Source organism: Aegilops tauschii, chromosome 3, assembly GCF_002575655.3.
Source record: "Aegilops tauschii subsp. strangulata cultivar AL8/78 chromosome 3, Aet v6.0, whole genome shotgun sequence".
NCBI classification, from domain to species: domain Eukaryota; kingdom Viridiplantae; phylum Streptophyta; class Magnoliopsida; order Poales; family Poaceae; genus Aegilops; species Aegilops tauschii.
Genome location: NC_053037.3, coordinates 349263318 through 349335406, shown reverse-complemented (window position 1 = coordinate 349335406; position 72089 = coordinate 349263318). Strand labels below are relative to the sequence as shown.

At 45.0% G+C, this 72089-nt stretch overlaps 3 protein-coding genes across 3 annotated transcripts; 2 read left to right on the top strand and 1 right to left on the bottom strand.

The window, feature by feature from the left end:
* Positions 1 to 23366: 23366 nt before the first annotated feature.
* LOC109778914 (persulfide dioxygenase ETHE1 homolog, mitochondrial) lies at positions 23367 to 27459 on the top strand. Its single transcript, XM_020337500.4, has 9 exons — positions 23367 to 24027; positions 24455 to 24583; positions 24688 to 24795; positions 25944 to 26078; positions 26400 to 26441; positions 26613 to 26672; positions 26744 to 26797; positions 26893 to 26917; positions 27073 to 27459. The coding sequence occupies exons 1-9, from the start codon at positions 23770 to 23772 to the stop codon at positions 27159 to 27161; spliced, it is 900 nt and encodes a 299-aa protein (XP_020193089.1). The 5' UTR covers positions 23367 to 23769; the 3' UTR covers positions 27162 to 27459.
* Positions 27460 to 28300: 841 nt separating this feature from the next.
* On the top strand, positions 28301 to 30978 carry LOC109778915 (large ribosomal subunit protein eL20z). Its single transcript, XM_020337501.4, has 4 exons — positions 28301 to 28701; positions 29975 to 30053; positions 30145 to 30262; positions 30840 to 30978. The coding sequence occupies exons 1-4, from the start codon at positions 28395 to 28397 to the stop codon at positions 30897 to 30899; spliced, it is 564 nt and encodes a 187-aa protein (XP_020193090.1). The 5' UTR covers positions 28301 to 28394; the 3' UTR covers positions 30900 to 30978.
* Positions 30979 to 48402: 17424 nt separating this feature from the next.
* Positions 48403 to 49203, bottom strand: LOC141042944 (uncharacterized). Its single transcript, XM_073511853.1, has 2 exons — positions 48766 to 49203; positions 48403 to 48723 (listed from the first exon to the last, which is right to left on the bottom strand). The coding sequence occupies exons 1-2, from the start codon at positions 49201 to 49203 to the stop codon at positions 48403 to 48405; spliced, it is 759 nt and encodes a 252-aa protein (XP_073367954.1).
* Positions 49204 to 72089: the final 22886 nt, after the last annotated feature.

Below are 72089 nucleotides of genomic sequence, written 5' to 3'. Positions count from 1 at the left end.
GAACACCAAAAGTATGAAACAATTGCTTGGCTTGTCATCGGGGTTGTGCATGATTAAATACTTTATGTGATGAAGATAGAGCATAGCCAGACTATATGATTTTGTAGGGATAACTTTCTTTGGCCATGTTATTTTGAGAATACATAATTGCTTAGTTAGTATGCTTGAAGTATTATTATTTTTATGTCAATATTAAACTTTTGTCTTGAATATTTCGGATCTGAACATTCATACCACAATTAAGAGAATTACATTGAAAATTATGCCAAATAGCATTCCACATCAAAAATTCTGTTTTTATCATTTACCTACTCGAGGACGAGCAGGAATTAAGCTTGGGGATGCTTGATACGTCTGCAACGTATCTATAATTTTTGATTGTTCCATGCTATATTATATTCTGTTTTGGATGTTTAATGGGCTTTACTATACACTTTTATATTATTTTTTGGGACTAACCTATTAACCGGAGGCCCAGCCCAAATTGCTGTTTTTTGCCCATTTCAGTTTTTCGCAGAAAAAGAATATCAAACGGAGTCCAAACGGAATGAAACCTTCGGGAACGTGATTTTTGGAACAAACGTGATCCAGAGGACTTGGAGTCTACGTAAAGCAGTCAACGAGGAGAGCACGAGGCAGGGGGCGCGCCTACCCCCACCCCTCCCCAGGCGTGCCCTCCACCCTCGTGGGGCCCATGTTGCTCCACCGACGTACTTCTTCCTCCTATATATATACCTACGTACCCCCAAACCATCAGAGGCATCCACGAAAACCTAATTCCACCACCGCAACCTTCTGTACCCGTGAGATCCCATCTTGGGGCCTTTTCCGGTGCTCCGCCGGAGGGGGCATTGATCACGGAGGGCTTCTACATCAACACCATAGCCTCTCCGATGATGTGTGAGTAGTTTACCTCAGACCTTCGGGTCCATAGTTATTAGCTAGATGGCTTCTTCTCTCTCTTTGGATCTCAATACAAAGTTCTCCTGGATTCTCTTGGAGATCTGTTCGATGTAATCTTATTTTGCGGTGTGTTTGTCGAGACCGATGAATTGTGGGTTTATGATCAAGTTATCTATGAACAATATTTGAATCTTCTCTGAATTCTTTTATGTATGATTGGTTATCTTTGCAAGTCTCTTCGAATTATCAGTTTGGTTTGGCCTACTAGATTGATCTTTCTTGCAATGGGAGAGTGCTTAGCTTTGGGTTCAATCTTGCGGTGTCCTTTCCCAGTGACAGCAGGGGCAGCAAGGCACGTATTGTATTGTTGCCATCGAGGATAACAAGATGGGGTTTATATCATATTGCATGAGTTTATCCCTCTACATCATGTCATCTTACTTGAAGCATTACTCTATTCTTATGAACTTAATACTGTAGATGCATGCTAGATAACGGTCGATGTGTGGAGTAATAGTAGTAGATGCAGGCAGGAGTCGGTCTACTTGTCACGGACGTGATGCCTATATACATGATCATACCTAGATATTCTCATAACTATGCTTTTGAGAGAAGCCACTAGTGAAACCTATGGCCCCCGGGTCTATTCTCTATCATATTAATTTTCCAACACTTAGCTATTTCCATTGCCTTTTATTTTACTTTGCATCTTTATCATAAAAATACCAAAAATATTATCTTATCATATCTATCAGATCTCACTCTCGTAAGTGACCTTGAAGGGATTTACAACCCCTTTATCGCGTTGGTTGCGAGGTTCTTATTTGTTTGTGTAGGTGCATGGGACTTGAGCGTGGTCTCCTACTGGATTGATACCTTGGTTCTCAAAAACTGAGGGAAATACTTACACTACTTTACTGCATCACCCTTTTCTCTTCAAAGGAAAACCAACGCAATGCTCAAGAGGTAGCATGAAGGAACCAGAGGAAAGGATACTACAGTCTTAGCAGTGGTGTTGATACGTAAGTGCTCCACCTATTCTAACATTTTGTATATTTTCACAAATAAGTATCAAACTTGTGTACCATCATGCCTCTGAATCTGTCTTCTCTGTTTGCACTAGCTAGAAGAGAAAATGAGGAAGATACTAAAAGGCACATAAATGAGTAACGGAGATGAAAAATGCTTGTGTATATCATGTCTTGGATAAGAAAATGTATGGAAACTTCAATGAAAAATAGTTAGTCAATCTCAAACAGCTGCAACTATCCTAATTCGATGATGGTTGCGCTAATTCAATTGTAGTAGCAGAGTATGGATCTCATACTCATCTGTATATATCTTTTTAAATCTAATAAGTGAATGGATGATCATGAACTGATGTTTAACATGAAGATGTGAATTCATTTCTTGGTCTACTGAAGTGATCTTCCGACAGGTGATAGTGTGGAGAACGTGAAGGAAAAAGATAAACCAAGAAGCTTGGGCCATCATCTCTTAGCGACAAGCTGGTATAGATGACCTCCCTATAGAAATTATGAGATGGCTGAATATTATGTTGTATTGATCTGACCCGTGTATGTGGTATATATAGAGGTACAATGGAGGAAGAGAGACTTGGAGCGGAGGACAAGTTAAACCTATCCTCTCTATCTCTTATCTCTATCCTAAACGTAAATATACTTCTAACATTCCCCCTCAGTCGTAGCGGGAGTGAAGCGGACGATTACGACTGAATTTGAAGTCTTGCTCTTTTGTCGTCTTCTCCGCTGCGCCATCATCAACTGCGTCTCTGATGGGTCGGCAGTTAGGGCGGTGACTTCCGTCCCCTTCTGGTGCCTTCCTGCCTTCTCCTCTATTCCCTCCCGCAGTCACAGCGGGAGTGTCGTGGACACAAGTGACGAGGCGGACTCTGTTGACTGGAGTTGTTGCTGATGAGTTGCTGTAGACGTAGCCGATCATGGTGATGTAGCTGTGGTCGAGGTAGTCGTGGTCGTCGTGGATGATGAAGCCGCACAAAGCCGGAGGCGCAAAAAATGCGCTATGACGGAGCTGCAGACATGGACGATGCACCTTGCAGATGTCAGAGGGTGCCGTCAGCGATGAATCCACCGATTTTGCCAAGACCGGAAGAAGCCCATCGAGCACACATCGGTTTTGCCAGAACTGTGTGGCCGTGTAGGGTCGTCACTGTAGTGACGCCGTGTCGATGCAGTCGTGCCGTCTTGGATGACGCGGTCGATGCCGTCGTCGTGACGCGGTCATTGTCGTCGTCAAAGTCGCATCTTGCAGAAAAGTCTGTCAGAGGACGCTAGGTGTTCATCTTGTGGACGAGGCGGCAGCGGCGGTGTGTTGATGAAGATGTTGGTGAAGACCACGTTGATGAAGACCTTGGCGATGAAGTGTCTGTGATAGCGTTGTAGCGGCGTCTCGACGACGATGAGTCGCTTGAAGGCGTCCCTCACGGCGATGAAGTGTCGATGCCGTGTCTTGCCGGAGAAGTCGATGAAGATTGCATCTCATTCCACACCGGCCTGGTGTGCGGTCGGTGCATGTTGAGATTAGGCGTGCTTACAAAGCATGTTGGCTCGTAGCCTGGCTAGTCGTACATGTCGATGAAGTGGCACTGGGTCGATGCAGAGGTGTCGATCGGTACGGAAGATGTCGGCGTGGGTGCACATCAGCTCGGTGTTTCTGCAGAAATCAGACTTGCTATAGTAGATCGCTCGGTGCAGGCGCCGTCGGCGGCTGGTGCGTCGGTCAGGTGCGCGGTCCTCCCGGGGTCGATGCCCGCGTATGCGTGAATGGAGGTTTAGCTGGCGGTTGGCGATGGCTTGTGTGGGACTGCGGGCCCGTCGGGCCGTGGATGCCACTCCCTTCTCGCCGGTCGAAGTAGATGTGGCATACGCGGCAGGAGGAGGCACGTGTCGGAGTCCAGGTTTTGCTGCATGCGTCTCCTCATACGAGATTGGTTTGCATGGCCATGCGCATGATTCATGGATGGATATATGTGCATGCAAGCTTGCTTTGCATGGGCATACCTACGCATGGTTGGACGAACCTTTGGTGAAGCTTGATGTCGAGGGGCAAGGTGATGTGGCGTTGATGGAGATCGGATCACATGTCTGTTGGAGGAGTCGGCGTCCGCTGTTCTGGATCGTGCTCGCACAATGGCGTCCACGCCTGTGCGCGTGGCCCAATTGAGGAAGGCACCGTGCCGCTCGTAAGAGATCGATCCGTGGCGTTGTTGATGTCGTAGCCCAGGGATCGATTCGCTGCTCATCGGCGGGTGTGCGCTACCTCCGGCACATGGCTCGGAGCAGCTGCACGTGGTACCCCGCGTCCATGGTTGCCGGCTTGAAGTTGCGTGGGAGGTCGTTGGCACCGGGCCGCCGAAGCACCGATTTCTACTGAAGATTTTCACCAGATAATGGGGTAGATCAATAGGTTTATTTGGAGGCTATGGAAAACTAATCTAATAGGATTTCGAAAACTAAAATTGATCTATGGAATTGATCTAATGACAGGAACTCAAAAATTGGATCTAAACTACAAGATTAATCTAATTTTTGATTGATCGGGTGCCGCGCCCCCGGGGAGAGGAAATTAATCTCCCCGGGGGCGGCGCGCTGCGGAAGTGGTGGAAGATTCTAGGATCGGCGTCGTGAGACTAACCGCTTTAATACCATATAGAAAATTATGAGATGGCTGAATATTATGTTGTATTGATCTGACCTGTGTATGGGGTATATATAGAGGTACAATGGAGGGAGAGAGACTTGGAGTAGAGGACAAGTTAAACCTATCATATCTCTATCTCTTATCTCTATCTTAAACGTAAATATACTTCTAACACTCCCTATTGTTAAGTTTCCAACTCTCATTTGCAGGTCTACACTTGTACTTCCTTTAAGAAACAAGAGAGCATTTAAATTTGACACCTACAGATTTGTGGCTTGCTGCATAGGGGATTGCCATATCTATATTATGATATTCTCCATTTTTTTATGAACGTTCATATCAAATCTTTGTGGCACATAAGGGCTCAGTAGGTGACAAAACTGAATCTCTTTTACCAGCTATGACTACATGGTCAATACATACATGTGCAACATCCAAGAAGAGATATGTCATCAAACTTCTCATTAGCTTTTTCCAATTATACTCTCTCCTTTATTGTTGAGAGCATATGGAGTGCTATCAATCAATATTAACAACTCATTGTCGCGTCTCTTCTGCTGGATTGCTTTGTTTTTTGACCCCCAAAATCGCAGAACAATTGTTCTACGGTAATTTTCATTAATAATATATATTGCAAGAACTATCCAACACCAGTTTTCTCTAACACGGGGATTACATTAACTAAATAGAATTAAGACAGAGAGGAGTTAACCCATTGCTCAAGACATGAAATGGTCTTCCTTTTGGTTTGATGTTTGACAAGCATTAGATCATGCTTTAAACCCTGCTTCCAAGAATCATGGCTTGGAGTTACATTGTGGAAGATCTTTCCATTCCCCTGCATCCATATATTCTAGCATCCTATTATAACAACATCCATGGCAATCTGACTGGGTAATGCTTGCATAAGGAAGCTAATTTCATCAAAAAACAGAAATTCCCCTATGCGTATTTGGGGCAATGAAATCCCAGCATGCATGTGCAAACTGGCAGTCCCAAAGAAGATGGAGGGTTGTTTGTTCAACATCATCATGGCAGAGAACACATTCATATGTCTGAAGTAAGAATATTTTCCTTTTGAGCAGGCTTCTAGTGCTAATTCTATCATAGAGCACAAGTCAAAAGAATATTTTATGCCTGATTCTGCTTGCTACTTTCCATAGTGATCTGAACAAATGGTTTGCCTATGATTGTCCCATCATTTGTTTGTACGTTATTAACATAAAATTGATCAGTATTCAACACATAGGTCCATTCATCAGTAGCATTTCCAAGTTGTTGCACTGCAGGGATAAGTTCCCTCGGTTGCTAGAAGACAATTGCAGAGAGAGGGGTGTGGAACTATCCCATTAGATCAATAAATTGTTTCATACTGGCCACAAAGCATTGGTCATTAATTGTAAAAGAATGCATCTCGGGGTATTGTTCAAGCAGGGTTCTTTCTTGTCATTTATCTGTCCAAAATAGAGTAGAATCTCCAGTGCCAACTTTGCAACTTGCAGAACCCTTGAATAGACGTATCAACTTCAGATGAGCTTTCACCAAAATTATCCCTCCATTCTATCCTTGGGTGGAGCATTAGTGTAATAGGTCTCCCAAATCAATTTGACCCAAGGCAAATCATGCTTGCTGAAGAACTTATGCAAGTATTTTTACTAACAGAGATTTGTTCTACATTTGGATATCTATCACTCCCAGACCTCCATGGGATTTTGGTTTGCAGACAGCCTCCCAAGATATCATGGCTTTACCAGCCTCTTCAGATCCATATTTCCTCCAAAAGTAGTGTCTAAGATGACTCCAATTGGGAGATCAAGGCAACTCATGAAGAAAGTTGGCAGTGAGGAGAAAACTAATTTAATGAGCTGCAATCTTCCATCATATGAAATCAAAGTGGAGTAACCATCTATTCTTCTATCTATCCTATGCATCATAGGGCTGAAATCCTCAATCTTGAGCTTGTTAATACTGAGAGGAAGCCGTAAGTAAGTACTGCCTCCGTCCGAAAATACTTGTCATCAAAATGGATGAAAAGGGATGTATCTAGAACTAAAATACATCTAGATACATCTCCTTTTATCCATTTTGATGACAAGTATTTCCGGGGAGTAAATGGGAAGGATCCTTCCTGACACTGAAAAATATTTATGATTGAGGCCATTTTCTGGGGTGCCACATTGATGGGAATTGCAATTGACTTGTTATAATGAACTTTGAGACCAGTTTGAGTAGCAAAATGTGATACCAAGTTCTTAACTTGCATTAGTTGCATTCCCTCAGCAAGAAGAATTAAAATGGTATCATCTGCATATTGGATTACTAGGAAATCAAGGCAGCTGTTGACATTTAAAGGTGGAGAGATAATCCTGTTCCTCATAGGTGGAGAGATAATCCTGTTCCTCATAATTAGACTTTCAAAATTATAATTTCTTCCTTGGATTGATGAAATTGATAGAGATATTCAAAAGCCCAGGCCAAGCAATCCTGTAGGGTTCTAGATTTTAAAAAAGCCATACTGGTTCATGTGAACTAACTGAAGGATGATAGCCTGCAGTCTATTTGCCAGGAGTTTTGTGATGATCCTGATAGGCAGTTCAAAAGGGATATTGGCCTGAATTCACTTGGCAGCATGGGGTTATCTTTTTGGGGGATAAGAGTTATTATGAGGAGTTGATGCTTTGAAGATGAACATTCCCATTGTAGAAATCATGAATATGAACATAGAAATCTGCAGCTATTACATCCCAACAAGATTTTATGAAACCACCATTGAAACCATCCGGTCCAAGAGCTTTGTCAAGAGGTAATTGTGCCACCACAACATCTATTTCTTCCTTGGTGAAATGCTTTTCTAACTCTGCCAGACTATCATGTCTTGGAAGCAAATCATTCAGAGGAAAATGATTCAAAAGTTGGAATTGAAGTGCTTAATCTTTGTTTGAAAGCTCTCCACAGCACAACAACTTTAACTTGATGATCAGAAACTTCTTGACCCGCCTCATATTTTAGGAAGTTAATATGATTCTTCCTATACTTAATTGTGGCTTTTGTTTGGAAGAATTTAGTGTTCTCGTCCCCTAGCTTTACCCATCTTATGGTTGCTCTCCGTTTCCAGCGAGTTCTTTGAAAAGATAGCAGTTTTAGATAATGTTCACTTACTATGCATCTGCCATTCCATTCCTCATTGCTTAAAGGCCTAAATTCCTCCGACAGATCAAACAGTAATATAAATTCATTACATGCTCTGATAGTGGCAGCCAGGTTGCATAAATTTTTGGACCATATCTTTAGCCCTTTCCATAATCTCTTGAATTTTGATGTTATTCTTTTGGCACTGTCATGCTCTTGCACATCTTGGGGCCAAATACTCTTAACCACCTCCTTGACATCACTGTGCTCTAGCCAGAAATTTGCAAACCTAAATAGTTTGTATTTGGGTATGCTTGTTCCAATTTTAACCACACATGGGGTGTGGTCAGAGATGGGTTTTGATAGAGCAGTTGCTTGAGTATTTGGGTAAGAGATTGTCCAAGCCCTGAAAAAATGATCCAATCTAGCTTCTCAAGAAGTGGAGCAACTTGCATATTACTCCAGGTATAATTCATGTCCCTAAGAGGTATTTACTAGCCCAAGATTCCTGATTGTTTCATTGAACTATACCATTTCTTGGAAATTCGCTCCATCCTTGTTTCTGTTCTCAGGGTACCTCACATAATTAAAATCTACTAACATTAACCAATTAACATCATCTGGAGTTTGAATGTTGTTGAGCCAGTTCAGAAATTCCAATTTCTCCTCTGCTAAGCATGGTCCATATATATTGGTCAGGAACCAAGTTTCTTCAGTGTACACTGATGTGAATTGTATGGATAAAGAGAACTTATTTTCAAAGACCTTTTGACCTTGGAAGTAACTATCATTCCAAGCAATGAGAAGTCCACCAGAAGCTCCCACAGAAGGGGTGAATTCAAACTTATTAATCCTCTTTGGACAAAAATTCCTGATATAAGATGCATCAAAACTTTCTCTCTTTGTTTCTTGCAGACATAATATTGAACATCCAGATTCCTCAATTTTATTAGAGACAATGTCCATTTATCCTTTGAGTTAAGCCCTCTAATATTTGAGTTTAAAATATTCCAATTTGTGTTCGTTTTCAAAAAGGAGCAGAGCTTCATAGCCCCGGATCTTAAGGACCAGAGACATCAGGCATAAAGACATACATATCTTCACACACATCCACCGCAACATTCCATTCAAAAGCAGCAACTTATAAAGTTTCCAAGCAAACATCATTAAGTGCCAACATAGACCATAGATCTGGAGATATTCATAGCAGTACATCACAGACTTGGACCAAAAGCAGACAGACATGTTCCAAATTATTCCATGCATTCTAAACATCATGATTCCTTAGACATCAACTTTAGACTAAGTCTTCTCAAGGCTTGAAGATAGCCCTGGTCTTTTGGGTCTCCTTATGGACGTCCTTGCTGGCATCCACCTTGGTCCCTCTATTCTTCTTCTTCTACTTATTCAGGATTTTTTGTGACCTCCTTAGCATCCACCTTGCACAAGGAGGTAGATAAGTTCTGGATTGCTTTGTTTCTAAAAATATTTGGTAACTCGGTATCTTTCTGTTAATTGATGAGCTTATATAGTGCTAAGACTTTACTGGTTTCATCTTGCATGTCTGTGGCACCATGATTTTATTATTTCTGCAGGAAATAACTAATATGATTTCAGATCCAGCTAAAACACATCTAATTTAGAAACTTAGTAAAATCTGGAGATGAAGAAGGTGTCACTTACCTATCATTCACCAAGTGGTGCTCAGATGGTAACTTGGTAAGTTATACTGAACATCAGTGGAATCACATTTCTGTACTTTCCTTCCTCCAATATGGAGGTACGAACAAGGTTGTGAATATTAATAGCACATCTTCTCACATAAGTAACCAAAGTCATGTCCTTCTATTTTTACCTTTCTCATGCTCATAGAGCTCTACCATGGTTTTGTTTCGGAGACAAATTTACCATGGGAACTAGGCGCAGCAATGTTACACAAATTAGAAAAACATGCCTCCTTCTATGAACTAGTATATAATAATTCCGAGAGCCTGTATATATGCATATCAGTTTTGAGAGTCTATTTTTTGCTAATGTGGATACTACCAGTTCCAATTGAAAACAATTTATGTTATATTTTTAGGATGCAAATTCGGAACATGTTATTTGCATTCCTAATATTTTTAATTGGTATTTTTTGTGATGAACACTTAAGGGTGTTAGTGTTGATATGTGCCATAAAACCCACATGGTTCTTGTAGGCTCTTTCATTAATGATGTTTGCTCATCTTTTGTACTTCCGATTATTATGGCAGGAAGCCTCACTATTGCATAACTCAAGTCTCTGCCAAATATTATAATCATTTGTATTTTTAAAGTTGTAGCATACACATCGTGGCAAGATGACACTGACAAGCAGAAATTGGACGCCTCAAGTTTCTGAAGTTCATTTCAAAAAATAAAACTTACTAGACTTAATGAGTGCAGACAATGGAATTCTCAATTTTATGTGTGCCATTCAAAAGATGTGTGGCTTTAGGACATATTTGTATGCCTTGGAGCTTGTACATTGGTATGAAACCTCATAAGTTACAGGGGAATCAGTGACACCACATCCAAAAGTAGAGTTATTTTTTTAGGGAATGATTAGAGAGTTAGTGCTTTGTTAGAGTTGTTCAGGATGACGGGGGTTGTGGTTTTGGGCCTCCCATTTCTTCTCTGCTAGGCAAAGCCTAGCTATATGGATTTGGTTGTGTCAAACAAGGCGTATACGTACATCACTCAAGTATTTCGTGGAGACCAACATAGATACGTAGAGAGGTTGTTAGGCCGGCTTGTTATCTCTTTTCTGTTGTAACTAGCTTAGCCTTACCTCTCCTATTCTTCTTCTCCAAGTTGTACTCCCGATTCTCTCTCAACCGTATGTATGCGCTATCGGGGATCCTGCGCCCTTGCCTATAACATGCAACACGTCCCCTCACATCGAGGTAAGACGTTTTACACAGGTCGCACATGGTATACAGAGCCTCCTCTTCCAATCTCATCTAGCCTAGCTCATCTCCATTAGTGCCCTAGCCATGTCTTCCTCCGATTCCTCCCACCCAAACCTCAACCAGCAGGTCACGGAGAAGCTTACCCGCATGAACTATGTTCTGTGGCGCCCAGATCGTGCCGCAGCTGTGGGGCGCCGGTGTCTTCGGCTATGCCGACGGCACCACACCGGAGCCAGCCCGACTCCTCGTCAGCAAGGACAAAGACGGGAAGGAGTCATTGGAGCCCAACCCTCTCCACCCAATCTGGGTACGGGAGGACCTGCAGGTTCTTGGTTACCTGCTCAACAACCTGTCCAAGGAGGTCCTCGTGCAGGTGACCGCGATCACCACGTCGCCCGCGCTCTGGGCTGCTCTGGTGGGCATGTTCTCGTCTCAGTCCCTCAGCCGGGTGAACAACATCCGCACGGCCCTCATCAACGCGCAGAAGGGAAACCAATCCGTCGCCACCTACTTCGCCCACATGCGCGGCCTCGCGGACGAACTCGCCGCGGCCGGCAAGCCTCTGCAAGATGACGAGCTTGTCTCCTATATCCTCCATGGGCTGGACATGGACTACCAGCCCCTGGTGTCTGCCCTCGACGCCCGCATCACGCCGGTCTCCATCGACGAGATCTTCTCCATGATGAGCAACTTTGATCAGCGCGTGGCGCTCTTCCAGTCCTCGGGCGGCTTCAAGTCGTCTGCCAACGCTGCCTACCGTGGCCGTGGCGGCGGCTCCTCTCATTAGCGTGGACCACCTCGCAACAGGGGCAAGGCCTCTGGCGGGGGACACGGCAACAGCAACTCTCACGGCGGCAGCAGACGGTCCTCTTCTGGCAACAACAGGGCCGCCGCGGCGGTTCCACCAGATCATGCCCGGATGTACCTCGCTGCCAAATCTGTGGTAAGCCAGGGTATACGGCCAAAGACTGCTGGTACCGCTACGACGACGGCGGCGACTCCTCCCAAGATGAGGACAAAGTTGCTGCTGCTGCGGATGGCTCCTATGGGATCGACACCAACTGGTACATCGACAGTGGCACCACCAACCACATCACCAATGAACTTGCAAAGGTGACTGTTCGCACACGAACACGTCACGGTGTACTCTCGACGCCGGGGGTGATGCACCGCAGCTCACGTCGAAGGAGACCCGGCCAGAAGCACGGTACGCAGCCAATCCGGCGTGTGCTTTTGAGAACCCGAAACCCCACACGACCGGGAGGGACCCCGTCAGGGCGCGCGGCGGCTATGGACTGCCCTAGATTGACCTGATCGCCCCTAGGGCCTCGAGGTTCGCTGCCCTGCAACAAGAAGAACAGACGAAGAACGAGGAAGAAGAAGAACTAGGGTTAAGGAGAAAAGATAAAAGATAAAAGTGGATAGATTGATTTGATCGATTGTGTGTTGTTCAATCGGCCGTCTCCCCTTAGGTATATAAGAGGCGGCTGGACTTCCCGTGCAAGGAAAAGGCTTGGATTCACGTCCAAAACCCTAGTCAAATTCGGATTGGTTTTATCCGAACTTTCCAAAACTGTTCGGTTTAAACTGACCGCACCTTGCGGGTCATTCTTATGGTAGTAAACAATCTCTGATGAAAATGCACCCAAAAGAAAATTTAATCGCTTCGGCGAGACGAACAACTTTCATGTTGAACGTTTTTTAATCAGAGATCATCTTCAGGGTCAAATCGGTCGCGCAAAACAGGCTATTCCCCCGCGCTACGCATCAGACATGTGTTTGGTGGGGCGCGCCACATCTCGCCTCGTGACAGGGCTGCACTCCGATTGCTCTAACTTTCACATATGAACTTGGATTTGGATGATTTTTATACCAAAATCGATCATTTCGACGAGACGAAGACAACCCGTGTAGATCATTTTTCCATTTGAGGTCGTCTTGGAGGCTTAATCGGCCAAACTGTACTCTGAATATAAGATCTTAGTACTTTGAGCATAGTTTCGGCCTTCGAGATGAAATCGGACGGCGATAACCCAAACTTCAAAGATGTTCATATCAACAATACGGAACTCTTTCATGTAGATCACTTATCCAGTTGAGGCCATCTTAAATAAGTTCTTGACCGTGCCAAAATCTGGTGTCAACACATGCCCCCCTGTTTTTCGGCAAAGCTTGTGTGCCGAAAAATAACTTGCACATAGCTTGCTCTAAGGACGATGTCAACACTCCATCGGCCATTTTGCATATGCTTAGGACGATAAGTTTATATCGGCCATTGCTTGTGTGAATATTTTGATGCAAGCTTGGGTGACTTTCCCAACTTCATTAATCCGACTATAAAGTTCCATAGGTATGCGTGTCAAGACCATCCATCAACCATATTGTCCACCCTTCTGCTAGGATCTTGCAGATAATCAACAATGAACTTTCTCGAATCCTTACTTTGTCTGCATAAAAGTTTGATTAGTGGGCGAGGTGGTGAGCTCCAATTCGGCCTTACCTATGTTGGCAAGAATAAGCATCGGCTATTGATAGATGTGCAATACACCATGACCGACGTGGTAGCCGGATGCTTACTAAGCCAACTATCTCCAATTATCATGTCTAGATATATAAGCAATGCTAAAATAAACCAAAGTAGAAATTATATCTAGACATTTATCAAGATAAACATGAAGTGATTCGTCAAAACATTGAAAAACTTTGGATATTAGTTGCACTACTAATAACGAATCACCAAAAGCCTCAGTATGTGTATCACCTATGGCAAACAACATTTCTAAACCGAATAACAATGCTTCATATTTGGCCTGATTATTGTGCAAAAATACTCTAAACGGCACGAGGCTTTCAAAAAACAGCACCATGAGGAGATATATAAACAACACCAACACTTTGGCCATTGCTATGAATTATACCATCAAAACATAATGTCCATAGTACTAGAGAGACAAGGCTAATATCAATATTATGCATGACATTAATCCGATGTTCAGTAATAAAATCAGCTATGATTTGGCCTTTTATAGATCTAAAAGATGCATAAGCCAAATCATATCCAAACAAAGTATAAGCCCACTAACCAATTCTGCAGCTATGAATTGGTCTATGCAGCATATATTCAATGACATCGGTCATGATGTCTCAACTCCATTCAATCATAATATAGGCATACATATAAATTTCCATGAGCACATACCTTGTCTCGCTCTGCAATCGAACTAAGAACGATGTTAGAATACTACACCGGCCATGCATTGACATACTCTTAGGACGATAGATAAATATCGGCCATTACCATGTAAACTTCATTCAAAGCACATATAGCCGAAATAAACAAATTAAATGAAAAATCAAGTATTTCGGCCCTTTGGATCAGCAACAAACTTGTAGCTAATCAAATGTATAGTGACTTGGTAATACCCTTTCATGATGTAAGAAATTATATTGCATCCATGGATTAAAATAAGCCCATTGAGGGTTACCAATCATACTTGATGACGAATTCCATGGCATAGGCGTTAATGGCATAGCTGAAGAATATGGATAATGTGTAGACCAAAGATGTTGAAACCTTCGGCTTGGTCCTTCATAGTTTTCACTCTTTTCCTTCTTCACCTTTGCCGCACTTCTTGTAATGGAAGCTTGCACATAATTCTTATTTTGAGCACCTCCTTTGGGAACCCATGCCATGTTCCTTTCTTCAAGTTCTTGTGCAATAAGTTTTTGTAATTTCTTCTTTTGCCAATACAAAAAGCCGAGCAGGCATCTCGGCTGTGATTCTATTTTGACCAATGGCAATTCCTTTTTGGCCTTGTGCACTCTCAACTTCTTTTCTTCAGATTTGGCACTTCGACTCTCAATAATTGGTTGCTTTGTCTCATTGTCTTTAGTAGCCAACGTCAACACATTAATTGGCTCTTTTTCATTTGAGATCAAATCTGAAGTTGCACTCTTACGACCATCTCTTTTAACACGGTAAACTTGCTTGACCACCTCTTTCTTCTTCCTTGAGCTCTGGGTCGATTCCTTATGATTGAAACGGTCTTTAACATGTGATTGTTCAAATGTTGATCTTCTCGGAGCTGCATAATATTGGTGAGATGGTCTAAAATAAGATGGAGAATGTGCCCTTGTATCATACCTGTCCCATGATGGATATGGATCTATATGAGCGTAGGGAGGCATCCACGGCATTGGCAGCCCAAAATAAGGATATGAATATGTTGCATTAAAATTCTCACTTTGCCAATACCAATCCTCATATTTGCGCCTTGGGGGTGATCTTGGTTTCTTTGCATGATTTGGCTGGTTAGTATTCTTCTCTTCACTCTTCTTTTGATATTTTTCCAATAGTTCAACGAAGGTGATTTTTGATCTCTTACACTTGCGCTTTCGGCCTTTGTTTTCTTTTGGTTTGCTTTCATCGATCATTGGATTTGCTTGCTGGCCCCCAGTCCTTGGCGTCTCCATTGTAGCTTCGATGGAATTCTTGCCCTCAAGATTATGTTTATTATGCTCTTCAACAACTTCTTTACTTGAAAGCTTGATCCCATCACCTGCAGTTTTTACCTTCTCTTTAAATGGATCGGCTTGAAGCAGCCGATGCAAAAACTTTTTGCCATCGGGACCAATCGGAATAGACTGGTCATCTCTTGGTGTTTCAAAAAACTTCAATCGTCCTTTTTCAATGGCTGATTTAACTATTTGACGAAACATGTTGCAATCCTCAAAATTATGCTTGGACGAATCATGCAACTTACAATACATTCGTCCTTGGATTGATGGCTTAACATGTGATCAAGAATTGTAATGTAATTATTTTTCAGCAACAAATCAAATATTTGATCACACATGCTTGAATTGAAGGTATACTTCTTGTTTTCTTGCTGATCTTGTTGTGTGAACGGCTTTGGAGATAAGCAAACGAATGGTTCAGATTTGGAATCCCCCCATTCGGCTATGCATTGTGTTTTCCACTCTATCTCCGATGTCTTTGGATAAGATATTATATTACCATCGGTTTTCTCAATAGAATTTAACCTTGGCTTTAAATTTCTGAAATGAAGATATTTAGAACATACATGTCTCAGTTGAGACCAAGTGCAAGCCAAGTATGAAACAAGCAAAGCTACCCAATTAGATATGAAATTTTGATAAAGCAATGGGGAAAACTTTGGCTGCAATAATAGGTCACTATCAGTCTTTATAAATGGCACAATAGGTTGACCGATATGCTCTATAAGAGTTTTATTGCTAACAAGTAAATTTCCCTTCTTCATTGGTCTTCCAAAATTACATATGAGAATTTTTCTTATAGAAGCATCAACAATAAAGTTGCGACCAAATCGGAAGATAGGTAAATCACTTGCTAGACATACCTTTTCAAACACGTTGGGAGAGCATGATGGTTGTGTTACTTGAATGATATGTTGTTCCTCTTTCGAATAGCTCTCCAACACCTTGTCGTCCTGTTTTTCTAGAACAGATTCGGCATACATAATATTTGATTCGGTCTTTTCAATAGCCGAATTAACTTTGTTATACGAATCACCACCTTTTTTGACAATTCTATCCAGACCCAATGTTTTCTCTTTTTGGCATAATCTAGCTTGGATTGCAGTAGAATTAATAGGCTTTCCATCTTTTATTAATTCATGTAGAACAACATTGCATTCGTCCCAAAAAGACGTAAGATTTTTCTTAATGACCCAATCTGGATAGAATTGCCCCCCGACACTTTTAGACTCTTTTGGTAACGACATATCACCGAAATTCTGTAATTGTGTTGGGGGGACATGATATGCCACAGTAGTAGGTGAAGGCATTTGTGCTGCTGTAGAAGTTTCACTTATTCGGCCATGACCATGAAGGTGCGGAGCCGAATTATGGACATCAACAGTTGCGCATGGTGCCAGAAAATAAGTAGCATGAGGTGTAGCATATGATGTTTGAGGGTAATTGGCCGAATAACTAGTAGTAGCATGGCCAATTCCCCTATCCACGGGCACGTTTGGATTAACATACTGCAAGTTATTTGCCGATGAATAAAAATTTGAAACACTTTGTTGCATACTATTGGAAGTTCCTACATGGGTGTCTCAACATGATTAACCGAACTCATCATGTCGTTCATCGGCATATAGATTTGTGGGGTTGCCGATGCATGGGAGTTGGGATACATATGTTGCATGTTGCTAAAATTATATGAAGTTGAAGCATGAAGATTATTCTGAATCGGCTGTTGCACATAATTAGATGCATGATTGATAAAACTAGGGCTAGCCGGTACAATATGCTCATTGGACGATCTAGCAACAACATATGCATTATTTGCATCTACATAAGTGAATTGGGTATTCATGTTACCTTCGTAGATTGCAAATCCTAGATGACGATCTCTTCGTAGCAAGAACGGGCTGGAGACCGTTCGAAGCTTCGTCCCCAGCAGAGTCGCCAAAAAGTGTGTTCGCACACGAACACATCACCGTGTACCCTCGACGCTGGGGGTGATGCACCGCAGCTCACGTCGAAGGAGACCCGGACGGAAGCGCGGTACGCAGGCAATCCGGTGGGTGCTTTTGAGAACCCGAAACCCCACACGCCCGAGAGGGACCCCGTCAGGGCGCGCGGCGGCTATGGGCTGCCCTAAGGTCGACCTGATCGCCCCTAGGGCCTCGAGGTTCGCTGCCCTACAACAACAAGAACAGACGAAGAACGAGGAAGAAGAAGAACTAGGGTTAAGGAGAAAAGATAAAAGATAAAAGTGGATAGATTGATTTGATCGATTGTGTGTTGTTCAATCGGCCGTCACCCCTTAGATATATAAGAGGCGGCTGGACTTCCCGTGCAAGGAAAAGGCTTGGATTCACGTCCAAAACCCTAGTCAAATTCGGATTGGTTTTATCCAAACTTTCCAAAACTGTTCAGTTTAAACTGGCTGCACCTTGCGGGTCTTTTTTTGGTAGTAAACGACCTCGGATGAAAGTGCGCCCAAACGAAAATTTAATCGTTTCGACGAGGCGAACAACTTTCATGTTGAACGTTTTTTAATCAGAGGTCATCTTCAGGGTCAAATCGGTCACGCAAAACAGGCTATTCCCTCGCGCTACCCATGAGACATGTGTGTGGTGGGGCGCGCCACATCTCGCCTCGTGACAGGGCTGCACTTCGATTGCTCTAACTTTTGCATACGAATTCGGATTTAGACAATTTTTATATCAAAATCAATCGTTTCGACGAGACGAAGGCAACCTGTGTAGATCATTTTTCCATTTGAGGTCGTTTTGGAGGCTTCATCGGCCAAACTGTACCCTGAATATAAGATCTTAGTACTTTGAGCATAGTTTCGGCCTTCGAGATGAAATCGGACGGTGATGACCCAAACTTCAAAGATGTTCATATCAACAATACGGAACTCTTTCATGTAGATCACTTCTCCATTTAAGGCCATCTTAAATAAGTTCTTGACCGTGCAAAAATCTGGTGTCAATAGTGACCATGAAGGAGAAATACCGCGGCAAGGACCAAATCCACACAGCTAGTGGTGAAGGTATGAGGATAAACCACATTGGTCACTCAATTTTTAATACCCCTCATAGAAAAATTCATCTTAAGAAAATCTTGCATGTTCCTAGTGCCAATAAAAGTCTCCTTTCTGTTCATAGGATTGCCCTTGATAATCATGTTTTTCTTGAATTTCATCGATGTTTCTTTTTGATCAAGGATCAGGCCACGAGGAGAATTCTCTATCGCGGTAGATGTGTTCGAGGGCTTTACCCGTTGATTCTGGAGCGCACAAGATTCAATAAACAAGCTTTTGGTGTTGTCAAACTCTCGTCAACACGATGGCACGATCGTTTAGGACATGCTTCTTTTGCTTTAGTTGAAAAACTTCTTAGGAAAAATAAGCTCCCGTATGTTGGTGAACGCAATGTTGAAACTATTTGTGATTCTTGTCAACGAGCTAAAAGTCATCAATTACCTTATCCAATTTCTACTAGTGTTTCTACTCGACCATTGCAATTAATTTTTCTGATGTGTGGGGTCTGGCCCCTAGCTCTGTTGGTAGACACACATACTACGTAAGCTTTATTGATGACTACAACAAATTTTCTTGGATCTATCTTAAGAAAAGATCCGACGTTTTTCAAGTGTTAAAAAACTTTCAAGCACTTGTTGAGCGTAAGTTTGATTCCAAAATCATTGTTGTCCAATCCGATTGGGGAGGGGAGTACGAGAAGTTGAACTCCTTCTTCCAAACCCTTGGCATCTCACACCATGTGTCGTGCCCTCACCCTCACCAACAAAACGGCTCGGCCGAACGCAAACACCGTCACATTGTTGAGGTTGGCCTTGTGCTTCTAGCTCATGCGTCCATGCCACTAAAGTTTTATGATGAGGCGTTTCTTACCGCTGTCCACATTATCAACATGCTCCCTAGTCGAGTCATAAATAATGAAACTCCATTAGAATGACTTCTTCATGTCAAGCCGGACTATTCCACACTTCGTGTGTTTGGGTGTGCGTGCTGGCCTAACCTACGCCCTTACAACAAACATAAGCTCATGTTTAGATCCATGCAATGTGCTTTTCTTGGGTACAGTGCCCAACACAAGGGTGTAAAATGCCTTGACATCTCCACTGGTCGAGTCTACATCTCATGGGATGTTGTTTTCGATGAGACCAAATTCCCCTTTTCAGATCTTCATCCTAACGCCGGTGCCCTACTCCAAAAAGAAATTCTATTGCTCCCTCCTAGTCTCTCCGGTTATGATCAAGGGGGCGTTAATAATTGTGATGATCATATGTTGGCTAACCCTCTTAACACTGCGTATGAGTCATCTGATGATGTTACAGGAGCACCAAACAGTGGAAACAGAGATGAAAATGGTGAAGAAATCAACACAAACGGTGCAGAAATCAACCCAAACGGGCTACATCGCATGTGTCGTGGCATGGGGAGCATACCCCCCTCGGGATCGGAGCTGCAGACGCCCAGGCAATCGTTTTCGGGATCCGTGCCAGCCGCCAGACGCACGCCCGCGCCAGACGGGCCAGACGCGCCAGGCGCACGGGCGCCAGCGACCCGCTGCATGACGCGCGGCGTTCTTCGACAGGGCGAGACGCGCCTCCCAACCCGCGCCAATCTTCTGCTGCCACACGGCAGTTCGACGGTGGCCCGGACCGCACGCGCTTCGTGGACCAACCGGTCTGCTACAAGCGGCGCGTCTTCACATGTCAGGCGGACGCGGGACCAACCCCTGATTCTGACAGGCCCGCGCCATCACGGGCTCATGATGAGCCGAGCGGCTGCCCCGGATCTTCTGCGGCCCCTTCCTCACCATCGCCTCGAGTCGCCACCACAGAAGACCCCGTTCGCATCGAACCGGCAGTGGCAGGCGGATCCTCCTCGGGCACTGCTGCTGACTTGGCTCCTGCGGGATCCTCTGCGGCTACGGATCCTGCTGCAACACCGCAACGCCGCACAAGGCTACAGCAAGGGGTAATTCAACCGAAAAATTATAAAAGCATAACCAAATATGGCCTAGTTTGTTCTACAGGTGAACCAGGTGAGCCCCACACAATTGAAGAGGCTCTCGGTGATGAAAAGTGGAAAAAGGCAATGTTTGAAGAATATAAGGCTCTTGAGAGAAACAAAACATGGCACTTGGTTCCTCCACAGCAAGGTAAAAACCTCATTGATTGCAAGTGGGTATTCAGAATTAAGAGAAAGTCTGACAGAACCATTGATTGTTATAAGGCTAGACTTGTTGCGAAAGGCTTCAAACAACGGTATGGCATAGACTATGAGGACACCTTTAGTTCAGTTGTAAAAGCTGCTACCATTCGTCTTGTGTTGTCTATTGCTGTTTTCAGGGGATGGAGCCTTCGACAGCTAGATGTACAGGACGCGTTCCTCCATGGTGTTCTGGAATAGGAAGTGTACATGAAACAACCTCTTGGGTTTGAAAACAAACGTACACCTTCTCATGTGTGCAAGTTAGATAAAGCATTAACAAGCTCCAAGGGCATGGTATTCCCGTCTCAGTAAAAAGACGCAGACACTTGGTTTTGTCCCTTCCAAATCTGACACCTCCTTGTTCATTTATAACAAGTTCAACACCTCCATGTTTGTCTTTATATATGTTGATGATATTATTGTCACAAGCTCATCTGATGAGGCAATATCAGGACTCTTGAAGGATTTAGGTGCAGAATTTGCTCTCAAGGATCTAGGAGAATTACATTACTTCCTAGGAATTGAGGTGAAGGAGCACAAGGATGGGTTACATCTCTCTCAGGAAAAATATGCAACAGATTTGGTAAGGAAGGCAGGCTTGCAAGGTTGTAAACCCACACCCACTCCTCTCTCTAGTACAGAAAAATTATCTCTTACAGAGGGAACACTCTTAAGTCCAGAGGACAGTACAAAATACAGAAGTCTTGTAGGTGCACTTCAGTACTTAACATTGACCAGGCCAGACATCTCCTTTGCTGTCAACAAAGTATGCCAGTTCCTACATGCACCCACTACAGTTCACATGATTGCTGCCAAGGTCAGATATGTCAAATATACTCTGAATATTGGTCTAAATTTCAGCAAGTCACCTTCTACTCTTGTCAGTGCTTTTTCTGACTCAGATTGGGCAGGATGTTTGGATGACAGATGCTCAACTGGTGGCTTTGCAGTATTTTCTGGACCCAATCTCATATCATGGTGTGCCACAAAACAAGCTATAGTCTCTAGGTCTAGTACTGAAGCAGAATACAAGGCTTTGGCCAATGCAACGGCAGAAATCATATGGGTACCGTCTATCTTGAAGGAGTTGGGTGTGAAAAGCTCCCAGGCTCCATGCTTATGGTGTGATAACCTTGGCGCCACCTACCTGTCTGCAAATCCAGTGTTTCATGCTAGAACAAAACACATTGAGATAGATTTTCATTTTGTCAGAGAAAGAGTTGCGGATAAACTCTTGGACATTCGTTTCGTCCATTCACGGGATCAAGTGGGAGATGGGTTTACAAAAGCCTTGCCTATAAGGAGTTTCGAAGACTTCAAGCATAATCTCAACTTAATGAAGTTGTGATTAAGGGAGGGTGTCAAACAAGGCGTATATGTACATGACTCAAGTATTTCGTGGAGATCAACATAGATACGTAGAGAGGTTGTTAGGCCGGCTTGTTATCTCTTTTCTGTTGTAACTAGCTTAGCCTTACCTCTCCTATTCTTCTCCTCCAAGTTGTACTCCCGATTCTCTCTCAACCGTATGTATGCGCTATCAGGGATCCTGCGCCCCTGCCTATAACATGCAACACGTCCCCTCACATCGAGGTAAGACGTTTCCGCAAGTCGCAGATGTTGTAATTTGCAAAACTATCTGCTGTTGCTCCTGTCAGGTTTTCAAAAATAATACGCTTGTTTGCGATGTAATATGAGTGTACTTTCTTTTAAGTCGTAATACAAAATACTTGTTTTCGTGATGTAATATGGATATAATTGATTCCATTGTGTGTGCATACTTAAGGATTTCGTGAATGGAATAAGTACTTTTTCTGCCACGAAACGAAACATTGTACTTGTATAATCAATTTGAGTCACATGAATGTAACTTTATCAGATGCTTGGGATGATTATGGCTCATTTGCATTATTAGATTTTCGGATGACAAAGCATTTATTATACGATTAGATGCTTGTCTATGCATTGCAATTCGCAACTAGAGAGGTTCGTAAATCTTACTGGAATATTTTCCGTGTAAATATCCAGTTAAATCTTGCATCTGAAATTTTTATATGATGTTTTTTGTTGGTTCATAAGTCCAGCTAGATGAATGAGCTTTTATTTAATACTATTATTATTGTGCTATCGTGTGCTGCACGAGCTTGCAAGTGCAATATAAAGTTCAGATACACCTTCCGGCGTTGTTGGCATCTCTCCGCAATTTGCAATATAATAATACTACGGAGCTAAATCAGTGAACCAGGTTTGCTACACTAATTGAACCTTTTCACTGCTGGTATGCACCCACGGAAGTGCGTCAGGACGCGCCTAGTTTGCCTCTGACAAGAACGCATGCTATCGTGCGAGTCTACCAAGAGGTTGCTGATAGTGATCTGAATTGCTGATTAATTGGACAGTGTGAACAACTACGTGCGTACCAGAGGCAAACATCAGCAATGCTACATCTACGTAATCAGTCTTACGTAATTAACGTAATAGGCCAGGTGGCATCTTTTGGTTGGGCGAAATTAGAGAAGGGAGGCCCACCCAGTTGAAATCGGGGGTGGAGAGATTAGTTAGGAAGTTCATGTAAGGTGAGAACGTAAGTGTACGTAGGTGTAGCATTTTTGGGCAAACATGCACGTGAGTACTTCATCGATAGTAGTACCATTTTGCACAAGCACTATGCGTAATAAATGAGGTCATACATCACAAACTCTTCTTAATACTTCTTCCGGAATCTAATATAAGAATGTTTAAATTATTAAAGTAGTGATCTAAACGCTTTTATATTAGTATACAGAGGGAGTACTTGTCAGAAGTCACAAGCTTCGGAGTAGTGTTTGTGATTTGTCAGATGCTCCCTGGTGCGAAACAAAGTTGCAGACAAACGAAAGCTAGTAGTACCGCACTAGGAGTACCTCTTTATTTATAATTTATAATATATACAAAATTGCTGCATACTCAGCATCAATCGAGTCCAAGTTCTAAATTTTAAAGACTGGTATTACTACTTGGTTTGTTTCTGAAAATGTTGCGTGGAAGTTCGATGCCTGAACCAGCAGCGTTGGCATAGCAAAAAAAGTGCCAAAATCATGTACCCGGGATCCGGCATCTCCACCTCGGCAACCCCATCATCATCCGTTCGTCCTCGCATCCCATCCCATCCCTACCGGCCACCGGGCACCTCGTCGCCGATCTCGTCACGCCATCGCGCCCATCGCCTCGCCGCTACTTCTTTATATTATCATCCATAGCAGCCCTCCACGAACCACCGCGAGGTCCACGCCGCGGGCGACGCCGTCCAAATCCACGCGATAAGAACCAAGCCAGCCTTGCTTTGCCGCCGTTTCGCCCTTCCGCTGCCGCACCACCTGCTTATATAATACACCAAAGAGAATGGTGCCGCTCCGCATATACCGCCACCTGATCCCGCAGCTGGCAGCTGCAGCCAGGTCGCCCTCCGCGCCCAAGGTCGCCGCCTCCGCCTCCTGCGCTCCCCGCCCGATCTCCCCGCTGCCGGCCCTCGCAATGGCGGCCTACGGCACCGGCGCTTGCGCCGACAGCAAGCTCCTCTTCAGGCAGCTGTTCGAGAAGGAGAGCTCCACCTACACCTACCTCCTCGCCGACGTCGGCGACCCCGAGAAGCCCGCCGTGGTGAGCGCAACTCCCTGGCCTACTGGGTCATATTATTAGGAGTAATTTTGGTTGGTTGAATGCAGTTGGGTAGATTCTTTTGAGTTGGATGCCACTCAAGTACCAAAATGTCTGTTTAACTGTTGTGGAATGTACGGAGTAGATACCAACTATTTGTGCAATTGTTAATAGGCTCAAGTGAAAGCAAACTTAGAAGCTCTCTTCCCTATACATGTCTTGAATAACACAAGAGAAAAAATTTCATGCTTGTGAAAAAACAGACCATATTAGCAGGATAAGCTCCTGGCTGGATCAGAAGCATTTGTGTCTTTGAAAGATGAACATGACTCAGGAGCAACCGGTGCCTTCATAATTTATGGATTAGATTTTGAGCTATGCTTGTTTGCATCTTTTCAATCTCCTCCCTGACTTTTTATTTTGCTACCAGTTGATTGACCCTGTTGACAGAACAGTTGATAGAGACCTCAATCTTATCAAGGAATTAGGCTTGAAACTCATCTATGCTATGAATACTCATGTGCATGCTGATCACGTCACTGGAACAGGACTAATAAAGGTAAGCACTTCTGGACTTCTCCAGATGTTTCATTCAACTTCTAGGAGTTTCAACATTTTTGTTCTCTTTGGTAAAACATGGTCAGCTGATGGAATGTCTGTCAGACTAAGCTACCAGGAGCCAAGTCTGTTATCTCAAAAGCCAGTGGAGCAAAAGCCGACCATTCTGTTGAGCACGGGGACAAAATATACTTTGGGAAGCTTTTCCTTGAGGTAGAGCACCATTTTAATATGCAATTTTGCTTCATGTTCTTCTTTCATATACTAGTTACTATATACTCCTCCGTTCCTATAAGTCTTTTTAGAGATTCCAATAAGGGACTACATACGGAGCAAAATGGGTGAACCTACACTCTAAAATATGTCTATATACATCCGTCTATAGTTTGTATTGAAATCTCTAAAAAGACTTATATTTAGAAACGGAGGAGTATAAATTGCAGTTTATGTACGCCGCAATATTAGCACCGGTGTCTCCAGTGTAAACAGCTAATCTGAATTACAGAAAACACTGAGTTCTTCTGTCTGACTGTCTTTTAAGAAGTTCCTTGCAAAGGTCGCCATGGTTACAAAAGTCGCATCCTAAATGACCTAAAAAATAGCAAAACTGGCAACAAAACTACCAAAGTAAGAAAACTAAGGAGCCAAACTAAACAAACAAGGTTGAGACCAAGATAGTGCAGCTTGATCTCACAGGGTTTCATCTTGTAGTTTTCATTGTTAACTATGCCGTTTTTCTTATACAAGCAAGACGATTACTGTTGTGCCTGCAGTAAAAGTTAGAAGAGCGTGCAATCTTATAGGTTGAACTTATATAAAAACGAATTACATTTTGTTTGTAGAAAATAAACAATATATATGATATGGATTTTAGCAAGTGTGTTTTTACGTAAGTGCTTTGTCATTATTGATTCATCAATGAAGGAATTGTTCTGTATTACCATTGAAACTTACTTTTAAGAATGTATTGCAATTGTGACATATCCAAAGTTGCTAAAGTATAAACAAAATGTGCAATCAAGTGCTGGGAAGAGCAGCACTCAAATTATTTATGTTGGGGTTTGTCCGTGAGGAGGGCAAATGCTCTCATAAAGCTAGCTGATCAAAGCTACTAGTATTGGTAGATATGAGTATGACAAAATTTACTTTTTAAGAATTTATTGCAATTGTGACATGTCCAAAGCTGTTAAAGAATAAACAAAATATGCAATCAAGTGCTGGGAAGAGCAGCACTCAAATTATTTATGTTGTGGCTTGTCTTTCAGGAGGGCAATGTTCTCATAAGGCTAGCTGGTCAAAGCTACTAGTATTGGTAGATATGACGAAATTTCTGATAGCAGAAACATTGAAATTCTTTCCAGGTGCGAGCTACTCCTGGCCATACTGCTGGCTGCGTGACTTATGTAACAGGTGATAGTCCTGATCAACCCTCACCAAGGATGGCTTTCACTGGGGATGCCTTAATTATACGTGCATGCGGAAGGACAGACTTCCAGGTAATATTGTGACCGCACTCACTTCTTCATGACCTGGAAAACAGGAAAGTCATATCTCATGGAAAAGCCAGAAAAAACAGGAAAACCATATCTGAAGGAAACTCTTCATCAAGAGAAAAGTGTTAATGGTGTCTTGGAGCTAAAGACTAGTTTTTAGGCATTGAAATTCATTGTCTGTTATGCTCCATAGTGGTGGTCTGTGAGTGAGACATAATTTCTGCTTGCATGTGGATGTTTGAACTTTGAATTTTAGAGAAATTCTGATTGGCCACAGGTAATTGCTTTTGTATTGACAGTTCGTTTTATTCCGTGTCATTCCAGGGAGGAAGCTCCGATCAGCTGTACCAATCAGTGCATTCACAGGCAAGTACTACATGAAATCTTGTATTGTATCATACAGACAAAACTGCAACATAATGCATGGATTTATAATTAAATTATGCAAGAAGAATTTTATTGATCTAGCAGCCTCTGCACCAAGTGGATGCACACAGCCCAATGGATGTAACTAACTGAATACTCTATTCCCAACAGATTTTCTCTTTACCGAAGGATACCCTGCTTTATCCTGCCCATGACTACAAAGGTTTCACGGTAAGTGGCTTACACAGCATCTTAAATTTTGGCTACCAAGTTGCAAGTCGCTTGAGTTATACTCTTTGCAGGTAACTACCGTCGAAGAGGAGGTTGCCTATAATGCCCGACTATCAAGAGATAAGGTACCCGCTAATTAGGCTAAAACTCCTTATTTTTTTACTACCCCATAAAAGGTGTCAGTTCGTTCCTAACTATGTCTTGCATGTTCTGTTTGCAGGAAACTTTCAAGACGATCATGGAAAGTAAGTACATGTCTGTCCCCGTCTAATAATACATGAAATACCTGTGTTCGTTTCCGAGAATGTCCACTTTCCAGATTGAGCTGATCTACTCCTGATTTCAATCAGTTCTTAAACGGAAGCTGAATTGATCGTTTACCCTGTCTCTCCTTGGGCAGACCTGAACCTGTCTTACCCAAAGATGATTGATGTCGCTGTACCCGCCAACATGGTTTGCGGCTTCCAGGATCCACCATCGAAGGTCTGAGGTGTTCCAGCTGAAGCAGCTTTGCAAGTGGCGGTGCTCCTGCTCCTGGTTGTTGTGAAGTCAAGATCAGATAGAGAGGGCTTGCGGCTGCGTTGTACATGAAATAATTTGTCTGCGTTGTACATTAAATAATTTGTTGGCTGCAACATTGGCTGATGCGGCCTCTGTCTCCGTTTGACTTCACCGTCTGTTCATCATCTATCAACGAGAAGAAGGCAGTTTGCTTGCCCTTCACCTCACCTCTGCAAATACAATACCGTGCCCCTTCACAGACAATAATTCGACAGCTTGTTTCTCACTATGTATTACCCCCTCCGTTCCTAAATATTTGTTTTTCTAAAGATTTCAATAAGTGACTACATACGGAGCAAAATGAGTGAATCTACGCTTTAAAATATGTCTATATACATCCGTATGTGGTAGTCCATTTGAAATCTTTAAAAGGACAAATATTTAGGAACGGAGAGAGTAGTTGCCGATCGTTCTTGTGTAGTACTAGCGCCAAAAAATGTAAAAAACATTTTACATTATGAGACGGGGAAAGTAGTATTTATTCCCTTTATTTTCAAAGACAAAAGGCTCGTTGTGCTGTAGTATCTCCTCGATGACACCACTGAAGCAGAAAGCGCATGCCCGAAAGCTCAGTGCTGTTTTTATAACCAAGCTGAGCTGCACTGAGCGGAGAAGAACCACGTTGCCAACGACGCGAACACGCCAGTACGGTCTGATTGCTTGGAAGCCAAGACGGGCGACACGTTTTTGTGTGGTTGCAAAATTTAAGATTTCTCTCGAAGCACAAACCTGACACGTCATTTTTTACAGACAGCTACTGCCTGTCGTGAGAAACGATTTCGCGAATGAAAACCGTGCAAGGTTACTAAATTAGCGCGTTGAGTCCTAAATATAAGTCTTTTTATAGATTTTAATATAGACTATATACGAAGCAAAATGGATAAAATTACACTGTAAACTATGTCTATATATATCTGTGTGTATTCATATTATAAAAGCTCTAAAAAAACTTATACTGTATTTAGAAACGGAGGGAATATAAAACAAATTCTGATTTGGTTTGACAACCAGTGGAACCTCACAGGCTGTGCAGACGCCCTCGTTTACAAACACCCGAGCTAAATGTGCCAAGGCAACGACGACTAGTTACTTGTCTCCATCTCTCCCGCGTCTCGATTCCCCAACCCAACACCCGAGCAAACCCTCCCCACCGTCCGCGCCATGGGCGGCGAGATGCCCGGCACCGACGGCGAGGGCCACTCCGCCCCCGCCCCCGCCTCCGCCTCCGGATTCCCGCCGTCGGCGCCGCCGTATTATCAACAGCAGCAGCACCAGTACGGCACCTTCGGAGCCCCGTCCGCGTCTGGCGAGTTCCCGCAGCCGGCGGTCGGGTTCCCCCAGCCTGCTCCGCCGCCTGGGTTCCGGAACTACCCGCCGCCGCCTCCGCCGTCCTACGCGGTCTACCCTCCTCTGCAGGCTTATTCGGCCGCCGCGCCCTACTACGCCCAGGGCTACCAGGCCGTGCAAGGTACGGGAGAAACCCTTGTCGCCCGATCCGGTCATGTGCTTCTCTGCTGATATGTATCATGGGAATAATCCGTCTTACCCGTGCTGCCTTTTATTGTTGCTTGAGAATTCCTCTTGTGTTGTTCATTTAGTGTGCAACTTGAAAGCCCTTGAAAAAAATTAGGAGTAGAACAAGACCTGTTGTGCCTATTACTTATTGTCTAAACCGGAGAGTGGAACTGGAATGAAACCTGAAAAGTGGTATACGAGTTTCATCTCACACAGATCATCCGTTATTAGTTTTTTCTTTGAGCAAACTGGCAGGAGCGCTGTGTTTTCTAGTAGGACTGGAATAAACACATTGGAAGGTTGTTTTCCAAGGGGAACAAAACCTAAATAAACACCAAATTCCACATGCCGACAAGTCGCAGAGCACTCTGCAGTTCGCACTAATCGCCTGCTGGTTAATGTCCCCTAAAGCTAGCTAGGTATGCCGCCTCTCGGTAGTTTAATCTAGAAGTGTTGAAAATAAATCTCCTATTTTGCTTCTTAGTCCTTTCAGACCTAGATCATTCTGTTCACATAGGGTTTTAAATGCCCAATACCACCTAAGATCTGGGGGATGCATTGTAAAACAAATATTGTGTTAGGAGTTTCTTACTCCTCAGATACTTGAATCTAGGGTTCTCCTCTTATGCGGTAACCAGGCATATACTTTCCTTGGTGTCTCCGCTCATACCAAAATTCTATACTCCATGTGCCATTTTGTTCCAGTTAATGTCTCAACATAAATGGATCTTAATGTCACTTTGGGAAGTCACTACTCACTCCAGAGGTTACTTGTTTGCTAGTGTGTGAGACACACGGTGCTCAAGATTGTGTAATTTTTTTAGGGATCCAGTCTTTGCACCATCACTACTTTCCTAAATTGCAGCTAATGATATTAGCCATGTCTTCGAAGAAGCTTTGGAGGCTAATAGAGAGAAGCGAATTATGTAGGCTTTTGTAATCCAATGTCCTGAAGACTTAGTTAGATGATAAGATCGACATACAAAAACATACAAATAGATCAACTAAGAAAATATTTAAGCAATAAATGGTCTTCTGTAGATCAAAGTGAAGTTTACGGAGGAACCTGATGGACATAATTTTGCAGAGCAGTACAACTAAGAATGTCATGAAAGCCTCAAATCCATATATGCAGTTTCCTTCAAGGAAGAAATGAAACGAACAAAATTGAATTTGAACTTTGTCCTAACTTAGCTTATGCATTTTACCATGTTGCTGTTTCTTAGGTTATATACCTGTTGTTGAAGGAAGACCTGTGAGGATGCGACGTCTTCCATGCTGTGGCCTTGGCATGGGTTGGTTTCTGTAAGTTTCTCTGAACATCAATTTTTTTACATTGCATCTCAGAAACTTGGATTTGACCCTGAGAAACTGCTGCTTCTACTGTTTGGAAAAGGTTCATTATTGGCTTCTTCTTTGCTGCCATTCCGTGGTATGTTGGAGCTTTTGTTCTGATCTGCGTCCGAGTACATGACTACAGGGAGAAACCAGGATATGTTGCTTGTACTATTGCTGTAAGTCCTTTCTACCAGTGCGATCATATGCAGTTTCCTATTTACTGCCAGCTACATCTATGGGCTTTCCATTTTTCTTCTGATACTTCAGACTGTAGCTGGAGTATCCTGTTGCTGCAGGCCACAAATACAATAGCAGAATCCTGTTGCTTCACTATAACAGTAGTGCATAGATAGATTGCACTACCTTTAAATAGGGAAATCCAAATCAAATACTAAATGCAGCTATGTAGTTTCTGGTTTTTCAATAGTGAAATTTCCCGAGTGAAAGAAGGATTTTTACATTGATTATAGTTCGGCAGCTACTTAATGATAGGCTTTTAAAAAAATCGAACCAAATTCATATTGCTGCTCGACTAACAGTTGTACAAACGTTCATGCACATATTTAGCTAGTCGCTACACAGAAACGATAAAGGAATAGTTGATCCTGCAAAATACATGTATTTTTAAGAATATGCCAAAAAAAAAATATCACTACACATAAATGATGAAGGAATTGTTGATCCTGTACAGTATAGTAGTCATGGGTGGAACTTGGACTTACTGTGATTGAAACTTTTTGGTGCCACATGCAGGCTTCACTTGCTGCAATTGCCATGTTGCTTGGTGCCACAAAAGGAGCAGAGGTGTGGTGAGCTGGATTTGATCATCGGCGGTTTGCTTATAATATATACATATGTTCATTCTCCCTCTACTCTGTCGGGTATTCTGATTTGTACATGTATGCGTAGAAAAGATATAATGGAAGGAGACTGGTTCACTATCATATGTGTTGTATGACCTATAATCGTAGAATGATAGTATTTGTCTTCCGGTAAAAAAAGTGTGCCTGTAGCTCTCGCGACTAGTATTGTGTTGATTTTGGTTGTTTCCCTGCATTGGTGGGTTTTCAAGGACGGCCGTCGCTAGTTGAGTATATTGGGCTTTCCATATTGTTCGCAAGCGCAGTAAGGAAACTGAAAAACGGAAAACCGCGTGCTGTTGACATGGACTAGCATCTGCGTAGCCCAAACGCCCAAATATGGAAGGACCTTGTGGGGCCTGGGATCTTGGTAGCAGACACGAACTCGGTCGCACGCGTCACCGTAATGATTACTCACAACTCGAGTCTAATTCAGAATCCGAGCAGCAGGCGTGATCGGCCGTAGGTGGATACACAGTATATATGTCTGGCGAGCGATCGTCCGTTGATTCCAACCCGTCCGCTCACAAGCGATTCCATCACCCTCGACTCCACGCGCGCTCTCCCGGCGAGCAACTCCGTCGCCCGCCATGGTTGCCTACGCCCGCCGCTCCAGGGCACCGGGGCGCCCGCACTTCACCCTCGACGCCCACCCTTGCGAGCAAGAGCTCATCGCGGCGTACCTCGGCCCGCGAGTCACCGACGGCGACATGTCGTGCAAGTTCATCCACGAAGGCGACGTCTACGCCGCCCACCCTGAGGACCTCACGCAGCAGTACGCCGCGGCCGTCGCCAGCAACGGCGACGAGGCGTGGTACTTCTTCACCGCCGTGCGGGCCAAAGGCGGCGGCCGCAGGGGGCGCACGGTGGACTCGCAGGAGGGGTGCTGGCACTCGGAGGCCGGCTCCAAGCCCGTGGTCTCGGCGCACCACCAAGGCGGAGGCCTCCTGGGGCATCGCCAGAACTTCTCGTTCGTCACCAAGGAGGACGGCGTGCGGGTCCGCTCAGGGTGGCTCATGGTGGAGCTCGGCCTGCACGGCGACGGTCAGGACGAGGTCACCCTCTGCAAGGTCTACTTCAGCCCGCGCGCCGCCAAGAACAACAAGAAGCCCGCCGCGTCGTCGTCCGCGCGCAAGAGGAAGGCCGACGCCGGCAGCCCTGCCCCGGCGCGCCAATGCCGCCGCCGCCGCGAAATGAGCCAGGACGATCATCCGGTGGAGAAACAAGACGTGAAGGCCGGCAAACAAGAGGGGCTTGTCGAGGAGAGCTCGGCGGACGAGCCCGGGGTTGTGAATCCGAATGACTTCTTTTGGTGGCTGCGGAACAAGGAGAAGGTGAGGCTGGCATTGGGCATCAGCGAGGAAGACTTCTACAGCCCCCCATCTGCGGCTGCCTTGGAAAGAAGTTTCGGGCCGGACTGGCCGCCGGCTGCACCACCTTCCAGCCCCGTCGTTCCCAGCAAGGACAAGCCCGTGGTCATGTGGTTGACGTACGAGGAACTTAACGATCTGCCGGAGGTCAGAGAGTTCTTGTCGCCCACCAAGTTGCTGGAGGAGATGAGATCGTCAGTCAAGCAACACGAGTAGATCGATTGATGACTAGCTACTAGAAAGATGTTTTCGCTTACTCTTTGACTTGCGGTGGATGTCCTTGTTATTGTCCTATAGTAATTCAGTTGACGTATACTTAGAGTGGCACTCAGATCCCTGTATCTAAGCAGCCGTTTGGCGCAACACCTGTTTCTATTGAATGGCGATGAAAACCGTTATATCTTGCATTTTAAGTACGAGATTACATTTGGATGGTATATTTTTTCTCCAAACAAACTTTCCCGCTTTATAAGAGGTGTTCAAAGAAGAATGTTTTTCAACTCCGGGTGCCCCTACACCCTATACGAACAGTAAATTTATATAAAAAAATGGAAAATTAAAAATCTATAATTTCGTGGCATCAAATATGCTCAAACTTTGTAGGTGCCTGCAAGATTTCATGGCAAATTTCACACACACAAAAAAAAGATTTCATGACAAAAAACATTCTATGATGTCTACACAAGAAAAAGATTTCAGTGCTTAAAGTTTGGGTCCCGATAACTGTCACACGTGTGGTGTATCGGGTGGTTGTGCCGCACGCCTCGTGTGGCATGGATAGGAACCCGCCCGCACGACCGCGTCTGGGCGCGCAAAGCCACAACCCGCACGTTCGGTGTGCGGCGCGATCGCCCGCATGAGCTCGTCCGGGCGAGTGACCACGCGGCCCGCACGACCCGTCTCGGCCGTCGCCCCTCCCCGCCTGCGAGCCACACGCCCCGCGTCGCAGTAACCACGCGTCCCGCCGCGATTGCTATGGTCCGGACCCTCTTCCATGTACGTGTAACTGCAGTTGCCATGTCGCTGAACTGCAGTTGCCATGTCGGACAACTGCAGTTGCCATGTCGCTGAACTGCAATTGCCATGTCAGACAACTGCAGTTGCCATGGTTGCTCGTAACTCCAGTTGCCATGTCGCTGAACTGCAGTTGCCATGTCGCTGAACTGCAGTTGCCATGTCGGACAACTGCAGTTGCCATGGTTGCTCAACTGCAGTTGCCATCTCAGGTCAAGTGTCGGATGCCATTTTTGGGCAACTGCAGCTGTTGCCATGTATGGTCTGGTCTACTACAGTTGCCATGATTTGAAAACTTTAGGAGTTGCCACCTACTAACACTAGACAGTTGCCATGTAGCACTAAAAAAACATGGCAAAAACATGTTTCGGGTAAAGAGAGAGTTGCCATCTACTTACAAGCATGCTAGAGGCAGTTGACATGTACCCTGCAAAAACACATGGCAACTGATAGCTTTTGATTGTGGGAGAGGAGACGGGCATGTGGGCGATGGTGGTATCTTTAGGAGTTGCCACCTACTAACACTAGACAGTTGCCACCTACTAACACTAGACAGTTGCCATGTAGCGCTACAAACAGATGTGGCAACAATAACATGTTCGGGTGAAAGAGAGTTGCCATCTGTTTACAATCACTAATAGGGCAGTTGCCATGTACCCCTAAAAAGACATGGCAAATGACAGTTTGGGTGTGGGAGAGTGGGAGAATGAGCAGTCGTGGGAGATGGGGAACAGAAGTGGTGCACGGTGTGCAGGCGCGACAGGAGTTCCATCGCATGCCCCGACTGGTGAACCGTTGACCCTGGAGAGAAAATCGGCGTGCGGGCGAACTCCCTCACACGCCACACACACGAGTTGTCCTACGTGGCACAGAAAAAAAACCTTTTCATGCCAAGATTCGTGCAAAAGGCGCTGGACGGCGATGGAGGCGTGTGGGCGAGTTGGCTAACGCCCACACGTGTGGGCGTTAGTGTTTTCGTAAAGTTTTGAGCACTGACTTTTTGTTTTCCATGTGTAGAGCTCATATGATCATATTTCTCGACGAAAATTTGCAAGCACCTAATCTTTTGAGCTAGTTTGATGTCACAAAATTTCTTTTTTTAATGAATTTGTTGTTCATGAGGGTGTAGGGACACCTGGGAGCTACCACACATTTCTCTTAAAAGAATCCTCATACAAGCTCGTCAAAGAAAACTATAGTAGACAAGCTAAGCACCGTCAAAAACCACGATGGGTGCCCTACTGAACATCGATAATTTGCTGCCCAGAAGAAGCACAGGAGTGGCCGAACCACCACGAGACCACCAAGGCCACTCACGACATATGAACATGCACCACCTCGAAGAAAGCAATGGACTTCATCGCAACATCCCCACCAGACCATGGCCAGATAGGGTCCTCTGCCCTCTCATGTCGGACCGTGGAGCATCGACCCTGTCGGCAAGACTCGAGGATGCCATAACTTGTAAGAGAGAGGGGCAAACGTAGGCACAAGACGCCGGAGCCGAGGTGGCAATGGGTGGAGCTCCAAGCCAGCCCAAAGAACGTCATCGTAACCAGATAAAACTTGCAATCATTGATGATGACGCCCCAAGAGGAGCACTCGCCACCTCGAAGAAAGAAATGGACTTCACCGCAACATCCCCACCAGACTGTGTCCAGATATGGCCCTCTGCCCTCTCGTTTCGACCGTGGAGTGTCGACCTTGTTGGCAAGAGTGGAGGACGCCATCACATGTAAAAGAGAGGGGTAAATGTAGCCACAAGACGGCGGAGCCGAGGTGACACTGAGTGGCGCTCCAAGCCAGCCCAAAGAACATCATCGCAGCCAGATAAAACTTGCACTCTAATGTCTACTACACAACTTATTCTTGTAGACTCGTGTTGGGCCTCCAAGCGCAGAGTTTTGTAGGACAATACTCCCTCTATCCATATATATAGGGCCCAATGTGTTTTTCGAGGCTAACTTTGATCACATGTTAGAGCAATAGTATATGGCATGCAAGTTACACAAAGCATACCGTCAAATTCGTACGTGAAAGGAGCTTCCAATGATATAATTTTTCACATAATGTATCTCATTATATTATTAATCTTATCAATAGTCAAAGGCATTCTCAAAAAACGCATTAGGCCCTATATATATGGATGGAGAGAGTAGCAATTTCCCCTCAAGTGGATGACCTAAGGTTTATCAATCCGTGGGAGGCGTAGGATAAAGATGGCCTCTCTCAAACAACCCTACAACCAAATACAGGAAATCTCTTGTGTCCCCAACACACCCAATACAATGGCAATTGTATAGATGCACTAGTTCAGCGAAGAGATGGTGATACAAGTGTAGTATGGATAGTAGATATAGGTTTTTGTAATCTGAAAATATAAAAACAACAAGGTAGCAAGTGATAAAACGAAGTACAAACGGTATTGCAATGCTTGAAAACAAGGCCTAGGGTTCATACTTTCACTAGTCACTACAAAAAAAATACACTTCCGTGATGATAGTGTTTGTCAGGGTAGGTCACCTTTTCTGTCATGTATGTACATCCATGACGATTTTATGACAAAATCAAGATAGTCATACTTGTGCTGTCGTAGAAGTGTTCCATGACAATACCAAAATTATCATCACGGAAGTGTTCACTTCCATGACGATAAATAACACGTCATGGAAGTGCTTTCGTCAAGGGTAACCGACACGTGGCATCCACCGTAACGGGTCACCGTTAATCTATCGGGTCCGGTTTTGGATCCGATAACCCGTTAACAGCCCGGACCAATGGGGATTTTCCACGTGTGAAATTCTCATTGGCCGAAGGAAACACGTGTCAGCTCGTCATTGGGTCAGATAGGCGCCTATGATATGTCGACACGTGCGACGGCCCACCACTGGCCCATTTAGCTTACAAAGGTTGGCCCGTTTGACTTGGTCAAAAGTTAGCGGGCGGCCCATGAAAAGCCTGTTAACGGTCTGTTCGCAAATAGCCCATTTTACGGCCCGGTAACTCACGTCCCGTTAGGGCCTTCCCGAAATCGGCCCAACAACGTCATGTGGGCCGTCAAATATAACACCAGCCCATTTCACTTTTGCCCCATGTATGGCCCATCAGTCTTTCGGCCCATATGAGGCCTTTCGTATCTTTAGGCCCTTTAGTGGCCCACGATAACTCTAGCCCATAATGAACAGTAAATTTCTTTGTACCCATTAACGGCCCATGATTCACATGGGCCGTTTCCAGCCCTTGTTAGCTTTCGGCCTACTGACGGCCATACATTCTTGGGCTCCTTTTCGGCCCTCGATTACTTCCGGCCCGTTACTGGCCTGTTCCCTCAATGGGCCAAATTCGGCCCGTGGCAAGAATCGGCCCATTTGTGGCCTGTTGATAACCCACAAGTATAGGGGATCGCAACAGTTTTCGAGGGTAGAGTATTCAACCCAAATTTATTGATTCGACACAAGGGGAGCCAAAGAATATTCTCAAGTATTAGCAGTTGAGTTGTCAATTCAACCACACCTGGATAACTTAGTATCTGCAGCAAAGTATTTAGTAGCAAAGTAGTATGATAGTAGAGGTAACGGTAACAAAAGTAACGGTAGCAAAAGTAATATTTTTGGTGTTTTGTAGTGATTGTAACAGTAGCAACAGAAAAGTAAATAAGCGAAGAACAATATGTGAAAAGCTCGTAGGCATTGGATCGGTGATGGAGAATTATGCCGGATGCGGTTCATCATGTAACAATCAAAAACATAGGGTGACACAGAACTAGCTCCAATTCATCAATGTAATGTAGGCATGTATTCCGAATATAGTCATACGTGCTTATGGAAAAGAACTTGCATGACATCTTTTGTCCTACCCTCCCGTGGCAGCGGGGTCCTAGCGGAAACTAAGGGATATTAAGGCCTCCTTTTAGTAGAGTACCGGAACAAAGCATTAGCACATAGTGAATACATGAACTCCTCAAACTATGGTCATCACCGGGAGTGGTCCCGATTATTGTCACCTCGGGGTTGCCGGATCATAACACATAGTAGGTGACTATAGACTTGCAAGATAGGATCAAGAACTCACATATATTCATGAAAACATAATAGGTTCAGATCTGAAATCATGGCACTCGGGCCCTAGTGACAAGCATTAAGCATAGCAAAGTCATAGCAACATCAATCTCACAACATAGTGGATACTAGGGATCAAACCCTAACAAAACTAACTCGATTACATGATAGATCTCATCCAACCCATCACCGTCCAGCAAGCCTACGATGGAATTACTCACGCACGGCGGTGAGCATCATGAAATTGGTGATGGAGGATGATTGATGATGACGACGGCGACGAATCCCCCTCTCCGGAGCCCCGAACGGACTCCAGATCAGCCCTCCCAAGAGGTTTTAGGGCTTGGCGGCGCTCCGTATCGTAAAACGCAATGAATTCTTCTCTCTGTTTTTTTCTCCCCAAAAGCAAATATATAGAGTTGGAGTTGAGGTCGGAGGAGCTCCAGGGGGCCCACGAGGTAGGGGGGCGCGCCTTGGGGGGGGGGGGGCGCCCCCACCCTCGTGGACAGGGTGTGGGCCCCCTAACGTGGATTTTTTTCTAGTATTTTTCTTATTTTCCAAATAGACGTTCCGTGGAGTTTTAGGTCATTCTGAGAACTTTTGTTTCTGCACATAAATAACACCATGGAAAGTCTGCTGAAAACAGCGTCAGTCCGGGTTAGTTCCATTCAAATCATGCAAGTTAGAGTCCAAAACAAGGGCAAAAGTGTTTGGAAAAGTAGATACGACGGAGACGTATCAACTCCCCCAAGCTTAAACCTTTGCTTGTCCTCAAGCAATTCAGTTGATAAACTGAAAGTGATAAAGAAAAACTCTTACAAACTCTGTTTGCTCTTGTTGTTGTAAATATGTAAAGCCAGCATTCAAGTTTTCAGCAAAGATTATGACTAACCATATTTGCAATAACTCTTAGGTCTCATGTTTACTCATATCAATGGCATAATCAACTAGTGAGCCATAATAATAAATCTCGGATGACAACACTTTCTCAAAACAATCATAATATGATCTAATAAGATGATATCTCGCTAGCCCTTTCTGAGACCGCAAAACATAAATGCAGAGCACCTTTAAAGATCAAGGACCGACTAGACATTGTAATTCATGGTAAAAGAGATCCAATCATAGTCATACCCAATATAAATTAATAGTAATGAATGCAAATGACAGTTGCGCTCTCCAGCTAGTGCTTTTAATAAGAGGGTGATGACTCAACATAAAAGTAAATAGATAGGCCCTTCGCAGAGGGAAGCGGGGATTTGTAGAGGTGCCAGAGCTCGGTTTTGAAATAGAGATGAATAATATTTTGAGCGGCATACTTTCATTGTCAACATAACAACCAAGAGATGGCGATATCTTCCATGCTACACACATTATAGGCGGTTCCCAAACAGAATGGTAAAGTTTATACTCCCCCTCCACCAACAAGCATCAACCCAAAGTTTCAAAAAAAAAAACAAGCATCAATCCATGACTTGCTCGAAACAACGAGTGTCTCCAACTAGCAACAGTCCCAGGGGAGTTTTGTTTGCAATTATTTTGATTTAGTTTGAATAAAGCATGGGACTGGGCATCCCGGTGACCAACCATTTTCTCGTGAATGAGGAGCGGAGTCCACTCCTCTTGAGAATAACCCGCCTAGCATGGAAGATAAGGGAAGCCCTAGTTGATACATGAGCAATTCGAGCATACAAAACAGAATGTTTATTTGAAGGTTTAGAGTTTGGCACATACAAATTTACTTGGAACGGCAGGTAAATACCGCATATAGGAAGGTGTAGTGGACTCATATGGTATAACTTTAGGGTTTAAGGGATTGGATGCACAAGCAGTATTCCCGCTTAGTACAAGTGAAGGCTAGCAAAAGACTGGGAAGCGACCAGCTAGAGAGCGACAACAGTCATGAACATGCATTAAAATTAATGAACATTGAGTACAAGCATGAGTAGGATATAATCCACCATGAACATAAATATCGTGGAGGCTATGTTGATTTTGTTTCAACTACATGTGTGAACATGTGCCAAGTCAAGTCACTTAAATCATTCAAAGGAGGATACCACCCCACTATACCACATCACAACCATTTTAATAGCATGTTGGCACGCAAGGTAAACCATTATAACTCATAGCTAATCAAGCATGGCATAAGCAACTATGATCTCTAATTGTCATTGCAAACATGTTTATTCATAATAAGCTGAATCAGGAACGATGAACTCATCATATTTGTGAGAGGAACAATCTCCCCAAGCAGTTTTGTGAGAGGTGCTTTGAGCAAGGAGATCGAAAATCGCAGCAAAATGAGCTAGAATTCGTGCTTGAGCTGGATATTGCTGTTTGTGGGAGGAAGAAGGAGTGTATGGGTGCATGAATAAGTGGAGGAGGGCCACCGTGGGCCCACAAGGCAGGGGGGCGCGCCCTGGGGGGTAGGGCGCGCCCTCCACCCTCGTGGCCAGGTGCTTGCCCCTCCTGCTATGTTCTCAGTGCCAGATATTCTCAAATATTCCAGAAAAAACCATATTCCATTTTCAGGGCATTTGGAGAACTTTTATTTTCGGGGTATTTTTATATTGCACGGATAAATCAGAAAACAGACAGAAAAATACTATTTTTACTTTATTTCAACTAAATAACAGAAAGTAGAAAGAGGGTACAGAAGGTTGTGTCTTCTAGTTTCATCCATCTCATGCTCATCAAAAGGAATCCACTAACAAGGTTGATCAAGTCTTGTTAATAAACTCATTCCGAATAACATGGAACCGGAGAAATTTCGAATAACACTATGTTACCTCAATGGGGATATGCACATCCCCAATAATAAGAATATCATATTTCTTCTTGACAGTAGGAAGAGGAAATTCAAAACCTCCAAATATAATCGATGGAATTTTTCCAATGGAGTTGATACTATGAACTTGAGGTTGTTTCCTCGGAAAGTGTACCGTATGCTCATTACCGTTAACATGAAAAGTGACATTGCCTTTGTTGCCATCAATAACAGCCCCTGCAGTATTCAAAAAAGGTCTTCCAAGAATAATAGACATACTATCGTCCTCGGGAATATCAAGAATAACAAAGTCCGTTAAAATAGTAACGTTTGCAACCACAACAGGCACATCCTCACAAATACCGACAGGTATAGCAGTTGATTTATCAGCCATTTGCAAAGATATTTCAGTAGGTGTCAACTTATTCAAATCAAGTCTACGATATAAAGAGAGGGGCATAACACTAACACCGGCTCCAAGATCACATAAAGCAGTTTTAACATAATTTATTTTAATGGAGCATGGTATAGTAGGTACTCCTGGATCTCCAAGTTTCTTAGGTATTCCACCCTTAAAAGTATAATTAGCAAGCATGGTGGAAATCTCAGCTTCCGGTATCTTTCTTTTATTTGTAACAATATCTTTCATATACTTAGCATAAGGATTCATTTTGAGCATATCAGTTAATCGCATACGCAAAAAGATAGGTCTAATCATTTCAGCAAAGCGCTCAAAATCCTCATCATCCTTTTTCTTGGATGGTTTGGGAGGAAAAGGCATGGGTTTCTGAACCCATGGTTCTCTTTCTTTACCATGTTTCCTAGCAACAAAGTCTCTCTTATGATAACGTTGATTCTTTGATTGTGGGTTATCAAGATCAACAGCAGGTTCAATTTCTACATCATTGTCATTACTAGGTTGAGCATCATCATGAACATCTTCACTAGGTTCATGTTCATTACCAGATTGTGTTTCAGCATCAGAAATAGAAATATCATTTGGATTCTCAGGTGGTTCAGCAATAGGTTCACTAGAAACATGCAAAGTCCTATCATTTTTCTTTTTCTTCTTTTTAGAAGGACTAGGTGCATCAATATTATTTCTTTGAGAATCTTGTTCAATTCTCTTAGGGTGGCCTTCAGGATACAAAGGTTCCTGAGTCATCTTACCAGTTCTAGTAGCCACTCTAACAGCATAATCAATTTTCTTACTATTCATTTCATTGAGCAAATCATTTTGAGCTTTAAGTACTTGTTCTACTTGAGTGGTAACCATAGAAGCATGTTTACTAATGAGTTTAAGTTCACCTCTAACATTAGCCATATAATCACCCAAGTGTTCAATCATATAAGCATTTTTTTAATTGTCTACCAAAATAAGCATTGAAATCTTCTTGCTTAAACATAAAGTTATCAAACTCATCCAAGCATTGGCTAGCAATTTTAGTAGGAGGGATTTCAGCTTTATCATATCTGTAGAGAGAATTTACCTTTACTACCTGTGTCGGGTTATCAAGACCATGAGGTTCTTCAGTAGGTAATGGATTAAGATCATATGTTTCTTCAACAGATGGTAAATTAAGACTGTGTATTTCTTCAATAGGAGGTAAATTCTTAACATCTTCAGCTTTAATACCTTTTTCTTTCATAGATTTCTTTGCCTCTTGCATATCTTCAGGACTGAGAAATAGAACACCTCTCTTCTTTGGAGTTGGTTTAGGAATAGGCTCAGGAATTGGCTCAGGAGCCGGCTGAGGAAGTGTCCAATTATTTCCATTTGTCAACATATTATTCAATAGAATTTCAGCTTCATCCGGTGTTCTTTCCCTAAAAACAGAACCAGCACAACTATCCAGGTAATCTCTGGAAGCATCGGTTAGTCCATTATAAAAGATATCAAGTATTTCATTTTTCTTAAGAGGATGATCAGGCAAAGCATTAAGTAACTTGAGAAGCCTCCCCCAAGCTTGTGGGAGACTCTGTTCTTCAATTTGCACAAAGTTGTATATTTCCCTCAAAGCAGCTTGTTTCTTATGAGCAGGGAAATATTTAGCAGAGAAGTAATAGATCATATCCTGGGGACTACGCACACAGCCATGATCAAGAGAATTAAACCATATCTTAGCATCACCCTTTAATGAGAATGGAAATATTTTAAGGATATAAAAGTAGCGAGATCTCTCATCATTAGTGAACAGGGTGGCTATATCATTTAATTTAGTAAGATGTGCCACAACAGTTTCAGATTCATAGCCATGAAAAGGATCAGATTCAACCAAAGTAATTATATCAGGATCAACAGAGAATTCATAATCCTTATCAGTAACAAAGATAGGTGAAGTAGCAAAAGCAGGGTCAGGTTTCATTCTATCATTAAGAGATTGCTGCTTCCATTTAGCTAATAATCTCTTGAGTTCATATCTATCTTTGCAAGCTAAAATAGCTAAAGAAGCTTCTTTATCAAAAACATAACCCTCAGGAATAACAAGCAAGTCTTCATCATCACTTTCATCAATATAACCAGTTTCAATAATTTCTTTCTCTCTAGCCCTAGCAATTTGTTCATCAAGAAATTCACCAAGTGGCACAGTAGTATCAAGCATAGAAGTAGTTTCATCATAAGTATCATGCATAGCAGAAGTGGCATCATCAATAACATGCGACATATCAGAACGAATAGCAGAAGCAGGTTTAGGTGTCGCAAGCTTACTCAAAACAGAAGGTGAATCAAGTGCAGAGCTAGATGGCAGTTCTTTACCTCCCCTCGTAGTTGAGGGATAAATTGTTGTCTTGGCGTCTTTCAAGTTCTTCATAGTGACCAACAGATATAAATCCCAAGTGACTCAAAGAATAGAGCTATGCTCCCCAGCAACGGCACCAGAAAATAGTCTTGATAACCCACAAGTATAGGGGATCGCAACAGTTTTCAAGGGTAGAGTATTCAACCCGAATTTATTGATTCGACACAAGGGGAGCCAAAGAATATTCTCAAGTATTAGCAGTTGAGTTCTCAATTCAACCACACCTGGATAACTTAGTATCTGCAGCAAAGTATTTAGTAGCAAAGTAGTATGATAGTAGTGGTAACGATAACAAAAGTAACGGTAGCAAAAGTAATATTTTTGGTGTTTTGTAGTGATTGTAACAGTAGCAACGGAAAAGTAAATAAGCAAAGAACAATATGTGAAAAGCTCGTAGGCATTTGATTGGTGATGGAGAATTATGCTAGATGCGGTTCATCATGTAACAATCAAAACATAGGGTGACACAGAACTAGCTCCAATTCATCAATGTAATGTAGGCATGTATTCCGAATATAGTCATACATGCTTATGGAAAAGAACTTGCATGACATCTTCTGTCCTACCCTCCCGTGGCCGCGGGGTCCTAGCGGAAACTAAGGGATATTAAGGCCTCCATTTAATAGAGTACCGGAACAAAGCATTAGCACATAGTGAATACATGAACTCCTCAAACTATGGTCATCACCGGGAGTGGTCCCGATTATTGTCACCTCGGGGTTGCCGGATCATAACACATAGTAGGTGACTATAGACTTGCAAGATAGGATCAAGAACTCACATATATTCATGAAAACATAATAGGTTCAGATCTGAAATCATGGTACTCGGGCCCTAGTGACAAGCATTAAGCATAGCAAAGTCATAGCAACATCAATCTCACAACATAGTGGATACTAGGGATCAAACCCTAACAAAACTAACTCGATTACATGATAGATCTCATCCAACCCATCACCATCCAGCAAGCCTACATGGAATTACTCACGCACGGCGGTGAGCATCATGAAATTGGTGATGGAGGATGGTTGATGATGACGACGGCGACGAATCCCCCTCTCCGGAGCCCCGAACGGACTCCAGATCAGCCCTCCCGAGAGGTTTTAGGGCTTGGCGGCGGCTCCATATCGTAAAACGCGATGAATTCTTCTCTCTGATTTTTTTCTCCCCTAAAGCAAATATATAGAGTTGGAGTTGAGGTCGGAGGAGCTCCAGGGGGCCCACGAGGTAGGGGGCGCGCCCTGGCGAGGGGCCCTCCCTCGTGGACAGGGTGTGGGCCCCCTGACGTGGATTTTTCTTCCAGCATTTTTCTTATTTTCCAAATAGACGTTCCGTGGAGTTTCAGGTCATTCCGAGAACTTTTGTTTGGAAAGTCTGCTGAAAATAGCGTCAGTCCGGGTTAGTTCCATTCAAATCATGCAAGTTAGAGTCCAAAACAAGGGCAAAAGTGTTTGGAAAAGTAGATACGACGGAGACGTATCACCTGTTAACTCGTTGCGCCGTTTCCAGCCCGTCCTATATTCTGGCCCATTAACGACCTGTTATGCCTGTGACAGAATTAAGCCTTTGCTGTCCTCCGACTTGTTAACGGCCCGTTACCGTGCTGGCCTGATACCAATTACACCCATGGTGACCCATTTATCCGACGGCCCAAGGCCCACTGATTCTACGGCCCGTTGGAGGCCCATTTATCCGACGGCCCGTAGGAGGCCCATGGATCCTATGGCCTGTAGAAGGGTCAAGGTTACCACGGTCCGTATATGGCCCATGGTTGTTGCGACCACTAGCAAACCAGGGAAAAAGAAGACTAGGAAATAAATAAGCTTGAAACTAACACTAGGCTATTAAGGCGATTGCACAGATTACATCCACTGGGCATCAAAGTTCGCCACCAGTGCAAATATAGGGAACACCCTACACTATACAAAAATGGCTTGCTGTTTTCTTCAGCCGGTGGCTGCATGTTAAGAACAAATTTTGTATTGCAACAAAACAAATTACAACCATAAAACAAAAGGAAGGTTGGCATAAAAGTTAACAGTCTGGTAGATAAATGCACCACCAGAAGTTCAGAAGCTCCGTTCATTTAACCTGACTGTTACGTTTTCATGCTGTATTGTCCGATGGAGCACCATAACCTTCGCCTTCATTTCTCCTAGGCTCCTGAACAACATAGCAAATGTCTGATAGTCTGGTTTCAAAACCATGCATATCTTGACGACATCGAACAATGTCTGTCCTTGTTTCACAAAGGGTCTCTGTTAGGGAATGGACTTGTGTCTGGAGCGCAGATATAACATTGTTTTGAGCTTGCATATCTTGATCATGAGGCAGTTTGGACGAGATTGCCTTAACAACCAACCCAGTATTACGCAGGAACGTGCTTTTGGCACTGTTAGTGGACAGGTACTGACACACTGCAGCAAGAGGTGACATTGCGGTTATAGTTGCCTCGTCACCTTCAGAAGGTGGCGACTCCACCATTTTTTCCATAGCTTGCTGAAAAGTTGAGCTTTTACATTAGTAGTACCAGAACAAAAGATATTAAGGAGGCAGCAAAACCAAACAAAATAGCTTTGGTTTATATACAGAACTTATTCTGGTGAACCCATGTAAAATATTAGTTGTATTTTACTGCAAAGTACATAATAAAACCAGGTTCCAAACATATGACCATGTACCATGGCTAATGTATTGTCCATTTCTTCACATTGTATTGTCAGCTAAGGATAAAGAGACAAAGTTCATAATACGGTAAGCATAGTATGACATCATTCATATCACAAAACAACTAAGAACAGACAAACATGCAATTGTAACGTTGTGTAGGCAAGTCCAGCATGGAACTAGATTACAGATCAAGATCAAAGGAACATCACTCCTCTCTTTTAAACCTTATAAGGTGCAATGATACGCTAAGACAATTGTGTATAAAATTGAAAAGAGTAATAGGCATTGGCTGCAAACCATGCAGTTCAATGCACAAGTCAGAGTAAGTAGTAGTTAAAAGGCATGGGGATTAAGGACTTACAACAACGGCTTTGACTGGTGTAGTCATGCCCTTCGTCTTGCTGGTGTGACAGTCCTTGAAGATTTCCATAGCATTTGGTTCACGTACTTTTTGGTCCTTGCGGGCTTTCCTCTGCATTTGGAACAAGTCAATATAGATCTGATGATATGGTACAACGAAAAGAGTGAAACAACAGCTAATTAGAAGAGCCTCGCAGTGTGCAATATAGCTACGAGATCCTGTCGTCTGTTGGAATTTCACTTTCGTACAGTTGGCCTTGTTCTTTGAATAGTTCACCTACAAGAAGATAGATTTGTGAGGCACATGCGTAAATAGGAGTTCAACATGTGATCTGATCACATATATATAATTTACTTGATACTTTGGATCAGACCAGTGTTTAACGAGGCCTCACCAGTCTTCATATGATATATTTTCCACTGGAGATGTTTGGGCAAGTTCACTGTTAGCCTTGCCTTCAAAGTGTACATCAAACTGTGAGACTACATATAAAGAAGCATGCAAATGTAACTTGACTCCAGCAACTACCTTCTTGCTGTTGAAGGTCACAAAGTTCATCTGATCTTGCCAACTCGCCTTGTGTCAAGAGTGCTTCGGAAGTAGTGTCAGGTGGCAAGGGAGCTTGGGAACGTGCTGCTAGCTGAGTTGAAAAACGAGTAACTCGTGCAGCTGGTGGTACTGTGGAAGGTGTTGCAACAACTAGGGCTGTCTCTGCTTCTTTGGTGGCAGCTATTGGTTTAGGTTTTGCTTGTTTTGCAGCTCGTGTAGCACGGGATACCCCGTTTGTACAATTTTCCGCTGGACTTTGACCTTCTATTGCACCATCAGTACTAGCAGAATCTGCAGGGTTCTTCCGCTTCCCTTTCCGGGTGTCCTTAGTACTAACACCATCCCCTATCATTCTGTTTTCCTTCCTCTTTCTCTGTGCCATGTTAAGCCAAGCCAACAAGAAAAATGAATAACAATTTAGTTCTTTAGAACAAATTGATGTGTGATAGAGACGAACTGAACTTTGACGTTAGACAACCACATGATAGGAGGATGTAATATGGATGAAAAACAGGACGACATGAGATAACCAGAACTATGATGTGTAAACTAAGCAGAAGACATTTCACTAAATTAGAAGCAATGCAATGGAAGGTAGACACCATATGAAAGATGCTACAAATATCGCTCTGCAGAGTTAACACTGTCTCGTCATAACTGGCGTTTAAACAAATGTGAAGCAGTACAAGAAATAAATCATAGCAAGATGCAAACAACATCACACTACCAAGTTAAAGGTCTCTCATCATTAGTGCCATTGCATATTCACAGCATTGCATATTCACAGCTTATGATGTGTAAACTAAGGAGAAGGCATTTCAATAAATTAGAAGCAACGAAAGCCAGACACCGTATGAAAGATGTAACGAATATCACTCTACTAAGTTAAAACTGTCTCGTCATAAGTGCCATTTCAACAAATTAGAAGTAGTACAAGCTATAAAAGAATGCGATATGTAAGGCAAACACATGATACCATGATGGAATATGTACGAAAAACAGGACGACATGGCATATTCACAACTGTTTGTGTAAACTAAGCAGAAGCCATTTCAACAAATAAGAAGCAATGCAAGCTAGACACCGTATGGAACATGCAAGACAATATCACACTGCCAAGCTAGAGAAAGCACCTGGGATGCCGGTTTCGCCGGAAGACCGCCACAGTCCCTACCTTATTTTTTTCCTTCCTACTTCTTGGTTTTATTGCCTTGTCAATTCAAACCCACAAGAAAAATGAATAAAAATTCGCTTTTCAGAACTCATTGATGCAGGATGCTGACGAGCATTACTTTATGTTGGAACCAAAACCCACCCCTAGGCTAAGCTAGCACTCCCCTCTGATCTCTCACTCTCTCTGCACACCCAATCGTCGGACAGAGGAAGAAGAAAGAGGAAGAACACGATGGACACAGTGGATTTACCCGGCGCACGAACGCCCCCTGCCGCACGGACGACAATGTATTCCTTGAGCTTAAACTCAATTTTATCCGCTACCACGATCACCCCGCGGTTTTATATCCCGAGCCAGCGCACTGGGCACGCACCCACGCCTCCACTCGCCCTTGATCGTGCCCGCGCTCTCCGTGCTCTGACCGCGCCTGCACCGCGCCCCGACGCCTGCGTCACACGACCAGCTCCAACGGCCCGCGCCCGATCAGGCCGCCAACGGCTCGCCAACAGACCCACACACACTACCCTGGTGCACGGATATGCCCGTGCACCCAACGCACACACACACGCATCCCCTACCCCTCGGACCCGATGCGCCTGACATGCCCAACACGCGCCCATACCCGCTCTTGACGTGCCCGGCTCGTCGCCGTGGTTTATTCGCCCATCATTCACGCCCTAAGCCGCGGCTCAGAGCAGCCCGTCGTGCTCGACGTCGGCTTTCACCAGCAGCGCGCGCTCCGCCGCCGGCTCCTTCCATAGCAGGGGGCACTCCCTCTTGAAATGCCCTCTGACGCCGCACTTGTAGCACTTCCCGCGACGATTGTCCCCGCCGCCTGATGCTGTGCTCATCGCGCCATCGTCGTCGTTGAAGCCGCCACCGCCCTGACGCCGCTGCCGCGCCTGCCACTGCGCCGCCGTGTACATCAGCTGCCCGTCAGCTTGCTCGCTGCCGCCACGCCTCCGGACCCGCTCCTCGAATGCCTTCAGACGCCAGAGCGCCTCCTTGAACTACATGTTGTTGATGTTGCAGAACTGCTCCATCCTGGAGACCGTCGCGTACAGGTGATCCGGGACGCAGTCTAGCAGCTTCTTCACCATCGCCGTGTCGTCGTGGTTCGATCCCAGCCCGGCATAGTGCGCCGCCATGCCGCTGATCTTGCCCGCGAAAGCGTCCAGCGACTCCCCGCCGTCCATCCACAGAAGCTCGAACTCGTTGCGCAACGACGCCAGCCGTGCCGCCCTCACGCGATCGGCCCCGATGAACCGGATCTTGAGGCTGCTCCATATCTCCGCCGCCGTCTTCTTCGCAGCCACCTGTAGCAGCAGATCATCGGCGAGCGCCTGCAGCAGGTAAGCCCGCGCCGGCTTATCCTTCTTGGCGATCACCACCGACGTCGCGTCCTCCGGCGGCACCACCGCCTCCCACAGCCCGGCGGCATCCAGATCGGCTTCCACCTTGATCGCCCAGGTAGTGTAATTCTCCCCCATGAGCACAGGTACCGGCTGCACAACGAGCCACCCGAGCCGCCGACGTACGAGACGAGAGCCATGGCCGGCGACCTCTCTCACAAACCTCGCTCTAGTGCCAATTGTTGGAACCAAAACCCACCCCTAGGCTAAGCTAGCACTCCCCTCTAATCTCTCACTCTCTCTAAACACCGGATCGCCGAACAAAGGAAGAAGAAAGAGAAAGAACACAATGGACATGGTGGATTTTCCCGGCGCACGAAACCCCCCTGCCGCACGGACGGGAATGTATTCCTTGAGCTCGAACTCAACTTTCTCTATTACAACGATGACCCCGCGGTTTTATACCCCGAGCCAGCGCACTAGGCACGCACCCACGCCTCCACTCGCCCTGATCGTGCCCGCACACTCCGCGCTCTGACCATGCCCGCGCCGTGCCCCGACGCCCGCGTCACATGGCTAGCTCCAACGGCTCGCGCCCGATCAGGCCGCCAACGGCTCTCCAACAGACCCACACACACTACCCTAGTGCACGGACACGCCCGTGCACCCAACGCACGCACACACGCACACCCTGCTCCTCAGACCCGACGCGCCCGACACGCCCAGCGTGCGCCCATACCCGCGCTTGACGTGCCTGGCTCATCGCCGTGGCTTATTCGCCCATCACTTTAATGTAAGGCGACTGCATGATAGGATGATTGAATGTGTAACAAAAAAGGACAACGTTGCATATTCACAGCTATGGTGTGTAAACTAAGGAGAAGGCATTTCAACAAATTAGAAGCAATGAAAGCTAGACACCATATGAAAGATGCAACGAATATCGCTCTACCAAGTTAAAATTGTCTCGTCATAAGTGCCATTTCAACAAATTAGAAGTAGTACAAGCTAGAAAAGAATGCGAGATGTAACCTATATCACACTCCCAAGTCAAACGTGTCTTATGATAAGTGATTGTTGCAGGTTACACAACAGTAGTACTTTGATGTAAGAACATATGGTGTGATAGACAGATATTGTATGTTCTAGAAACAGGAATACGTGTCTTATTCACAAGTATAATGTGTAAAGTAAGCAGATAGAATTCAACAAAATTAGAAGGAATACAAGCTAGACATCTACATAACATGCAACCACATATAACAGTGCCAAGTTAGAGGGAGCACCTGTGATGGTACACTAGGGGAGACATGCTCATCATCAACACAACTACGTTGAGTGTCTATGCATGTGTTGTCTTGCAAATCATCTTGGGGGGTTGGAGGAGTAGAATCTATAGAGGCCCTCCATTTGGAAGGAGCACCTTTATCCGATGCCTTGCTAACTTCCTTCCGCTTTATTGATTTTGAATTGTCAAGAAAAACTGACAAGAAAAAGCAATAAAATTCACTCTTCAGAACTCATTCGTGCATGATACTGACAATCACTACTTTGATGTCAGGCAAACACATGATACCAGGATGGAATATGTACGAAAAACAGGATGGCATGGCATATTCACAACTGTTTGTGTAAACTAAGCAGAAGCCATTTCAACAAATAATAAGCAATGCAATCTAGACACCACATGAAAGATGCAACCAATATGACTCTGCCAAGTTAAAAGCGTCCCATTGAAAGGATCGAGAAGAGGTGTCTTGAGGGGGGGATGATTAGACCCTCAACAAAGAAAAGTAGCAGTTTTTAAGTTCTTCAAGTTAAGGTGGAGTTTTAGCACAAGTTTAAACATTCACAATACATTTCAAGCAAGCTTGGCATGAGTATATGAGCAGCGGAAAGTAAAGCATGCAACTAAAGGGATGGGATTGGAGTGTGCAAACGCAATTGGAGACACGGAGATTTTTGGCGTGGTTTCGATAGGTGGTGCTATCGTACATCCACATTGATGGAGACTTCAACCCACGAAGGGTAACGGTTGCGCGAGTCCACGGAGGGCTCCACCCACGAAGGGTCCACGAAGAAGCAACCTTGTCTATCCCACCATGGCCATCACCCACGAAGGACTTGCCTCACTAGGGTAGATCTTCACGAAGTAGGCGATCTCCTTGCCCTTACAAACTCCTTGGTTCAACTCCACAATCTTGACGGAGGCTCCCAAGTGACACCTAACCAATCTAGGAGACACCACTCTCCAAAAGGGGCGAACGCGCCAGAGACTACTTGCGTGCACGTGCAAGGAGGCGTGTTGACGGAACTTATTACTTTGAAATCTCACGTGACGAAGAACTGTATCGCGTGATGTTAAAGGCTTCCAAGATCCCTGAAAGGTTCTACAGGAACTCAGGGCCATGTGACATTATGTCCGATGCTCTGGAAACAAGAGAGCGCCCTGGCCGTGCAAGGGGTATAGGTGTTAATGTCCCGCACAAGAGGGCTTTCACACTCAGCAAAGAAGAGAGGCTCAACATGTAAAGAGCGAGGAGTGAAATGAAGCGGAGTGAATTGTATGAAAGGTTGAGGAAGGACATGCATCTGGCTGTTCAAAAGGATATTGAGGAGTCAATGATGATGCAGAAGACTCTAACACGCACAGATAGCCAGCAGATGGGAGGGGAGGCGGGCATGGAGGATGCTGGTTATTGCGCGACAACACCGCACAGAAGTAGATGTGCATCAGCTGACCCCAGCGACACTGAGACTGCAGCTGCTCATGATGATGCTATATCTGATCTATCTGGAATGAAAGGCAGACTGAAGGGCGTGCTTACACATTATGAAGGTACATTAAAATGTGCAACAGCCTGGGTTTGCCCACCCTTCTTGGAAGAGGGCCTCTTGTTGGACAATGTGCCATTGAAGCCGGGCTATGTGAAGTGCTACGTGACTGAAGTAAAGCCTGGATTCAATTAATTTGCCCTGAAGAATGTCCTAGGAGACTTTGATGAGCAAAGGACCTTGGGAGAAACACTGTTACATCACATCCAGTGGCCACGAAAGGAAACAGAGTTCATGGATGAGATCCCTGAAGCCCCGCCAAGAGCAACCAATGTCGCCCCTCAAACGGTGACACTCTCCTTGCCACAACAGCTCTCGCGTGCTTCCCCCAAAGAACCTAATACTCGTAATCCGACGGCTGATGCATCAACCTGTGATCAGCCGGCCCGACTTTGTGTCGTACATGCCATGTCATTGTCCGCCCCAGAGCAGCCAGTGGAAAGGCCTACAACTGCTGAAGATGCACCACCGGTTCAGATGTCGGCCGCTGAAGCAATGGGGGGAGACCCAACTGCAGCACATGCTCAGCAGACTAACCTGGTGGAACGGACTACTAAGCAGTCTGATGCTTCGGAACCGTCTGCTAAGCAGTTCGTAGGTCCAGAACTGACTGCTCATCAGTCCTTCGGTCTGCAGCCGCGATATCAGCATACCAATGCATCAGCACTTCCTGCTCAGCAAACCTACGCGTTGGTACGGCCTCCTCAGCACACTGACAAGTTGGGACCACCTGCGCGGAAACCCGACATAGCTTCAACGCATGGTCAGCAGTCCGATGCCTCTGTTCCTACAGCCCAGTAGTCCGTCACAGCAGCACTGCCAGCTCAGCTGTCTGGCATAGCTAAACCGTCTGCTAAGCAATCCGTCGAAGCTTCACCGTCTGCTCGACAGTCTACCTTTCAGCCAACCAGACATTCTACCAGAAATTCTTCGAGTACCAAGAAGGAAGCGGCCAAAAAGGCTGCACCTACGGGGAAGCGTGCCGGGAGAGCGAAGAGGAAAGAGAACGATTGCCTCTTACTTAATGCACTCATCGCCCAGAACCAAATTAACTAGGTTGTTCGAATCGGGGAGTAATATTATTTCCGACGGCATGGATGATGAAGAAATAGATTTGCAGCTTGCTAAAAATAAAGCAGACGTACTTGAAGCATGCAATTACGCCCATGGCCAGCCATTTCTTGTTGGCGAATACTTTGATGAGTGCAGCTCCAGTTGCCGCAGTTACATGAATATTGCATGGATCAAATGTGAGCAGGTCATCATGTTCTGCTAGTCCACTACAACAGAGATCATTTTTGACACGATGCTGGTTCCATCAATGTGAGTTTCGAGGACTTACATCTCTTCTTCAACTTCAACGAGCTCAATGCACTCTTGTTAGATGCCTGATTTTGTAAGTACTTAACAAACTCTGATGAACTTCTCCATACAAGAGTGTAAATGATAAACAGCTAACTGCATTTTATTCCTCTCAGGGGATTGAACGTGCAGAGAAGAAAAAGGGAGAGTGTGTATTTCATAGATCCTGCATTAGGAAATTGCACAACATTAGATGGTAAGGACCTACGGGACTGGGCCATTAACACGGTCGTCCATATCTTCGAAAACACGTCCCATGCAGAATCATTTCTCTGTCCATATCATGAATGGTAAGTCAAGTAAACAACCACACATATGCTGATTGTCTTTCAGATTTTGACATAATTCGTAAGTTCATGGCTTTCTTAATATGTAGCAATCACTGGATATTGGTATTCATTGTTCCAAACAAGAACACCCTTTACTACATGGATTCTCCCAGAGAGTCAACAAACGCTTAGGATCTGATGTATCTTCAGCAATTCATGGATAGGTATTGTATTCTATGATGTTGAAATTAATTTGCATTCATATCTGGTTCAATAATTGATGTTGTCAAAATTCATCTTCATTTGCAGTGTGCTCGCATTGTGGAAAACTAAACCAGGGAACCTGTTCAAGAGGGAACTACCTCTACAACACGAGATCGTTTCTCCGGTAACACACCGAAATCCGTTATTTTCAGAAAATTTATCCAATAGTCTGCAAATACCTTTTCTTACGCTAGTCAAATGTTCAAGTTTCTAAATAAACCTCTTTCTGTTTCTGTCCAAAGAAAAAAAATACATCTAACACCGGTTAGGTTGTTCCTAACAAGACAAATAAATGACTAATTCTGTACAAAAAAAATTCAGTGTCCTCAGCAACAAGCAGGACCAACCTTTGTGGATACTATGTTTGCAGACACATGATCTCCATGTGCAAATCTGCTGATAATTGTGAAGATGCTCGCGAATTAGTACCAGTAAGTCTATCTTAATTAATATTTTCTACTCCACTCATATGGCACATTCTGATCTTAAAAATACCGTAGCTCATCTGAGAACTGAGGACCCCTGAATCGCTCCCTGCTGGTGAATTGCTGATGGTTCAGAGATTTATCAGCGACTTCTTCCTGAATCACTACATCAATCCCACTGGTGATAATGAAGATTTCAGCATGCCTTCTCCTGAAACATTGAGTAAGAGTTAGCTGCTAAACATATACGCATGGATCCATTGTCTTCCATCTGATGAGGTCTTCATATTTCGTACATTATGATTAATTATGTAATGCATATATGTGTCGACAAATCATTGGAATTTAGCTACCATATGTTCAATTGAATTGGTGCAATCTGATGAATGTTCTTCCCGTGGACACTATTTGTTCAATTGAATATTGTGGTGAATTTGCTTTTTGCATGCCGATTCAAAATGGGATATTTTTGTTTTAAATTGGCAATTGCTCCGCACACGGTTCAACTAAATGAGTGTGTGCGATCTACATCGGAAAGCATACATCAATCATAGCGGACCCGTCGATGATACACAGTAGATTGCAAACGATTTGCAGCAGTACTACGTGTGCGTAGGGGCTCCGGAACCATTTGTGATATCATTTTATCACACACGAGAGCTCGGAGTAAACCGTGCCCAATGTAAAATACAATCCCAGACATAAATTTTCAGGAAATGTGTGGGATCCCAAATGAAAAGCACGCGTCACTCTTGCCGCAACCGTCGGTGATACACAACAAATCACAAACGGTCTGCAGCACTTGTATGTGTGCGAAGGGGCTCCTGAACCATTTTTGATAGAACATTATCGCACACGGTAATTGTTGGGAAACGTGTGCGATGGAGTCTTGCATGGCAGACGGGTTCCGTAGAAAACTCGTGTGCGATGGGGCACATATCGCACACAGCTCATATGTTGGCCCGTGCGCCTTACATATTGTTTCCCAAACGATTCATTACGACACACCGTTTGGTTTCACTGCATCATTAGAAACGTTTAATCACCAATCCCACACGTGCGAAAGAATTTACTGTGTGCGGCATCACACACGATTACATTTTGCAAGGCCTCTGGATCATGGCTCCATAGCCCCGACAGTTTCTGGGTCGTGTGGGAAGGACCCCCCTATCGCAGTCACTCACTTGGTTCTAGCGACCCGACCTCAGACGGTCAAGTCTCTGTGCTTAAGTGTCATCCCTGGATCTATTGTTGACACACACAGTACTCGAGGATTTATAACAGAGTTCAATCACACACTTATTACATTGAGAGTCTCAAAAGAGAACTTATTACAGTAATATGGCTGAAGGCCATCTAAATAAGATAACTGCGGAAGCTTCGAAGATAAATGAGTCCATCCAACTCCACCGCAATACTGAGTGCATGACAACGACCTAGCGCACCTTACTCTTCGTCTGAAAATTCTGCAACATAATACGTTGCAGCCTGTGTAGGTCAGCACATGGAACATGCTGGCAAGATAACACTATAGAGCAATGAACAGAATAACAGCTATCACTACATGCATATATGGCTGGTGGAGGCTCTACGGTTATCATTTGCATAAAGCTAGTTTTTCCCTACAACAAAGGAATATATTTTATTTAACTACAAAGTTGGTTGAAATTATTGAGAAGGTTCCTCCAACTCAATCCCAAAATAGTAATTATAACCCAACAAATTAATTAAGTAAAGTGATGAGATCAACATAATAATTCAAGTACTAGATACTCAAGATGTCCATAACCGGGGACACGGCTAATCATGATTAGTTTTTACACTCTACAGAGGTTTGCGCACTTTTCCCCACAAGACTCGATCTCCTCCGTTGAATTCCTCGCACTACATGATGTTTGAGAAACAGATGATCGAGACACAGTATTTCCGAAGCATTAACTCTTTACTCTAGGTAGACAGTACCACCTACTTTCCCCTACATCTACTAGCCTACCACTGAAAGAGGTCACACAACGTAGTCAACTATGCCAGAGCCCATAATGGCTTGTGTCTGCACACAGAATTTTCCAGCATGAATAGTCTTATGATCCCTTTGAGCCTGGGTGGCTTCCATAGGATGATCACACGGGTACTCCGGGATATCCTAGGACAACACTGGATTCTCCAGGTGCCCGCAACCAATCCACCCACATGTGTATTAAAGTAGCCACCTTAAGTTAACCCTTAATTTATGATAACTCCCTCACATCTATCATGAATACTCTCAAACCAAACCACGTCTACGAGCATAGCATAGCAGTATAAGCATAACGTAGTAACTCCCAAGGTTTGATATAAGACAATAGGTTCTACCTCATCAACTACTTCCCAGTACCATCAAGTTAACAAGTCCTAACCATGCAGTGTTTGAGGATTGAAACTAATGCATAAAACTGGGTATTAAAGGGATATGATCAAAGTGCTACTTGCCTTGCTGACGATCGGAAAACCCTAGAGATTCGTAGTAGCAAGCCTCGCACTCCGGAAACTCTATCCTGAACAAACAATAGCATACATAAGCACTCAATCATAAGATGCAAGGGTAAAACCAAGAGAAAAGATCTAAACAGAAAGTACAAAGTACAAGTGAAGATCTTTGATTTGCAAAAAGAATCAATCAAATCGGAGTTAGGAAACTAAAACTACGATCAAAAGAAGTTCGAAATCAAATCTGCTTGAAACCAAATTTTAAATTGTCAAAACTAGGTTCAAGTTGATTATCTGGATAGAGGGGAACAAGACGAAGATTTTGGCGTTGGTTTCACTGGATTTGGATAAACGAGCAAAAAATAGCGAGGGTTTGAAAATCAGGGACTAATCTGCGATAACAGTAATTACGCATAGGTCCCTAAATGAGAATAAACAGAAAAAGAAAAAAATCTACGGAACGAACGTTCGTAAATAGAACTAAACGAACGAAAACAGTTCATTAAGACGATCTAACCAGTGAACGCTTACTACTTAGTCTGAAACAAAAACGAAAAACCGATCTAAAAACTAAACCGACAAAACCGGAAAAAAAACCGAAAGAACCGACCGGTTCTTACCGATCAACGGCGTCGGCGGCGGGATCCGGCGGCTCCGGTGATGGGCGTCGGCGGCGAGGCGGTGCGGGGCGGCGGCGGCGGCGAACGACGGCGGCGGCGCAGCTCGCCTGTGGGGCCGCGGTGGTGCGGGCGATGAGGAGAGGGGGGGCGGCGCGGCTTATAAGGAGGCCCCGAGGGGGTCCTCGGCTTGCACGAGGCGGCGCGGGGTCGGGGCGGCCTCGGACTCCGGCGGAGTCTGGCTCCCGCACGCGAGGAAGGCGGCGGCAACTCGGTTGGGCCGGCTGGGCTTCGGCCCAGTTCGGTCCGGAGTGTTTTTTAAATAATTTCACCGCGAAGAAAAATCCAAATAAAAATCCTAAAATTCCAGAAAAAAAATTCACGGTCGTCTACTAATATTTAGGACATTGTGAACATTTTTCTAGGCTAAAATGCAATTTTTCTCTAATTCAAATAAAATAGCAAATAAAAATTCAAATAAAATAATAATTTGATTTTAAAAATTCTTCTCCAATATTTCTCTTCTGTTGAAGAAGTCATATTATCTTCTCTCATTTATTTTTATTGTTGGAAATAATTGGAGAGAAACTATTAAAATCAAATTGATCCTCTTTTCAAATTTGAAATAAATTGAAATATGAAAATTTAGTGAAACCTCCAACTCTCTCCTTGGGTCCTTGAGTTGCTTAAGATTTCTATGATCATTACCAAAATGCAAATAAAATATGATATGCATCTGATGATCTACGTATAATGTCCAAATTGAAAATTGGGATGTTACATTGGCGACGTTTCCAAATGCCGTCGCGGAAAGGGGTTAAAAACCATTTGTATAGCACCACGTTGTACGAGTGAATGCGAACAAAATATTGGAGAAGAGCACCCCATTATCTAATGGTAGAGAAAGTAATGCAGATAAGGTTCAAGATAGTGAGACAACCCTGTTGGTCTCCAAGAAAGGTGATAAAAACTATCTTGTAGATAGTGAGACACCCAAAGTCCTGTGTTGATGTAGTGTTCGAGTTATTGGCCACTACCGCTGGCACAAGCTCTTCGAACTCTCTGCCTGAATAACTTCGGCTTCTTCAGTCTCAGCTACAAGCTGAAAGGCATCAGTCAGCTATGCTATGGCAAGAAGCCAAAGGACTGAGGAAGTCCCTGCAGAATTCAGATGCATACCTTCTAGTGCAACAGCAAGCGTTGGAGGATTTTAGCGCCAAACAAGAGAAAACAAATAAGCTTGGTAAGCTTCTCGCCAGCATGGTGGGTATCCATGATATCGTTTCTTGAACTCTTCTAAAGTGGTTTCAGTTCGTGACTTGTTTTGCTACCGCGTTTATTTGCACTGGTGGTCAATTTAGACCCAGTGTATGTAATATGCTGATTTGCTCCCTATATTTGCACTGGTGGCAAACTTTGATGCCTAGTGGATGTAATATGTGTAATAGCCAGAATAGCCTAGCGTAATTTGCTTGCTTATTTATTTCCTTATTGTCTTGTTGATTTGTTTGGTTGTAGTCACTGCATTTTAGCGCCGAATATTTTTTTAACTAGGCCATAATAACCATGGACAACGTACTGACCGTTGTAACCATGGTCCTGCTACCTGCCGTAGTGACCATGGGACTCCTACGGGGCGTAGGATCCATGGTCCTTTTATGGGCCGTAGAATCGTTGGGCCTTCTACGGGTCGTATGATCGATTGGCCAAACACGGATTGTACTATTCATAGACCAATAATGGTCCGCAATATGGGTCATAAACGGGCTAGAGTGGAAATCTTCTGTTTATGGCCAGACCATAACAGGTCGTTAATAGGCCTATATGTATAACAAGCTTAATTATATCGACAGGAATAACAGGTCGTTAATGGGACGTATTTGATGATGCTTTGAAAATAGCCCAACGGGTTAACGGGCCGATTGTAAGCACGGGCTGAATTTGGCCCACAAGAGGAACATGCCAGTAACGGACCATGAGTAACCGAATGCTGGACATGAGCCCAAGAATAAATGGGCCCTTAGAAGGCCGAAAGGTAACACGGGCTGGAAACAGCCCAATTGAATAATGGGTTGTTAATGGGCATAAAGCGATACACTGTTCATTACATGCCAGTTTCACCACGGGCCTTTAATGGGCCCAGAGTTACAAAGGGCCTCATATGGGCCGAAAGACGTCATGGGCCATACATGGGCTGGAAGTTATAACGGGTCGGAATTATATTGGACGGCTCGGATGACGTTACTAGGCCTAATTTGGATAGGCCATAAGGGCCGTGAGTTAGCGAGCTGTAAATGGGCTATATGCGAATAGGCCATTAACAAGCTTTTCGTGGGCTGGCCCGCTTCCTTTTGACCAAGTCAAACGGGCCGACCTTTTGACCTAAATGGGCCGCTGTTGGGCCTTGCCACATGTCAACGTATCATAGGCGTCTCCTATCCATTGCACGGTTGACATCTGTCTCAAAGCGGAGCTGACACGTGGTTGCTACGGTCAATGAAAATTTTACATGTTGAAAATTCCCATTGGTCCGGGCAGTTAATGGGTTATCAGATCCAAACCGAAACCCGATAGCTTAACGGCGACCCGTTACCATGGATGCCACGTGTCGGTTACCCTTGATGAAAGCACTTCTATGACACGTCATTTATCGTTATGGAAGTGGACACTTCCGTGGTGATTGCTACCTCTTGAGCACTGCGTTGGTTTTCCCTTGAAGAGGAAAGGGTGATGCAGCAAAGTAGCGTAAGTATTTCCCTCAGTTTTTGAGAACCAAGGTATCAATCCAGTAGGAGGCCACACACGAGTCCCTCGCACCTACACAAACAAATAAATCCTCGCAACCAACGCGATAAGGGGTTGTCAATCCCTACACGGTCACTTACGAGAGTGAGATCTGATAGATATGATAAGATAATATTTTTGGTATTTTTATGATAAAGATGCAAAGTAAAATAAAAGGCAATAAAAATAACTAAGTGTTGGAAGATTAATATGATGGAAAATAGACCCGGGGGCCATAGGTTTCACTAGTGGATTCTCTCAAGAGCATAAGTATTTACGGTGGGTGAACAAATTACTGTTGAGCAATTGACAGAATTGAGCATAGTTATGAGAATATCTAGGTATGATCATGTATATAGGCATCACGTCCGAGACAAGTAGACCGACTCCTGCCTGCATCTACCACTATTACTCCACACATCGACCGCTATCCAGCATGCATCTAGAGTATTAAGTTCATAAGAACGGAGTAACGCTTTAAGCAAGATGACATGATGTAGAGGGATAAACTCATGCAATATGATATAAACCCCATCTTGTTACCCTCTATGGTAACAATACAATACGTGCCTTGCTGCCCCTGCTGTCACTGGGAAAGGACACCGCAAGATTGAACCCAAAGCTAAGCACTTCTCCCATTGCAAGAAAGATCAATCTAGTAGGCCAAACCAAACTGATAATTCGAAGAGACTTGCAAAGATAACCAATCATACATAAAAGAATTCAGAAGATTCAAATATTGTTCATAGATAAACTTGATCATAAACCCACAATTCATCGGTCTCAACAAACACACCGCAAAAGAAGATTACATCGAATAGATCTCCACGAGAGAGGGGGAGAACATTGTATTGAGATCCAAAAAGAGAGAAGAAGCCATCTAGCTAATAACTATGGACCCGAAGGTCTGAGGTAAAATACTCACACATCATCGGAGAGGCTATGGTGTTGATGTAGAAGCCCTCCGTGATCGATGCCCCCTCCGGCGGAGCTCCGGAACAGGCCCCAAGGTGGGATCTCACGTGTACAGAAAGTTGCGGCGGTGGAATTAGGTTTTTGGCTCCGTATCTGGTAGTTTGGGGGTACGTAGGTATATATAGGAGGAAGGAGTACGTCGGTGGAGCAACAGGGTGCCCACGAGGGTGGAGGGCGCGCTTGGGGGGGGGGGGGGTAGGCGCACCCCCTACCTCGTGCCTTCCTGGTTGATTTCTTGACGTAGGGTCCAAGTCCCCTGGATCACGTTCGTTCCTAAAATCACGTTCCCGAAGGTTTCATTCCGTTTGGACTCCATTTGACATTCTTTTTCTGCGAAACTCTGAAATATGCAAAAAACAGCAATTCTGGGCCGGGCCTCCGGTTAATAGGTTAGTCCCAAAAATAATATAAAAGTGTATAATAAAGCCCAATAATGTCCAAAACAGAATATAATATAGCATGGAACAATAAAAAATTATAGATACGTTGGAGACGTATCAAGCATCCCCAAGCTTAATTCCTGCTCGTCCTCGAGTAGGTAAATGATAAAAATAGAATTTTTGATGTGGAATGCTACTTGGCATAATTTCAACATAATCCTTCTTATTGTGGCATGAATGTTCAGATTTGATATGATTCAAGATAAAAGTTTAATGTTGACATAAAAACAATAATACTTCAAGCATACTAACTAAGCAATTATGTCTTATCAAAATAACATAGCCAAAGCAAGTTATCCCTACAAAATCATATAGTCTGGCTATGCTTGATCTTCCCCACACAAAATATTCATATCATGTACGACCCCGGTTTTAGCCAAGCAATTGGTTCATACTTTTAACGCGCTTCAGCCTTTTCAATTCTTACGCAATACATGAGCGCAAGCCATGGATATAGCACAATGGTGGAATAAGGTATAATGGTAGGGGTTATGTGGGAAGACAAAAAAGGAGAAAGTCTCACATCAACGAGGCTAATCAATGGGCTATGGAGATGCCCATCAATTAATGTTAATGCGAGGAGTAGGGATTGCCATGCAACAGATGCACTAGAGCTATAAGTGTATGAAAGCTCAAAAAGAAAACTAAGTGGGTGTGCATCCAACTTGCTTGCTCACGAAGACCTCGGGCATTTGAGGAAGCCCCTCATTGGAATATACAAGCCAAGTTCTATAATGAAATTTCCCACTAGTATATGAAAGTGACAAAATGAGAGACTCTCTATTATGAAGATCACGGTGCTACTTTGAAGCACAAGTGTGGTAAAAGGATAGTAACATTGTCCCTTCTCTCTTTTTCTCTCATCATTTTTTTTATTTGGGCCTTTTCTCTTTTTTTTTGGCCTCTTTTTTTAAGTCCGGAGTCTCATCCCGACTTGTGGGGGAATCATAGTCTCCATCATCCTTTCCTCACTTGGGACAATGCTCTAATAATTATGATCATCACACTTTTATTTACTTACAACTCATGAATTACAACTCAATACTTAGAACAAAATATGACTCTATATGAATGCCTCCGGCGGTGTACCGGGATATGCAATGAATTAAGAGCGACATGTAGGAAAGAATTATAAACGGTGGCTTTGCCACAAATACAATTTCAACTACATGATCATGCAAAGCAATAGGACAATGATGGAGTATGTCATGATAAATGAAACGGTGGAAAGTTGCATGACAATGTATCTCGGAATGGCTATGGAAATGCCATGATAGGTAGGTATGGTGGCTGTTTTGAGGAAGATATAAGGAGGTTTATGTGTGATAGAGCATATCATATCACGGGGTTTGGATGCACCGACGAAGTTTGCACCAACTCTCAAGGTGAGAAAGGGCAATGCGCGGTACCGAAGAGGCTAGAAAATTGCGGAAAGGTAATGTGACGCCCCCGATTTGACCGTACACTAGTCATGCACGCAAATGTGTACGACCAAGATCAGGGACTCACGGGAAGATATCACAACACAACTCTAAAACATAAATAAGTCATACAAGCATCATAATACAAGCCAGGGGCCTCGAGGGCTCGAATACAAGTGCTCGATCACAGACGAGTCAGCGGAAGCAACAATATCTGAGTACAGACATAAGTTAAACAAGTTTTGCCTTAAGAAGGCTAGCACAAAAGTAGCAACGATCGAAGAGGCAAGGCCTCCTGCCTGGGACCTCCTAACTACTCCTGGTCGTCGTCAGCGGCCTGCACGTAGTAGTAGGCACCTCCAGTGCCGTAGGTGTCGTCGTCGACGGTGGCGTCTGGCTCCTGGACTCCAACATCTGGTTGCGACAACCAGATAGAAAGGAAAGGGGGAAAAAGAGGGAGAGAAGCAACCGTGAGTACTCATCCAAAGTACTCGCAAGCAAGGAGCTACACTACATATGCATGGGTATATGTGTAAAGAGGCATATCAGTGGACTGAACTGCAGAATGCCGGAATAAGAGGGGGATAGCTAGTCCTGTCGAAGACTACGCTTCTGGACATCTCCATCTTGCAGCATGTAGAAGAGAGTAGATTGAAGTCCTCCAAGTAGCATCGCATAGCATAATCCTACCCGGCAATCCCCTCCTCGTCTCCCTGTTAGAGAGCGATCACCGGGTTGTATCTGGCACTTGGAAGGGTGTATTTTATTCAGTATCCAGTTCTAGTTGTCATAAGCTCAAGGTACAACTCCGGGTCGTCCTTTTACCGAGGGACACGGCTATTCGAATAGATAAACTTCCCTGCAGGGGTGCACCACATAACCCAACACGCTCGATCCCAATTGGCCGGACACACTTTTCTGGGTCATGCCCGGCCTCGTAAGATCAACACGTCGCAGCCCCACCTAGGCTCAACAGAGAGGTCAGCACGCCGGTCTAAACCTATACGCGCAGGGGTCTGGGCCCATCGCCCTATGCACACCTGCACGTTGCGAACGCGGCCGCGAGCAGACCTAGCAACCCACACGATCACGGCGGTTACGTCAAAGCGGTCCAACACGGCGCGCGCCACTCAGTTGCTGACGTCAAAAGAGCTTCGGCTGATACCACGACGTCGGGATACCCATAACTACTCCCACGTAGATGGTTAGTGCGTATAGACCAAATGGCCAGACTCAGATCAAATACCAAGGTCTCGTTAAGCGTGTTATGTATCCGCGAACGCCGACCAGGGCCAGGCCCACCTCTCACCTAGGCGGTCTCAACCTGCCCTGTCGCTCCGCCATAAGGTAACAGTCGGGGGTCGTCAGGAACCCAGGCCCACCTCTACCGGGGTGGAGCCACCTGTCCTTTCAGCCCCCTCATCACAATCACTTGCGGGTACTCCTCGAGCCGACCCGACTTTAGTCACCACATGTGTCATGTATATAATGTATATAGTATATACCCGTGATCACCGCCCAGGTGATCACGGCCCAATAGTATAGCACAGCAGACGGACAAGAATGTAGGGCCACTGATGGAAATCTAGCATCCTAGACTAAGCAGTAGGATAGCAGGTAAGGGGAACAACTGTAGCAACAATGACAAGCTATGCAACAGAATAGGATTAATCGAAAGCAGTAACATGCTACACTACTCTAATGCAAGTAGTAGAGAGTAGAGTAGGCGATATCTGGTGATCAAGGGGGGGGGGCTTGCCTGGTTGCTCTGGCAAGTAGGAGGGGTCGTCGACTCCGTAGTCGAGCTGGGCAGCAGCAGTGTCGGTCTCGTAGTCTACCGGAGAGAAGAGGGGGGAAGAACAGTAAATACAATGCAAACATAAGCATGACGATGCGTGACATGACAATGAGCGGTGCTAGGGGTGTCCTAACGCGACAGTAGGTGGTACCGGTGAAGGGGGGAACATCCGGGAGGTATTCCCGATGTTTCGCGTTTTCGGACAGACGGACCGGAGGGGGAAAGTTGCTAGTTCGATAGGTTAGGGAGGTGTGGTGGAAGAACGGACTGCGTATTCGGATTCGTCTCGTCGTTCTGAGCAACTTTCATATAGAAAACATTTTCATCCGAGTTACGGTTTAAAAGATATGAATTTTCAAAGTTTATTTGAATTTCTGGAATTATTTATATTAAGCAAAAATGAATTATGACGTCAGCATGAGGCAATGCTGACGTCAGCAGGTCAACAGGTCGGCTGACCAGTCAAACCAGACAGGTGGGTCCAGTGGGACCCACCTGTCATTCACTATTTAGGTTAATTAGGGTTTAGCTAATTGATTATTATTTAATTAAATTAAACAGGATTAATTAACTTAATTTATTTCTTTATTTAATTAATGGATTAATTAAAATTATTTTATATTTCTTTATTTATTTATTTATTAATTTTTATTAATTAATTTAGTATTATTTTTCTTATTATTAATATTTTATTTATTTTATTTATTTATTAATTAGTTTTTTGTTTTATTATTATCATTATTATTATTATTACTATTATTTATTTATTTTTATTAGTAAACGTTCTGGCGCTGGGGTCCCGTTTGTCATTGGGCCAGGGGGTCGGGCCCAGTGGCCAGTAGCTCAGGTGGGGCTAGGCCCACCTGGCGGTGGCCCAGAGGGCGAGGCCCACTGGCAGTGGCCCAGAGGGCACTGCGGCTACGGGCGCCACGGCGTAACGGCGTCGGGCGTCCGCCCGAACGGGACGGCGAGGGGGCGCGGCGGACGAAGGCCGTCGGGGCGCGCGGGCGAGGCTCGCCGGCCGGAGCAGCGCCGCAGCAGGGGACGGGCAGAGGCGGCCACGCGCGGCCACGGGCGCCTACGGGGGCGAGGTGCGGGGCGAAGCCAGAGGCCAACGCCGGTGGGAGGCAACGGCGGCGCGGCTCGCGCGGGCGCGCGTCGGTGCGGTCGGGCGTGGGGAAGAAGCTGCGAGTGGGGGGGCGCGGGGCGAGGCCACGGGCCTGCCCGCGACGGCGAGGGCGCGAGGACGAGGGGGGGGCAGGCGGGGCGTGGCCGACGCGGGCGCGCGGTCGTGGCGCGCGCGGGCGAAGGCCGTGCGGGCGCGCGTGCGTGGCCAGGCGCGGCGGGGCGCGTCTGGGCGCGCCGGAGCGCGAGCGGGGCGGCGGTGACCGAGAGGAGAGGGGCGGGCGACGGAGGCCGGTGGCCTCACCGAGGGATGCAGGGTCACGGCAGTGGGGGTCGAGGGGGAGACGGGGGCGACGGCGATGCGGTGTCGAGGCGCAGGCCGGCGAGGAGGAGGAGGCAGGCCGGCGAGGCAGTGCTCCGGCGAGGCGAGGGCGCGGGGTCGAGCGCGACGGCGACGGCCTCCTCCTCGATCCAGATCGGGGGGGGGGGAGGGAGGTGAGATATTTCGGGGGGGGGGGAGCGAGTGGTGAGGCTGTCGGTGGGGGGGGGGGGCAGGGGATAAGGTGAGGGGGGTTTGGCCCGGCCGGCTGGGCCTGGGGTGGCCCAGTTGGGCCAGGTCCAGTGGGGGGGGGGCTTTTGTTCTTTTTTTTGGTTCTGTTTTCTGTTTTGTTTTGCCTTTTCTTTTATTTGTTTATTTCCTTTTCTGTTTATTTCATTTAAAAGTATTTAGATATTTTATAAAAATGTGTTTTCTCCACCATAATTACCAGTGTAATATTTGGCACCCACTGAACATTTCTGTTTGAATTTTTGAAAACTTTTATTTTCCACTTTAATTATGTTTGAAGTTTGAACTAGGAGTTTGACAAGGGTGTGGTTCAAATGTGATCAAGCCCTGTTTAGCAACATGATTAGCTTAATCACAGGGGGTTACTTTAGCATGATTCTCAGGGTGTTACAAATCTCCTCCACTACAAGAAATCTCGTCCCGAGATTTAGGAGGTAGAAGGAAACAGTGTGGGGTATTCTTCGCGCAGACGATCCTCTCGTTCCCAGGTGGCCTCATCTTCAGAATGGTGCGACCACTGGACTTTGAGAAACTTGATCGCCTTCTGACGTGTGCGGCGTTCAGCTTGGTCGAGAATGCGGACCGGATGCTCCTTATAGGAGAGGTCTTGCTGTAATTCTAGCACTTCATGATCCACAGCTCGGATTGGATCCTTGAAGCAACGGCGGAGCTGTGACACATGGAACACATCGTGAACCTGAGAAAGGTTCGGCGGTAGTTCCAGTTGGTATGCCACTTTTCCACGCCTTTCGAGAATAGTGAATGGGCCAATATAGCGAGGAGCTAGTTTGCCCTTGATCCCGAAGCGGTGAGCACCCTTCATAGGTGTGACTCGAAGATAAGCCTTTTCGCCAGGTTGATAGACCATGTCTTTATGATGACGGTCATACTGACTCTTCTGACGTGACTGAGCAGTCTTGAGATTCTCGCGAATAATGCGGACTTGTTCTTCGGCATCTTGGATAATATCCGGACCGAAGAGTGGACGTTCCCCAGTTTCTGACCAGTTCAGGGGGGTTCGACACTTTCGTCCATATAACACTTCGAAGGGGGCCATCTTCAGACTAGCTTGATAGCTATTATTATAAGAGAACTCAGCATACGGGAGAGATTCCTCCCATTTCTTGCCGAAGGAAATAACGCAAGCTCGAAGCATGTCTTCGAGAACTTGATTGACGCGTTCAACTTGTCCTTGCGATTGAGGATGAAACGCAGTACTGAATGACAAATGAGTTCCCATTGCTTCTTGGAAACTTGCCCAGAATCTTGAAGTGAATAAGCTACCACGGTCTGAACTGATAACCAATGGAATACCGTGGAGTGAAACAATCCTGGACATATAGAGCGTTGCCAACTGGCTAGCAGTGATCGTTTCTTTGACTGCCAGAAAATGTGCAACTTTGGAAAGTCGGTCAATGACGACAAGAATAGCATCATTACCTTTCTGCGATTTGGGGAATCCAGTGACGAAGTCCATCTCAACATGGTCCCATTTCCATTCAGGAATAGAGATAGGTTGCAGAGTTCCAGCAGGCCTTTGATGTTCTGCTTTGATACGACGGCAAACGTCACACTCAGCAACATAACGAGCAATGTCTTGCTTCATATTAGTCCACCAGAATCTCTGTCGGATATCTTGGTACATCTTTGTACTACCAGGATGGATACACAGAGGCGTATCATGAGCTTCTTTCATAACTTCCTGTGTCATATCCAGGTTTTTCTCTGCACATGGCACCACTAGGCGGCCCTTGAAGTATAAGGTGCCATCTTCAGCAATAGTGAAGAATGAGGGTTTTCCTTCTGCGAGGTAGCGCTTAATCTTATGGGCTTCAGAGTCATATCCCTGTATTCTCTTGATGGAGTCCAGGAGATCTGGTTCGACGACCAGGGTATTGAGGGAACCCTGGGGAACAACACGGAGGTTCATCTTGCGGAACTCCTTAGGAGGGGGAGCGAGTGCACCCGGAGGAACAATATGGAGGTTCAGCTTCCTGAATTCTTCAACAAGCGAGGGCTGAACTTTGTGAACCTAGAGGTGGTTGCAGTAAGACTTGCGGCTCAAGGCATCAGCCATTACATTAGCCTTGCCTGGCGTATAGGAAATACCCAAGTCAAAGTCTGCAACGAGCTCCATCCATCTCTGTTGACGGAGGTTCAGATCTGGTTGAGTAAACAGATACTTCAGACTTTGGTGGTCAGTGAAGATCTCGCAACGATTATCGAGAAGGTAATGTCGCCACTGCTTCAGCGCATGAATGACAGCAGCAAGTTCGAGGTCGTGAACTGGGTAGTTCTCTTCGTGAGGGCGCAATTGTCGAGAGGCATAAGCAATCACTTTGCGGTCTTGCATTAGGACACAGCCTAATCCTTGACGGGAAGCGTCGCAGTAAATGACAAAGTCCTTCTTAGTATCAGGTGGAGCTAGAACTGGAGCAGAAGTCAACTTGTCTTTGAGTGTCTGGAAACTTTCCTGACATTTGTCTGTCCATTGGAACTTGACACCCTTATGCAACAGGTTAGTCAGAGGCCTGGCGATCTTAGAGAAGTTCTCGACGAATCGACGGCAATAGCTGGCGAGACCGAGAAAACTTCTGACTTGCTTAACGTTCTTGGGAGGAGTCCAATCAAGAATAGCCTGAACTCGCTCGGGGTTGACGGCAATACCATCCTTAGAGATGACATGCCCCAGATAGGTTACTTCCGGTAGCCAGAATTCACATTTAGAGAACTTGGCATATAGTTGATGTTCTCGTAGTTTTTCCAGCACAAGTCGAAGATGTTCAGCATGTTCTTCTTCGTTCTTGGAAAATATCAGGATATCATCCAGATAAACCACGACGAACTTGTCGAGGTAATCCATGAATATGTAGTTCATCAGACGAGAGAAGGTGGCTGGAGCATTGGTTAAACCGAAAGACATGACGGTGTACTCGTATGAACCATAGCGAGTCACGAAGGCGGTCTTTGGGATATCCTCTTCGCGAACACGGATCTGGTGGTAGCCCAACCTCAAGTCGAGCTTAGAGAACACTGACGAACCCGCCAGTTGATCATACAGATCATTGATCCGAGGAAGAGGGTATTTATTCTGAATGGTAGCTTGGTTTATAGGACGGTAGTCTTGAACTAACCGGTTTGTCCCGTCCTTCTTCTTGACAAAGAGAGAAGGTGCTCCCCAAGGAGAGCAACTTGGGCGAATGAATCCTTTGCAAAGAGACTTGTCGATTTCCTCCTTAAGCTCAAGGAGTTCATGCGGCGGCATTTTGTAGGGTCGCTTGGCTATAGGAGTGGTGCCTGGTTTCAAGTCGATGATGAATTCGACAGCTCTAGCAGGGGGAATCCCTGGAAGTTCTTCAGGGAAAACATCGAGGAATTCACACACGACGGGAATGTTTTCAATGCCCTCGAGTGGTGCAGCGTTCAATGCATTCAATGCATAGAGCCTTGCCTCGGCATTTTGCACCAGATGGGCTTGGTAAGTAACTATCTCATCTGAAGGGTGTAGCAGATGGACGGTCTTAGTGGTGCAAACGATTGAAGCAGTATGCGCTTTTAACCAATTCATTCCCAGAATGAGATCAATGCTACAGGACTTCAGTACGATGGGAGAGACAAGAAATTCCAGTCCTTCAATTTCAACAGTAACATCGCGACTAACCATAGAGGTTTGACATTGGCCCGCAGGGGTGTGTACCACTAGCGGAGTGTTTATCTCTTCGTAATTAATGCCATGCAGGAATGCAAATTCTGCAGATATGAATGAATGGGATGCTCCTGTATCAAATAAAACGGATGATGGTACTGAATTTACGAGGAGTGTACCCATCACAGTAGCAGGCTGGTCTTGAGCTTCGCTGAGATCAACGTGGTTGGCATGAGCGCGACCATGAGACTTAGCATTGTTGTTGCGGGGCTGGTTGTTACCACGGCCAGCTGCTGGAAGGGCCAGTTGATTCTGGTTCTGATAGCAGTTCCTGGCAAAGTGACCCGGTTGACCACACTTGAAGCACAGACCATTATCGGGAGTGGGAACAGGAGCCCCAGGTGGGGGAGCTGGTAGCTTTGACTGCTTAGATGGTGGAGGAGGCAGACGCGGTGCAGCATAAGATTTCCTGGGAGCAGGTGCATTTGGACGATACATGCTGTTTGGGATCCATATCTTACGCTTCTGTGAGGGCGAGCCCGAAGATGAGCCCGTGTCACGGTTGCGCCTCTGAGAGCTCTGGTATTCCTGCAGACCAGTCTCGACATTGATGGCCTTATTCACCAAGGTGGCGAAATCAGCAAAGTCATGCACTAGAAGTGCGAGCTTGATGTCAGCTTGAAGGCCATCACGGAACCTCTCCTGTCTGCGTGCATCAGTTGCAATGTCTTCTTCAGCATAGCGGGACAAGTCCAGAAACTCCCGCTGATAAGCTTCAACAGTTTTGTTGCCTTGGGTGAGGTTGCGGAACTCACGCTTCTTCCGGTCCATGACTCCCTGAGGAATGAAGCGGGCACGGAAAGCTGCTTGGAAGTCTGGCCATGTGATGATTGTTCCAGCTGGCAGAGTACGCCTGTGGCTGTCCCACCATTGAGCTGCGGGTCCCTTCAAGAAGAAGGAAGCAAAATTGACATAGCTGGCAGGGGCTACATCAGCAGACTCCATCTCATAGGTGATGTCACGGAGCCAGTCATCAGCATCCAGAGGCTGAGTTGAGCTGCGGTAGATGGTTGGGTTGAGGCGTATGAAATCTTGAAGAGTCACTTGGGCTGGCTGCTGGTTCATATTGGGGCGAGGAAACTGAGCCATCATATTTTCCATGAATTGGCGGTTCAGTTCGAACTGTTGGATCATACCAGCCATGTACTCAGGTGGTGGTGGGGCATCGCCACCACGACCACGACCACCTGGTCTAACCATCCTGCTAATATATAACAGGGGTAGTTCAGCATTTAGAAAATTTGCAATGACAAGAATCATTCATGATGAAACATGCATAATGAAAGGAGCACGATAGCTATTACATAGTAGTCGGCATAGCTTACAAAAGGGGTCATGCATAGAGTTCAGTACACAGAGTTCAGTACATAGACTAAAACATCATAGGCGGCACACAGGCTCGCGGCGACTGCAACTAATACTACAATCAAGCCTACATCAGTCCCAAGAGGTACTGTGGAGGTAATCGTAGCCCGACAGCTGGTAGTGAGGCAACGGATAGCCCTCCACGTCAGCAGACTGGGGGCCGCGGATACTCAAGTGTAGAGCCCGGTGCTCAGGTGGCAGAAAAGGTCCAAGTGCGGGAGAGTAGCCTCCCACCTCTGGCCAACCAACACCGTGGGGCATCACGGTCCTGGCTGGGTAGATCGCAGTACGCGGTACCTGTCCAGACCGGACAAAGGGGTGCAGCAGCGTCAGAGCACGGTAAAGGTGCTGACGGGTGGTGTACATCTCATGGCGAAGAGCTCGGTTAGCTCGATCCAGCCCATCAGCATGCAGAACCAGGTGCTGATGGTAGAAGGGCTCCCGGGTGACAGTGGAGTAGGCAGCAGTATAGTATCCCTCCGCACCAACATCAGAGGCGATAGCAATGTGCCTGAAAGGGGAGGTGTCCAACTCCCGATACTCTCCACGAAGACGTGTCAGAGCAGCATAGGCTGCATCGTGGACAGCCATATCGATGGTCACA

Coding starts and splice junctions, on each gene's coding strand:
- LOC141042944 (XM_073511853.1), bottom strand. CDS start 49,203: ATGGGGGAGAATTACACTACCTGGGCGATCAAGGTGGAAGCCGATCTG. Junction 48,724..48,765: donor CGGATCACCTGTACGCGACG/GTCTCCAGGATG, acceptor AACAACATGTAG/TTCAAGGAGGCGCTCTGGCG.
- LOC109778915 (XM_020337501.4), top strand. CDS start 28,395: ATGGGCGGCGAGATGCCCGGCACCGACGGCGAGGGCCACTCCGCCCCC. Junction 28,702..29,974: donor GGGCTACCAGGCCGTGCAAG/GTACGGGAGAAA, acceptor GCTGTTTCTTAG/GTTATATACCTGTTGTTGAA. Junction 30,054..30,144: donor CTTGGCATGGGTTGGTTTCT/GTAAGTTTCTCT, acceptor TGTTTGGAAAAG/GTTCATTATTGGCTTCTTCT.
- LOC109778914 (XM_020337500.4), top strand. CDS start 23,770: ATGGTGCCGCTCCGCATATACCGCCACCTGATCCCGCAGCTGGCAGCT. Junction 24,796..25,943: donor TTGGGAAGCTTTTCCTTGAG/GTAGAGCACCAT, acceptor AATTCTTTCCAG/GTGCGAGCTACTCCTGGCCA. Junction 26,442..26,612: donor ACCAATCAGTGCATTCACAG/GCAAGTACTACA, acceptor TATTCCCAACAG/ATTTTCTCTTTACCGAAGGA.